Here is a 71,078-nt window from a genome sequence, read left to right as displayed (position 1 = left end):
TATAATTATAAAAATTAGGAGACTTGGGGCACCTGGGTGGCTCAGTCATTAAGCGTCTGCTTTCGGCTCAGGTCATGATCCCAGGGACCTGGGGTCGAGCCCCGCATCGGGCTCCCTGCTCAGCAGGAAGCCTGCTTCTCCCTCTCCCACTCCCCATGCTTGTGTTTCCTCTCTCGCTGTGTCTCTCTCTGTCAAATAAATAAATAAAATCTTTTAAAAAAATTAGAAGACTTAAATGTCCGACTAAATGCAACCATTAAAAATAGTGTTATATGGGGTGCCTGGCTGGCTCAGTCAGTAGAGCATGAGACTCTTGATCTTGGGGTCCATGAGTTTGAGCCCCACATTGGGTGTAGAAATTACTTAAAATAAAAACTTAAAAAAATAGTGTTATATGAAAATATATTAATAGAGAAAGATAATAGGCATTATATAAATACTTATAAATATAATTTTTGAAAATGATAAATTGTGAATACATTTAACAAATCCTAACTATATAGAACTCTATGTGGGTAAGCATTAAAAGTAGGTCTGTCCCCATTGGGGAGGGTATGTGCTATGGTGAGCACTGTGAATTGTACAAGACTGATGAATCACGGATCTGTACTTCTGAAAAAAATAATGCAATATATGTTAAGAAAAAAAAAAGAAGAAGAAGAGAGCAGGAGGGGAAGAATGAAGGGGAGTAAGTCAGAGGGGGAGATGAACCATTAGAGACGATGGGCTCTGAAAAACAAGCTGAGGGTTCTAGAGGGGAGGGGGGTGGGGGGATGGGTTAGCCTGGTGATGGGTATTAAAGAGGGCACATTCTGCGTGGAGCACTGGGTGTTATGCACAAACAATGAATCATGGAACACTACATCAAAAACTAATGATGTATGGTGATTAACATAACAATAAAAAATTATTAAAAAAAAGTAAGTCTGTCCCCTAGCATCTGTTAACTAAATGTTAACATCAGCTATCAGATGTTAATTTCTGGTCCACACATAAAAAGTGAAGTAATGTCCTATGTGATGTGAAGTGATGGCTTCTAAAGTCAGCTCATAATGTAAAATTTTATTACTGTCAGAATTATCCTTAAAATATTTCATATTTCATACAGTTCAATATACATGGTCTTAATATATGCTATACTTTCTTTAGTAAGTCCGCCTCGGTTTCCTAAGTCAGGAAATAGATCACTTTTTTTCACTTGAGTATCAGTTTGCATTTAAGGGTCAAGTTGAAATATACATACACATAAATATACACACATACACATATATCTCTATCTTTATGTCTCTCTTTAGTCTCCAAGCCCTTTGAGTTATAGTTGGGTAATTTATTTATTTATTTATTTTAAAAATATTTTATTTATTTATTTGACAGAGAGAGAGAGAGAGAGAGAGCACAAGCAGGGGAAGTGGCAGGCAGAGGGAGAAGCAGGCTTCCCGCTGAGCAGGGAGCCCGATGCAGGGCTCGGATCCCAGGACCCTGGGATCATGACTTGAGCTGAAGGCAGCCACTTAACTGACTGAGCCACCCAGGCACCCCTATATTTGGGTAATTTAAATTGAACTCCTTTTATCCCCATGTCTCGTGCACACACTACAATGCTGCCTACATGAGTTGTGTCTTTCCACAGTCAGCCTTATTCAATCATAAAGCAAGGTTAACATAATTGTTAACCAGCATTCCAAACTCAATGACATTTCACTAGGCGTGTGGCTTCATACACATCACACAAAGCAAAGCACAGTACAAAGTAACACAACAAACAAGATACAATAAGGGATAAGCAGTTAATGAACCAAGCACAAAGTCAGTCCATGAGCATGTAGTTGAAATCAGGACTTGGTCTTGTCCAGGTCCATTCTCGGGGCTTACTGCTTATTATGTTGAAACAGTGGAGGATCTCTATTATGTTCAGAGATCAAACAAGCATAAACTTTGGAGGGAGTTGCCTTTCAAAGGCAGTCAGACATGGAAGGTTCAGCATCTGGAGTGTCTGACAGTTTGCTGCAAAAGTTCTCCCTTCTTTTTTAATTTTTCTTATGTTATGTTGATCACCATACATTACATCATTAGTTTTTGATGTAGTGTTCCATGATTCATCGTTTGCATATAACACCCTGTGCTCCATTCAATATGTGCCCTCTTTATTTTATTTTTTTAAGATTTTATTTATTTATTTGACAGAGAGATACACAGGAGAGGGAACACAAGCAGGGGGAGTGGGAGAGGAAGAAGCAGGCTTCCCGTTGAGCAGGGATCCCAATGCAGGGCTCGATCCCGGGACCTGGGATCATGACCTGAGCCGAAGGCAGACGCTTAACGCCTGAGCCACCCAGGCACCCCACGTGCCCTCTTTAATACCCATCACCGGGCTAACCCATCCCCCCACCCCCGTCCCCTCTAGAACCCTCAGTTTGTTTCTCAGAGTCCATGTCTCTCATGGTTCATCTCCCCCTCCAGTTTCTCCCCCTTCATTTGTCCCTGCCTATCTTTTTTTTTTTTTTAAACATATAATGTATTATTCGTTTCAGAGGTACAGGTCTGTGATTCATCAGTCTTACACAATTCACAGCGCTCACCGTATCCCCAGTGCCTATCACTGGCTCTTTCCATAGTTTGGCTATTGTGGACATTGCTGCTATAAACATTGGGGTGCACATACCGTTTCGGGTCAATTCATTTGTATCTTTGTGGTACCGTATGACCCAGCAATTGCACTACTGGGTATTTACCCCAAAGATACAAAAGTCCTCCCTTCTTAAAGGAGTTTAATCAGTGCTGGGTCTTTGCAGGCCACTTACCAGCTCTTGGTTCCTCTAGGCTCTCTTGGCTTTACTGGTTATCAGTTCTGAGTGCTGCCAGTCTGTGCTGGTTTCAGTGATGTCTGGTCCTACCTGCAACGCCCTTGGCTGCTTGTCACTGCTTAACATGAGTACTGCTTGACATGAGTGGCTCCATCTTACTCTCTACACCCCACAAAAATAAGAGCATATTTTTCTGCAATTTGCTTTCCTTAATATTTTTCCAAGTCCCTTCATGTAAAACTACCTTACTATTTTCAATAGCTATATCATCACTTATGGGGGCACCATAATTTAACCACCCTCTTCCCTTGTTGATGGACCTTTCCACTATTTGCCATTTTTTATTATTATGAACAATGTGGTGTGAAAATTAATAAAAGGAAGCCTCATTCAGAATCAAGTTAGGAGGCCGGCAGGGGGCGCTCTCAAGCCCTAACTATCTTCAGTTACAGCCCCTACAAGAAGAGACACACCTTGCACGCGGGTATTTCTTTACTATCCCAGCAGGAGGAAGAAAGTCTTTCCTTCTCCCCTGGCAACAGCTTAGCCAATAAGAGACTGTCACAACTCTGCCAATGAAAAGCCAGTGTACTTGGAGCTCCCACTTTACTCCAATGGACTTTTTGTTTATAACATCCCCTCCCAACTCCCCCTTGCCTCAATAACACAGCATTCCTCTCCTTTGTTCTGTGGACTTGCCAGTATGATTTTGCCTAAGTTTGCGTATCCCAGCTGCAATTCTGTCTTCTCTGAATGAACCATTTTTTTGCTGGTAAAATAACTGCTTTTCTTTGTAAGTTAAAGGGTTAAAATTGTCATGAACATTCCATTAACATATATATTTGGCTTTCTTTTATAAAATAACATTTTATGGTTTAAAAATAATGCATATTTGTGGTTATATTTTTATTTTTATTTTATTATTATTATTTTTAAAAATGGTTTATTTTTAGGGTGGAATGAGTGGATTTTTTTTTTTAAGTAGGCTCTATGCCCAACATAGGGCTCGAACTCACAACCCCAAGATCAAGAGTTACATGCTCCACCTACTGAGCCAGCTAGGCACCCTGTGGTTAAATTTTTAAAGAAAATTACAGAAAATATAACACATAAAGATGAAAATAAAAAATCATCCTTAACTCCATTATCATGGTATATTGAGTCTCAGTTTTCAAAAGAAAACATTTAATTTACCTTACCAGATTTTAATAGAAGAAAAAGAACTGAAGTGAAACCAGTCTCCCTCACCCTCCAAAATCCAAAAAGAGATTGTGAAATAGTGAGAGTGGGAACCTTGTGTTTTTTTATTAAACTTTGTTTCTCTTAATAGGTATAACTTTAAATTTCCATGTAGTAAAACCTCATCACCTGCCAAGTGAAAATCAGAAGACAACTGTCACAGTTCAGTAGACAATAAATACACACACATGGATTTAAAAAAATTTATTGAAAGGGAAAAAGATTAAAACCTGAACCCACTAGAAGAAAATAATTGAGAAAGGCTGATCCAAGAAAAGATCCAATAAAAGTGACAGATTGCTTGTAGGGGAAAAAACAATAGGCATCCTGTGAAAACACTTATTCCTGCTATCTATTTTAAAACCAACAAAGTTAATTGTGGATTCAGAATATTAATCTTACTCCTCTCTCAATTTCTTTGACCTATAAGGGGTGGGCAGCTCACACTTGTTTAAAAAAGCAAACAACACCTTGCTAAGCTTTGACCATGTACATTCAAGCACCTCTGGCCCAGGGGAATCTTGTTTTGACATCTTGGACTTGTTTGAAAGCAGGTTCCTACCATCAGTTGACACAGAACTTAAAGGTGAGCACTTTCAAACATGGTTTGACAATCTGCTTTGTGAGCCAGCTAGAGACCGTAAATCAGAATCTTGCCTTATTTGAGGCACTCTTTTTTCCCTCCTCTTTATTTACTTTGATTTTTGCTCAGAGACCTATGGAACTTGCATTTGAGTGACATGACTCTCCTTTGCCAGGAAGGCAATAAAGTCAACTTTGTTTTAGATGATTTGGTGATTTTTGTGTCTTACTGTTTAAGTCACAATCAGTTGTCCAAAATCATGTGCATTTAGCCTGACCATGATTTTCCAACATAGCTTGTGTCCCCCCAGATTTTCTAACTGCTCTCTCCCTTTCTGGCAGTCAGAGTCTTTTTTTTTTTTTTAAGATTTTATTTATTTGAGAGAGATCGAAAGAGAGCACAAGCGGGGTGAGGAGCAGAGGGAGACGCAGACTCTCCGCTGAGCAGAGAGCCCGAGGTGGGGCTTGATCCCAGGACCCTGAGATCACGACCTGGAGCCGAAGGCAGACACCCAACCAACTGAGCCACCCAGGTGCCCCAGTCAGAGTCTTTTATCTTCATTTCACTTTTTTCTAAAAAAGATTTTATTTATTTATTTGACAGAGAGAGAGATAGCAAGAGCAGGAACACAAGCAGGGAGAGTGGGAGAGGGAGACGGAGAAGCAGGCTTCCCACTGAGCAGGGGCTTGATCCCAGGACTCTGGGATCATGACCTGAGCCGAAGGCAGAAGCTTCAAGACTGAGCCACCCAGGCGCACCCCCTTCACTTCACTTTTAAAGATTTTCAGACTTTTACTTACTCAATTTGCACAATGACATCTATTTCATCTGTATAATTTTTGTCCCAGAAACATCTAATATCCAATTCTGGTTTTGACAAATTGTATTGTAGGTCTGCTGAATAGCTATTAGGTTGGAATTTTTTCAAACTTTTTCCTGCTTTAGTTTCACCATTTCCTTCTTTTTTTTTTTTCCTAGTCTTTTCCCTGGACTCCTTTATTAATTTGTTGGAGTACAACCTCAAAGTAGTTTTTTTTCAGAGAGCGTGTACAAGAGAAAGTTTCAGAGTCCCAGCCTGTCTTCAGATATCTTCTTTTGTCCTCACATTTAACAATATTGCTGGAGATGGACTTTTCATTCAAAATAATTTTCTCTATACAGAGTTTCATGCAACAGAATTTTCATTATTTTAACAATTGATATCAGAATTCATTTAAGGGAGGGGACTGTTTAAAGGATGGGAAAATATATACTGATAAGTTCTTGTGGGTAGAGGAGAAGGGTGGGAATTTTGGAAGAAACCAGGGGGAAAAGGAAATCAGCTATACTGCTCATTAGGAGACAAGGCTGGGGACTTGCACTGGTTCCAAGAGAGCAGAGGCTTGGAGAGGGTGTCTAATGCCCAGGATGTAGTAGAATATGTGGCTGTTAGGGTACTTTTAAAGAACTTTGTCCATAAATTCTTTAATACTCCTCTCTTCAAGAGATAGAGCTTAGTTCTCCTTCCCTTAAGTGTGGACTAGATTTGATTTGCTTCTAATGAATAGAAAACAAATAGAGGTAATGATGTATGACTTTGGCACTGTGGCTTCTGTCTTACTACCTTTAAGAGGATTTCCTCTTTCTTGGGATTCTTGCTCTGAGGAAAGCCAGCTACCATGCAGAAGTGGTGCCTATCCTGAGACTGCCATGCTGAGGGGAAGCCCAAGCTAGGCATGTGGAAAGGGAGCATCAAGAAAGATGTCCAAACTTCCTCCAGCTATCTGACTGTTTTCAGCTCAAGTGCCATGCAGAGACATGACCTAGGCATCTTGGTCATTCCTGTCTCAGAAGATACATCATGGAGAACAACTGAGGCCCCAGACATATGGCCCCAGATGAGCTGTGCCAGCCATCTGTAGCCATCTTAGGCATTCCAGCTGGTGTCCAGGATATCTAAGCACAGAGATGAGTCATCCACACTGTGTTCTGCCCAATTCCGACCCTAAAGAATCATGAGTATAAGAAATGGTTGTTATTTTATGCTACAAAATTTTGGTATGTTATTTAATAATAAACAAATGAAAGAATCACAATTTATAAATGTTAAACTAACTCAGGCATTCTTTTTTGTTTTTAAAGATTTTATTTATTTGACAGAGAGAGACACAGCGAGAGAGGGAACACAAGCAGGGGGAGTGGGAGAGGGAGAAGCAGGTTTCCCGCAGAGCAGGGAGCCTGATGCGGGGCTCGATCCCAGGACCCTGGGGCCATGACCTGAGCCGAAGGCAGACGCTTAACGACTGAGCCACCTAGGCGCTCCTCAGGCATTCTTTTTTTTAAAAAAGATTTATTTATTTTAGAGAGAGAGTGAGCAGGGAGGGGAGGGGCAGAGGGAGAGAGAATCCCAAGCAGACTCCCTGCTGAGTGGGGATCCTAACGCAGGGCTTGATCCCATGACCCTGAGATCATGACCTGAGCTGAACTTGAGTAGGATGCTCAACTGACTGAGCCACCCAGCGCCCCTAACTTAGGCATTTTTGAAAAAATCTTTACTAAACATTTTTTTTTTAATTGCAAAAGTAACACCTGTTTGTTGTATCACATTCAAATACAGAAGTATTGTTTAGCTTTGGGACCTTGTGGTACTTACCTCCATGACTTCAGTACCTAGCTCAGGGCCTGGACTTCAGAAGCTTGATAAAGTTTACTGGGTGAATGATTCTTGCCTTCCTTTTCCCATCTCCTTCCTTACCACCTTCCCTCTCACATTTTTTAAAATAATTTTATTTATTCATTTGAGAGAGAGACAGAGAGAGAGAGAATGAGCAGGATGAGGGGCAGAGGGAGAAGCAGACTCCCCGCTGAGCAGCAGGGAGCCTGAGGCGGGGCTTGATCCCGGGATCATGACCTGAGCCAAAAGCAGACGCTTAACCCACTGAGCCAGCCAAGTGCCCCTCCCTCTCCCATTTAAAAGAAGGTTAAACCCTAAAAGTTCTGAAATGGTGTGCCAGGGGTCATTTTAGCTGTTCTGGGGCTCAGGGGATTATCAGGCCTCATGGATAGTGGGCTGGCCAGGTCTCAGGCAAAAGGGTGCTGCCTTCCCCTATTCTAAGCCCATCTGAGCACCTCTCTTGATTAGAGGTTAGGTTGTGGCTTACACAACTGAACTCTGCCTATAAGTCCAAGGGTAACAACTTTGTGGGTATAGCAGCTCAACTACAGTGTTATGAGGCATGTGAAGGGGGAGAAATTTCTGGGAGACAACAAGCTGTCTGGCCTTCGGCATGTCATCTATTCTCTGGCCTCAGTTTCCTTTGCCAAAGCCCAGCCTGGGAAAAACCTGAGGTCATTAAAAGTGGGGTCTGACAACATCCCCAAATCCCAGGGACAAGTTCGCCCCTCTGATGCTTTAAATTCTTTAGAAACTGTGGGCTAACACCGTGGAAAGGACAAGTTACAAAAAAGTCCGTACAGAGTGTTCTCTGTTTGTAACTTTATCCAGTCCCTCTGCATAGAACCTAAGTTGGGGGAGGTGGTTTGCCAATATGTTATCTGAGGGGATGGGAGGAAATTATTCCTGGTAATTTTTATTTTCTTTTTGGTGTGCCTCCAAATGTTCTGCGGTGAATATCTATTACCTTTCATATTCAAGAAATTAAAAAAATTTTAAATAGGCTCTTTTTAAACGTGCTCTTTGTTATGCTCAGTAGGTACACAAGTTGCTTCTAGGTAGCGGTGAAAAAGAGATGAATCATCCGTGCAGCCTTGTTAGTGGAGATTGTGGGGTCTTCTCATGTATTAGCTTTCCATTGCTTTCTAACAAATGACTTAGAGGTTTAGAGCAGCACACGTTTATTATCGCACAGTTTCTGTGGGTTGGGAGTCCAGGCATAGCTTGGCTGACTTCTCTTCTCAAGGACTCACAAAGCTCCAGTCAAGGTGTTGGCCAGACTGCACTCTCATCGGGTGGCACAAATGGGAAGAACCTGTTTCCAAGGTCATGCAGGTTGGCAGAATTCAGTTCCTTGTGGCTGTAAGATGGAGGGCCCCAGCTTCTTCCTTTCATTGGAAGCCACCCTTCTCTCCTAGAGGCTGCCCACAGTTTCTTGCCATGTGGGCTTTCCCAAGATGGCCCACTTACTTCAACAAATCAGCAAGAGCCTCTAGAGCAACTCTGCTAGCAAGATGGAGTCTTATATAATGCAATGTAATCACAGAGGGACATCCCATCACTTTTGCCAGATGCTATTGGTTAGAAGCAAATCACAGGTCTCACCTCAGGGGGAAGTCCAACTCTAGCAGAATGGATTACTCAAAGGTGTTGTTACAAACTCGATGTTTTTGTCCCCACAGAATTCATGTGGAAGCCTTAACTCCCAGCATGTCTATATTTGGAGATGGGGCCTCTACAGGAGAAATTAAGGTCATATGAGATCATAAGGGTAGGACCCTCATCTGATAAGGACTAGTGTCCTTATCAGAGGAGGCACCAAAGAGCTCACTCTCCTCTCACACACACAGAGGAAAGGCCATGTGAGGATGGAGCAAGAAGTAGCCATCTGTAAGCCAGGAAGAGAGTGCTCACTAGAAACCAAATTGGCAGGTCACCCTGATCACAGACTTTCACACTCTAGAACTGTGAGAGAATAAGTTTTTGTTGAATGAACCATCCAATCTGTGGTATTCCCTCAATGGCACCCTGAGCTAAGACAGGTGTGAGTGCCTGTAGGTACTGATCATGGTGGGGGCACCTTAGAGTTTGCCTGCCACACTTAATATTGTGAGGTTGGCTGGAATTTCAAGTAGAAATTCTGAAAGCTTCCAGGTAACACACAAGGTGTTAAAAAAATGCAGATTGTCCCCATAGTTTTTCATTCTGTAGTCCAGTGTGTGGCTTGGAAAATTTCAATGAGCTCTCCCATGGTGATTCTACTGAGGGAGTAGGTGGCCCACAGTTGAAGGTTGGAGTCCAGCAGCTTCAAATCCCCAGCTCTGCCACTTCCTAGCTATAGAACCTTAGATCAGTGACTCCTCCTTCCAGCCAAAGTCGCTTAATCTGATGTAATATGGCAAGTCCTAAAATTAAAAAAACCCTCCGGTGTCAGCAGTTCCTTTCCCTAGCCAAGCCCCAGCAAAAGGAGGCTGGAATTTCTGCCTTATACCCCCCATCCCCATGCTCTTAGTGTTTGGTGTTTCAAGGCCATGGAAAATTTGAAATCAGAAGGGGGACAGGATTTGAAGAATGTTCAAAATGGAGGTGCTTGTCCTTGCATTGCTCCTTCAGGGGGGAGCTGAAATATACCACTTGCAGTGAGAAAGGTGAAGGTCCAGGTATAGGTCTGGGGTACTGAGGTAAGAGCCAAAGTCCCTGGACACCAGGAGGAAAAGTAGTCTTTGACCATAATGTCCATGAGCAGGTAGAGAAGCCTCCATGTGGGGCCAGTTTTCTGACATCACTGACATCTGACATCACAAGAGTCCATGGCTGGGGGTGGGGATGCGTGTGAGCAAGTTGACTTCAGGGCAGTATTAAATGACCTATAGAGTGATAAAGGCAAAATTTCTTGCACTGGGGATATGGAATAAAACTCACACCAGAAAGGTGTCAAATGAGATGGTACATGTAAATTGCAGAGAATAGTGCCTGGCACATACATAACGTTTTTTTTTTTTTTAAATGAAAGTTATTGTTCTATTATGTCAAAATCTCCTAGTTTGATTGCCTATGATGCCTTTGTTGTTTATCCACCATCATGGATCCCACTGTTTTCCAGGCTGATATCTGTCATTTAGAGGATGGGGTTTTGGTTAGAAATCTGGGTAAAGACCACCTACAAGCTGAGGGACTCTGGTTTTCCTCTGTAATGACTGGAATATTACTGTAATATAATGACTGAGTATTAACAGAGTTAACAGGCAGAAGGCTTAGCTCCATTCCTAGCACTAATAAATGATAATTATTAATACATATCGTAATATTGATACCAAATGCTGTCCAGAACCAGCAGACTGGGTGGCATGGATATGTTTGACTCTTTTTTTTTTTTTTAAGATTTTATTTATTTACTTGACAGAGAGAGACACAGCGAGAGAAGGAACACCAGCAGGGGGAGTGGGAGAGGGAGAAGCAGGCTTCCCGCTGAGCAGGGAGCCCGATGCGGGGCTCCATCCCAGGACCCTGGGACCATGACCTGAGCTGAAGGCAGACACTTAACGACTGAGCCACCCAGGCACCCCTAAAGTTTTCAAATTTCTTACAGCCGTTTTTCTTGTAGGATTCTTTACATAACTTGGGCACCTTCCTCCATTATGAAGTTTCACAAGGCAGGGGTAGAAGGTGGACACCAGGGGCGCCTGGGTGGCTCAGATGGTTAAGTGTCTGCCTTCAGCTCAGGTCATGATCCCAGGGTCCTGGGATCGAGCCCCACATCGGGCTCCTGGCTCAGCGGGGAGCCTGCTTCTCCCTCTTTGTCTGCCTCTCCCCCTGCTCATGCTCTCTCTTTCTCTCTGTATCTCTGTGTCTCAAATGAATAAATAAAATCTTTAAAAAAAAAAAAAGGTGGACACCAAAGGATTAGAGAAAGGGGGAGGAGCCAGAGCTGTGGAGAGTATGTGAGGATCTCCTCCACATTAACTTGGTGGTACCCACAGATGTGTAAAAGGAAGTAGCTGGTTTCTTGTAAGGCCCATGTGTGGGGAACATGGAAGCTTGACTCAAATTTTCTAAGTGGAAGAAAGACCAAGGAATGAGAGAAGCAAGGGAGGGGAAACAAGTAGGTTCTGCTTCTCCTTCTTAGGCTGTTAGGCCTAAGGACAAGCCCAGAAAGTAAAGCCAAAAGTATGTACTTAGCACAAAACAGGTCCACATAGATAAGGCCAGGCTCTGGAGGGCAGAATATGATTAGAGCAGGGCTCTTTGCCTTAAAAGAGGGAACTGGGAGAGGGATCCAGGCAAAAAGCCATAAACATAGCCTGAGCCCTTGTTCCTTTTTTGGGTGCCCAAGGCATGAGGAAACAGCAATCCATTTGGCGAAGTGCTAAGAACAACTTGGTATCAACTTGCTTCTCCGCCAGGGCCAAGGATGCCTGCTATTAGACTTGAGGTTTCTTGAAAATTTTCCACATTTACTTTTGATTACTGCAAGTTTTCCTGTTATTAGAGATAATGAAACATCTCAAAGTGGTTGGGGGTTCTTGCTTTAGGCCAGGAAGTGATGGATAGAAGTCATGTAACTACTTAGATCCTCTGTGGGAACCACAAGGTCTGATAGTCCCCTGTTACCGGCTGCCTCTCATGGAGACCCCAGCTGGGCCCTGCCTCTGGGGCTGGCTTCTTGGGCCGTCTCAGCTCAGTCATGGTGCTGGCAGATGTGTGTGTGTGTAGACTTGGACTCTGATTTCAGGCTTGTTTTGTCATATACTCTTCAAAATTTGTGGTGTAACTTAAATGATCACATTGTAAAACGAATAGTGTAAAATACACACAAGAATATACTGCAGCATGATTGTGCTGGTCACAAGATAACCAAAGGATTTATTTTAAAATGTTAATTCATAGTGCACTATAGGCAATGTGTTCTGAAGATGGGACAGAAGTTGAACACCACCTTGAGGACTGTCGTTGTTGTCTTTGACCATGTCAGGGAATCTTTGTGGTAAGAGTGGAGTGGGCTTGATGATCCTCCTGTTGCCCCCTCCCTCCCTCCCATCAACTCCACAGTCTTTGAAGCCCTGATCTGTGTATGTCTCCTGAGTCCTGGACCACCTAAAATAGCATCTGAACTTGAATAATTTCTCTGGGAAAACTATTTTCTCCCCAAATCCAGGTAGTCCTAGGCATCTTCTGAACTTGAGAAATCAAGAATTCCTGTCCAAAGCAGCCAGGCATTGAATCAGGCAAATGTGGCTGGGATCTTTCTGTTCTGTTGCCTCAGAAGAATGACAATGATGAGCCTGGGGCTCCCCAAGGTCCATCAGTGCTTGCCACTTGATGAAATACAGCTTTGGCCCATTTCCCTGACCTAATGACTAGGTCTGATTTCAGTTACTTTCCCTAAGACTCAAAGTCCTGGCAGTTCAGGATGGTGACCTGGGATAAAGCCATAGGTCTTCTGAGATATTCAGAATTACACCTCAACAGAAAGATATCCTTTATTCTTGTTGGTGTGAAGGACCAGGATTCTTAACTCTGTGACTTAAACTGGTTTTTTTTAAAACAAGCAGCAGTTCAGAGTGCTGAGTCTCAATGTGATGCAGTGAAGTGGTGAGCCACTCATCTGTCTGGAGCATGCCCAGATTGGCCACCTGCTCTGACAGAGATGAGGAAGGACATGTTTCTATCAATGAGAATTGGACCTCCTTAATCCAGGTTTCCTGTCACATTTGCTAATAGGCCAGTTGGCACAGGTGGTATCCAAGGACCTCAGCCCACGAGGGAAATGGAATGTGACATGTTTTGCTGCCACCAGCACTCCCAAGGGTGATGGGGCAATAAGGAATTTATTTTCCTTATAAAAGAATATGATGGCAAGTTGAGGTTAAAAAGATGGCAAGGGAATGGCTGGCTGGCTGAGCTAAGAGGCTTCCAGGGTATTATTGCTGTAATATTATTGCTAACAACAACTGCCATTTACTAAGGACTTATTAGGTGCCAGGCAATGTGCTCAGTACTGTGTATTCATTCTTTCTCCTAATCCTCACATTCTTTGACACAGGGCCTGTAGGTACTCTTCCTTTTCTGAATAAATTGGCTCAGAGAGGTTAAGTAGCATGCCAGTATCTTCGGCTTTGCCAATGCAGAAACTTCTGTGGCTCTGTCTACTGGAGTTAACAAGTTCTAAGTTTTTCTCTCTTTTTTTAAAAGATTTTATTTATTCATCTGAGAGAGAGAGCATGAGAGGGGGGAAGGCCAAAGGGAGAAGCAGGGAGCCTGATATAGGGCTCGATTCTGGGACTCTGGGATCATGACCTGAGCTGAAGGCAGACGCTTAACCGACTGAGCCACTCAGGTGCCCCAACAAGTTCTAAGTTTCTGCCTCTTATTAATTGATCTCATACTATTTTCTAACATTTACTGTGACCTGTGCTGGTAATAAATTGAAATGGGTTCAGTCAGGACTCTTGTCTTTTTCATGAAAAGAGAAGACAACTCATACTGAATAGGTTTGGATTTACTGGTTTGCAAAAAATGTCCAGGGTTAGTTTAGCCTCAGGCATGGCTAGACCCAGGGGACAACAAGGAATCTTTAAGGATTCTCTTTCTTAGTCCCCAGTGCATGTTCCATTCTGACAGGCAATCTCCTTATGGTAGCAAGATGGTTACCTGCAGTACCAGACTTGTAGCCTTACAGTTCTAAATTCAGTGGATTAAAAACAAAAAGAAATGCCTTTCTCAGTTGTTTAAACACCCCCACCCTTTCACCTCTCAGAATTCTTGTTTTTATAAGATGGGTTTGGCTTAGTTCATATGCTTATCCCTTATCTAAATACCTTGACCAAGGGGCTGCAGGGCTCTGGTCAGTCAGTCTTGGTTGGAGCCAGGGGTAGTCAGCATACAGACAGAAAGTGGTGGAGGGCAATTCAAAAGAAGTGGGGATGGAGAGTAGGAATACAAAAGCAATAGATGTTCATAGCAGTGGGAACTCTGGGAGCATAAAGAATGGCTGGCTAATAAAGCCAACTAATTGATTTATGATGGGAGAAATATGCCTGGTTCATGGCCCAACCAGTAATCCACCTAGGGCATTGCACTTCTGTCAGTCCAGCTAGGAGGAGGTTGCTTCAGTAGCATAAAATTAGAACAGATGGAATGAGATGCTTCTAAGAAATATTCCCAACAAAGTATTTGTGGGCAGATTAGGTTCAGCTGTGAGGGACAGAAAACTTCAAATACCAATTATGTTAAGAGGATAGGAGTCTGCCTTATAAACAAAGTCCAGAGGTGAATAGTTCAGGCCTGGTATGGTGGTTCCTTATTCATCATAAACCTCGGCTCCTTCTAACTTGTTGCTCCATGACCATTCCCACACACCTCCTTTGGCTTCATGGTCCAACTGTGACATGCTCAAGTCCCCAGCCTCCAAGCCCACATTGTACTTGGCTGAATGGGAAGAAAGAGATGGGCACACACTCCTTTAAGGGCAAGTTGCAGCAGTCGCTCATGCCCCATTGGCTAAAATGTACTCAGTGGGTTATACTTATATGCAAGGGAGGTTGGGAAATGTGTTTATTCTGGGAAGAACAGATACAGGGAGACAACCAGTCTTTGACAGAATGTAGCACCCTAATGTACAGCTCTTTGCTGTAGACTGGCCTATCCAAAGGCTAAAGACCAGTCACCTGGAAACCAAGCACCTTCAAAAGGCAACCCTAAATATGTGAGACATAACTAACCATTACTCTTTGTTCTCCTCCTTTTTATCACTCTTCTATTAGCATATTCTAGTGAGAAAATGTCCAATTGCAATTTAATTGCTTCTTTAAAAATTTCAATTTAGAAATGAGTAAATTTTCTCTTAAAAAACAGCATGTGCTTCCCGCAACTAGTGAAACAATGCCAATATGTACAAAGTACTAAGTTTCTCTAAACCCTTCAGTTTACTCCAGAACTGTCTTTGTGTCCACCTTTCTCTCATAATTATTCATTCATTGACATATTTGTAGGTTTTGTTTTTACCAACATGGGTTCACAATATACGTCACTCTGTAACTTTGTCTTTTCACTTAAATATATCATGGACATGCCACAGGTTAAGACCCAGAGGTCTGACTCATTCTTTTCAACAGCCGCGTAATACTCCAGCTTGTAGTTGTTCCACAAATGATTCAATCATTCCCTTTGACTGTCAAGTTGTTCCCATTTTTCTCCCACCACAGGCCATGTTACAGCAAACTTCTTGCACTGATGTCCTTGTTCCTTCCATCTCAGTGCTTGTAGTTCTTTGACATACAGTTCTTCAAAGTGGGACTGCTAGGTTAAGAGATGCATCTAAAAATTGTAATTGCTACAGCCAGGTTACCTTTTAAAAAGACTAGAACAATCCACACTCACACCAACAATGTACAAAAGTTTTCATTTACCCTAATTCTTGCCAGCACTGGAGGTCATTGCTGTTTTAAATTTTGCATCTGACAGGAGACCAATGGTACCGTTTTGATTTACATCTCCCTGACTATGTGTACACTTGATCTGCTTTCATATGCTTATTGATATGCCCGAGAGAACAATGGTTTGAAGCATGGACTCAAGAGTCAAACCACTTGAGTTTGTGTCATAGCTCAAGCCATGTGACCACCTATTGCAGGACTTGGACAAGTTACTTTATTCCTCTAAGCCTGTCTTCTTAGCTGTACAACAGGGATGATATTACCTATCTCCAAGGTAAGTTGTATTAAATAATGCTTGTAAAGTGCCTGAAACAATGTCTAGCACATAGCAAACTCCAAGTAAGTGGTTAGTGACTATTATTGTTGGTCTTTTAGATTTCTTGAGTTGCCTATTGGATGTTCTCTATGGGGATGATTGTTTTGTAGTAATCAATTTGTAGGAACTCTCTGTATGTTAGGGATATTAATCATCAACCTGTCACTTGTGTTGGAAATTTTTCATGTGTCTTTTATAGAACCAAGATTTGTTTTCCCCAAATTTGTTTATGTGGTCAAGTATTTCTCTAATTTCCTTGAGAACTTCTAGATTTTCTTTTGCTTATGATCCCCATCATACGATTAGAAAGCCTCCTCAAAATTCTTCCAATACTTCATTTTAACATTTGAATTTGCAGTCCCTTTGGTATTGTGTAGGTTGTGAGGCAGGTCTGGTTGCTCTCTAGGCACTTTACTGTAGCTCTAATTATATAGTAGTAACACATATCAGATTTAATTTAGACACTTCATGGAAAGAGAACCTTGGAATCCTTTTTTCATATGAAGTACTACAGTAAACGCCAATATACAAAATTGAGCTATTTCTGTTTGAAGTGGTGAAAGGCTTGAGTAAGATAATGAAGAGCCTTGTAAAAAAAGTATAAAGTTTCAGAATAAAAGTTTAGATTTTATTCTGAAACAATGGGGGAACTGTTCAAAGGTTTTAGGCAGGGGAGTGACACAATCAGATCTGCGTATCAAAGATTACTCCTAGCTGCTCTGCAAAGAACAGACTGTAATAGGACAGCAGTAGAGAAAGTGACACTAGAATGGCATCACAATAGTCCTGTCAATAGATACCCTGGACAAGGCTGATAGAATGGAGATGGTTTTGAGGTATATTTACATGATACCCCAGGAGAGTGTATCATTTACATGATACACCTTAATGACTAACAGGGATGTTAGGGGTGACAGAAAAAAGGAAGGAAGTGACAAGAATAATTCCCGTGTTCTAGTTTGCGGAGTGTGGAGCCATTTCTCAAGAAAAGAATGAGAAGAGCAGATTTTGAGGGAAAAATGATGGGGTCAGTGTGAAGTATCTGTTCATCAAGCAGGGGGATATCCAAATGGCAGGTGGACATTCAAATATGGAGCTCAGGAAATATATCTGGGCTGAAAATAGGAATCTGAAGTTATCAACATACAGTTGGAAACCAAAGAAACAGGAATGGGGGAGATTCTTCAGAGTAGGCCAAGAAGGCCTAAGACACAGGAGGGACACAGATTTGGTTGGGCTTCTCTGACTGTAAGTAACAAAAATTGGTCCTGGCTACCAGGCCTTTGCTTTTAGTTGTAAAGGGATACCTTTTTACAGCCATATGTATTAGTCTGCACAGCTGATGCAATTTACTGGAAGGATACAAGGCAGTTCACAAAAATTTGAGAAGCTTAACATTGAAGAAAATCAGGAATCTGGGTAACTGAGGAAACCTTGGTAACATGAACTCATACGCCATTTACATATTATGTTCTGGTAGCATGGTAGAGGGGCAGCTTCACAAAGGGAAGGTGAGGTGCTGTTCTCAAAGGAGGCGGGGAGAGACAATGGTTAGGTAAATGCAATTGCCCACTATGTTCTAACCTTTGGCTGCCCAGGACATGCATTCTTCAACACGAATAACTTTATAAATGCTTCCATTCAACATACTGTACAAAATGGATTGTTCTCCCCAAGGTGAGAACTTAAAAATAACTTCCACTTATCACATCCAGGGTCAAACCTAAAATTTCTGGGTGATACTGTCCTTTAGTTCTTAAACCGTACCTTGAAATCAACAATTTATGCATCTGCTAGCATATTTAACCATCACCAACACACCTGTATATATTAGTGAGAAGATACTGTCAGTAGAATGGTTTCCTTATCCATTTCAAATTGTCCCACTGTCAACAGATACCTGGTTATCCACATTTTGCCTCAACAGGCACATGCTTCCAAATGACAAGGGGAAAGTATCTTTACTGGCTCCTTTGCCAATATAAATTGCTTATTTCCCCTACTCTGGGATACAGAGCAAGTTTTTCCTGCCTTTAGTGCAGACTCAATTCCAGATCTTCCATGTTCCTAAAGGTCTGAAGCCCATTTAACTCTCTGGTATCAATTTCTGTTATCATTCAGTCATTTGGTTGTAAGCAAGAGAAGCCTGCTTTGGCTGACAAATGAAAAGGGAACGTATTTTAGGATATATGGTAGTCTACAGAATCAAAGAAAAATTTGGAAACTAGACCTTGCAACAGGAATCAGGGCACCATGGGGGAATGTCCTTGCACCAATTCTGATATAGCTTCCTTGGGACACTACCATCAGAGTGACTCAATTCCTGATTTTGTTTGCATCACCACTCTAAGATTCAAAGTCCTGGTGAGAGGGGAATTTTGATTGGATAAGCCTTGGATCACATGATCAACTAGGGGGTCACGAGGTGGAATACTGTAATCTACAGTTCCACTAAAACCTCAGAATGGAAAGGAATAGCACTCCAAAGAAAAAGTGGGGATTTATCATTAAAGGAAAGGGGAAATGGGAGGCAAAAATCAATGGATGGCCATTACACTAATATTTAAATGATGGGAAGAAGACAACTATCTACAATGGAGCAAAAGCCAGAAATGCAGGAAGAAAATGTGTCACAATACCTAGGGGAAAAAGAGTGTGCCAAGGTATGATGGGAGCAGACTGTGCTGCTGAAAGTTCAGATAAGATGAATATGTACTAGACTTAGCAATAAAAAGGTCACTATTGAACTTGACTGTGGTATCAAAATACTGAAGGATTTCAAAGAAAAGGCGATCTTTTTCTTCTACCTACCTACTGTGAACACTGCAATAGAGGACTTAATAGATTAATCAGTTGAGAACTGGAATAATCTTTGATGAACACTGATACTAGGATATCCTGATAATCCAAAAAAACCTCATTTAAAGAGATATGCTTGAAAAATTAAGAATCAATTACTAAGTTTGAGTTCCTCAAACAAGGTACAACAACCTTGTCAGCTTCACTAATGGAGTGATGACTATATTTATCTAAATATTCACTAACAGAAAAATGGGTATTTTAAATTATTTGACAAAATAAGCTCAGTGGTAAGTAACTTGCCCAAGTCAAACAGTAAGTACTAAATTTAATTTTTAAAATTCTTTATTTTTAAATAAAGTTTAAAAGTAATGTTAGTGGAAAATATTCAAATACAGAAATGTATAAAGCTGAAAGTCTCATGTAATCTACACTATTTGAAGAAAGCCATTAGTAGACTTTTCTATGCATCATAAACAAATTTCTTAGTTCATACTACACACTTTTCTATTAAGTTTGTTTCACTTAATATATCATGGCCATTTTTCCATGTTCATACACAATAAATGTATTTTATTAATTTTAACAGCCATGTAGATTTTCTACATGGCTGAGCCATGTGTTATTTAACCAATCCTTTACCTATACACATTTAGGTTTTCTTCTCTATTTTTCTACCACGTAATTTTTATGCTTCTGTAGTAACTTAAACATTGTCACTTCCTGTTTCACTTTGTCTTCTGGTTTGGAAGACTTCAGTATGGCCATGACCTCCAGTTTAATAAATACTTGAATTTGTCAAGTTTTGATGCTGGTAGACAGTATACTAGTCAGGACTGACTCAATTTTAAGCAATAGAAACCCAACTCAAAGTAACTTAAAGCAAAAAAGGGTATTTATTGGCTCACATAACTGGAAAGTCCATAGGGATATACTAGCTTCAGGCACGGTTGGATCCAGGGGCACAAACATTGTCATCAGGACTCAAGTCTCTCCATCATTTGGCTCTGCACTGGCTTCATTCTCTGGCTCATTTGATATGGTGGGCCCTGTTGGTTTGAGCTTTTCCTACTACAAAGCCAAGCAACCTCAGTAAAGAGAGCTTCTGAGCTTCTCCTCCACAGTTCAGTAGAACTCCTAGGGCTGAGTATCACTGGACCAACTTGGATCACACGACCATTCCAGAACCAATCTTTATGGTGAAAGAATGGACTATGCTGATTGATCAGGTCTCAATTACATGTCCACCCATGAAGCTTCAAGTTAGGCCAGACTGTCTGAATCATGTGGACTGAAGATACGGAAAAGTGGTTCCAAGAAACATCACAGAGTTGCTACAAAGAGATGGAATGGATGCTGGTCAATCAAAAACAACTGATGTCAATATGACCCATAATACTGAAAAAGTTTAGTATCTGTTCACTAACAGTTGGCATTTGTTACTTTCTTGACAATAAGAGTATTCTGAAAAAACATCATGAGTAAGTTTGTCCTGTCCTCAGGAAGCTTGTAATCCATTTGAATGGAGTAACTGTGTCCAATAGCATACTTTGGATGATGCAATAGTGTTTCAACAGAAGTAAACTCAGTGGCCTTGAATCTGAGAGCCCAACCATCTTGCAGACACAACACAGGACAATAAGCCTCCCCCTGGCAAATAGTTCTGCGAGGCTATTAAGTCAGTGTAAGTTTTAAGTTCAGTGGAAAACTTTTCTTGCATTCCTTTAGTCTTTTGCCAAGGTGAACTGGTACATTTCTGTCACCTCTGTATTACTGCAGAAAAGAGGAATGGACAGTGCTTTCAATCTGTAGTCCTTCAGATCTGGTAGAAGGGGTCTCAAGTGCTAAAAATGATGAAATATATATAGGTGTAGAGGCTTACTCTGCACTTAAAAAAAAAAAAAAAGGCTGCTGGTCAAGTAGTATACAGCACAGTCCTTCCAGTTGTGAACATTAAGTCCTGGGTGTGTGTGTGTGTGTGTGTGTGTGTGTGTGTGTGTGTGTATGAGATGCAGGTTGCTTCTATTCAAAACTCCTTGGTGGAAGTGAGTGTAAGATAGGCTGATACCAGTTGTAGTTCTCTCATGCACAGCCAGTCTGATTGCCAAAATGTCAAAAGAGGCATACAAGGGCTGAGTCTAAACAGGCAAACACGGTACCTTCAGCAGGGCTAGCCACACCAATAGCCAGGATGTGATCTGGAAAAATGGGTAGATTGGTATCGAAGCTCTGTAAATTAGTTTTTACCCTGAGTACTCCAGGGTCATTCCTTAGGGTTTACTCTGGATACGATTTTCTGATCTTAAAGGGCCAGTCAGGTATAGCAGCTTTCATTTTTCTGCTTATCTGCCCCAGAACTTTCAGCTCAGTAGGCGGCTATATTCTCAATTCAGACTTGAGGTTCTGTTGAGGAGTCTATGCTACATCTGGGAATGACAAGGTTGGGAGAGCCAGGTTCATGAAGGTTGGCCCTACTCTCTTTGGTAATCAAGTCTCCATCTTCTGAAACTCAGCCCATCTCTGAGAATCAGCTTATAAACAAGGCCTTAGATTGGTTGGATGGTGCTGCTGAAAGACTTAGACTGAGATCTGAGGCAGGGAGATAGTAGTTAAGATCCTAGGTTTGAGTTTTAGGCTTTCTTCATTTTCAACCATCAATTCTTATACACAGCGTACATTAGACTCTTGAACAGATGATCATCCTCACCTTAAGCCCCTCATTTTGACTGCGTTTGACAGGATTAAAGGGAATGACTGGCAGTGTAGATCAGTGTCTTTTTCTGTAAGTACAGAAGAGAAAATCGAGCTGACATTTTGAAGGTAGTAGAAAAATGGAGTTTGTAGATAACTTCTTATTAACAAACAATAGTTGTATATACAAGCAAGCTAGTCATGAGATTTTTATTAGTTGAGGATGCGCAGGCCTTGTTTGATTTGTAGACAGAGTCATGTAATCAGGGTTAGTCTAGAGAATAAGAGACAAAGATACAAAGAAACCATTCCCAACATTTAACCAGTGCATTCATTAGAGTATAGTTGAGGACAGCTGACCCTTAAGCAGACTGTGAAGTAAGGGATTGAGATTTTTCTCATGACACAAATTGAAGTCTACTTGTTTGACATGATCTGGTCTGGGAGTTCACGAACTGAATCCATCCTGCAGAAACAGGTTAAGTGTCTTAATGCCTGAGAGTATCTCATAGCAAGGAATGAAGTCAGCCACTCTGAATCAGTGTAAAACAACAGTATAAAACAGATGAAATTCTATGAAAACATCCACAAAGACAAGACACTGGTCTTGTAACATTAGGAAGAAGCTGCAGGAAGCTCTTGAGTCTACTGATAAAATCTTAGCTGCAGGCTTTGTAGATTTTCAAGTCAGTCTACATTTCCAGCAAAAAGGTAGATGATATGTAACTTGAGATGCCCAGCAAGCAAGCTACCATGGCCTGGTCAAGAGGCCTACCTCCATATATCCCTAACACCTGCAGTTGATGGTACCAGACATCAAAAGAGCCATCATAAAAGAACATCTCTCATTGGTTATAAGAAAATTTTCCAAAAGATCGCATTTAAAATCACAGAGATGAGAGAGGATGTTCAAAAATAGTCTCTTGTGGATCAGGTGTTACATGTAGTTAGAGCAGAGTATTCGTAATTGTTGGAGCAGATATGCCAATGATGGAGTAAATTTTTTTAAGGTTATTAGCTCATTTATCCTGGAAACAGCAGTTAAACGGAATAATAACCAAGGAGCAGCCTAACTGCCACTGGTTGAGTCATAGTGACTTGTGGTTTTGAGAATAAGATGAATAACCAGGTATCCTTTTAGGTAATGTTGCCAGAATTTCAGTTCTACTTTCATAGTTAATGGTTATGCCTTGCACACGAAGTAAAGTACCATGGCTGATGATGGGAGGTCCAATGTACAAGTTGGTCTAATATGGCCTCAATGAGGCATCATCAACTTTAGTACCAGCTTCAATACCTGGCGATTCAGGTATCCAAGGAGGATCAAGACTTCAAAGTTACATATTTCAAGTACCACTAGAACATCTGGTGTTTGTTAAAGAGGCGGGTAAGGGGGTGTGTCAGTGTGGCGTACATATGAATTGCTGACTATATTGAATCCCAGTAATCACTGACTTGAAATCCATCTGGGGGTACAGGGCTGCTAATCTAGGTCCATCTGATACCACTTTCAGCCCACATGACTACTCTGGGGGGGCAAAGATATGCCCATCTTCTTGCACTTTTCTGATTCTGCCCACAGTAAGTATTCCTAAGAATATGCAGCATCAACTGAACACGGACTGGGTTGGGTAGAGGTACAGATCAGAATGCCATTCAGGTTGCACATGTTGTCTAGGGCAGTGGTTTTCAAACTGTGTTCTGAAGAATTCTAGGTGTTGTAAAGAAGTCTCCTTAGGGGTCACCATGGTGGTAAAGGAAGATGCTTGTGTGGCAGGTTTCAGGCCCCCCACTCCTGCTTCATCTACAGCAGCTTCTCTTTTACTCTGGGCTTCCACACAGTTTTCATCCAAAGGGCTTCATGGTCACAAAGCCTTTGGAAAACCAATGATCTAAGAATAAGTTGTTCACAAAATGCTGAAATACAAAAAATAGGTCACAGAAACCAGAAACTGTGAGCAAAGTCTGTGGTAAGCCAAGAAGGTGTTTTCCTAGTCATTCTTTCCCTAATAAGGGCCACATTACAGAATGATGAAGTTAACATTCAAGTTTGCTATAAATTCTGATGGCCTCAAATTGGGTTTGTGACTATCAGAGAACAGGCTATTGGTTTTAAGTGACAACAGCACTGGATTTTTGCAGTCAGCATACGTCTGCAAAATGCATTCCATTTCTTTGCAAATATTATCCCAAGTCCATGGCTAGATGACTTCTCTTCAAGCACTGGTAAGATCTCAATGGGCCACAACTCAAATTCTAAGAAAATATTTCCTTCTCATCCCTCCTCCCCCTTTTTTCCATCTTTCTCCTCCTCCCTTCCCTTCCCTATCTCCTCACCCACCTGAGATTCAATGCCTTTGAGCTAGATTTACAGCACAATTCTAAGGACAGAGAAGTATATTGCTAAATGTCATGGAACTCATCCAATTTGGGGGTCAACATTAACTTTTCCCCATTCCCTTCCCATATATCCTCACAGATCCTCTAGCGGTTCCTTTAACAGAAAAACAGAGGTAATGGTCAAGATGTAGGACTCTCAGATGATAAAGACATAGCAATTCAAGCAGTTATTGACAAAGTCAGAAATGGGGGGAGGGGCTTCAAAGATGCTGTTTACTCCTAGGTCTCCAGTACTGGCTATACTGCATTAAAGCAGTTTCCCCATTCCATTTAAAGGAATGCTGCAACAATAACATTCAGTGTTTGATTATACTTAGGACACACTGGGCTAAACAGCTCAATGAGGCTCTTTGTTGCAAGCCTTCTGAGATCCTTTAATACACTACAGTCAATCAGGGGAGGGAACACATATTTTACCATCTTACAGGACTATGGAAGCTCTATGTATACATGTTATGAGTATGCATCAAATCTACATACACACATATATGAACAGCACTGCTCTAAAAAAACATAGGACTCATGTCAAGTACATGTTTGGGGGTAGAGGACCATAGATAAGATCTTGGTGTCTAGGAGTTATTAATAAGACTTAGAAAAAAAAAAAGAGGACAAAACATGAACAGGGATCTCCAATCAATTAGGCCATTTGGGAAGACGGGAATAACAGATCTAAAAGTAGGTTTGTGTTTCATGTTACATAGTCTTATTGTCAGATGAACGTGTGCCTTGTTGACTGGAATAATCTGCCACTATGGAGACAGTCCACTCTTAAACCTTAGGGGTATTGCCATGGAATTCTGGTCTAGGTACAGCCATCACAAGATTACACTTATGACATCCTGACTGACTGAGGGTACCAGATCAGGAAGTTGAAAACTTTTCTGGGGTTACCAATCTCCAGTCATCTTAACACTGCAGGTAAAGTCGAAGCTAAGTAAATTCCATGGAGAGAACTGGACTGGGAGTCAGAAGGCCTGACCTCTACCACTTTTGTAGCTGTGTCACCTTGGATAACCTTTTAAATTTCCATTTCCTCATTTGCAAAAAGGGATTATAATTTACTGTGTTATTTTGATAACTGAGATTAATGCATGTAAAAGTGCTTTGAAACTATAAAGTGCTATATAAACATAAGGGATTACCATTATATGTTCTACCTGGATGTATCAAGATGCCTTTTCTGGAATCTGACTGCAGGTTTGTGAGATGCTGTTAGATAAAGGGATTCCTTGGTAGAATTTCTTAAATTTGTGTGAAAAGTTCTGGTTCCTGAGTAATCCCAAAGATGCTATGAGTTCACTGTGCCTTTGTTTTAATCCCAATATCTGCTGGTCAGAATATCTGCTTTCTATTCAGTAGGCTACTATAGACTTGAAGTGGAAAAAGAATAAGATCCAGTGACCTGGAGAGGATCCTAGACACTTCATGAATTTCAATCATTTGAAATTGTGGGGTATGGTCCAATGCTGTTCTTGAAAAGATGTTGTCATTCTTCAGTGTTGGTAACTAAAAATCCTCTGGTCCAAACTTATTATGTGTCTCTGAAGGCTTTAACTGAAGAAATGAAATGCACACTCAAGGAACAAATTGGGCCTTTGTTCTGATAGCTTCAGCTACTTGACTTAAAGTTTGACTTCACTATAAAGGGCTGTGTTGAATCTGGGTTGGAACAGGACAGGAGTGGAGGTGAAGGCCACATCATGATGGTTGAATGCCTCTTGGATCACAGTGGTCCACTGGAATGGTGTCTTCGTCAGCAGTAAGGTGAAGGAATCACCAAGGGCAAAAATCCAGGTACCAGATCTGTAGGCTGATGGAATAGTACAAGGAAGGTGGTCAGAAGGTCCAGGTGAACACTCAGCAATCAGGAGGCACAGGACTGGAAGGGACAGGAACAAAACAGGTAAGATAACAAATGCATGGAATTACAAACACAGGACACTAACACTAGGGTAGGTGTGCTGTCAACATATCAGCTGCCTGATGGGTACTCGTTCTCAATAAGCCTAACTAAGAAGCTGACAAATGATAAATGGGGAGTAAAAAAAGCTTTCTTGATTAACAATCAGTGATGATAATTGTTCTCGGGCAGGGAGTGCTTCCTGACTCTTGAGAACAAACTGTCTTAGGGAAGCAGCAAACAGGAATTGCCCTAAGTCTCGTAATTTGGGGGAGTGATTTGATTGTATTCAGGCTGCTGAGTAGTGCCTGATTGGGGAGAAAGAAGTGGCTCCGTTGGTAGCACAAGAAGAACTGAATATATATACCAACACCAAAGGAGATCTTGTCCTTCTTCCTTTTCCAATGCTTTCCTCAAATTATCTTACGACCTGTACTTTTTTAAAAGCTGTCTTTAACTTTCATTTTAACAAGATCTCATCTTGTGTGGGAGAGAATAAGGTACCCGGCGAATTTAAGACCCTGGTATTTGCACCCTTCTGTTAATACCCTATGCAATCTTTCAGTTTCTCTTCATGTCTGAGGGCTCCCTTAATCTTTTTAAATTTAGAATTGAAAAAAAAAAAAAAAACCCCACCATGAAACACAGAAAGAAACATGATCCATAACTAGTGATCTTTTTCCTAATCAAAAGTAATTAGGTTACCACACAGCAATTAACCAAACACTTACTGAGTGTTTATTCCGATAGCCCGCTCTCTATAAATTCGCTCTCTAAATTACTCCTTTCTAAGAAAGGCTCCATCATATGTAGGTAGTACATGCGGGCAAAAATCCTTAAAACAAAGCCCTTGCTTTCAAGGGGCTTGCTATCTGGAAAAAGAGCCAATGCTTGCAAATGACTACTTTATAACGTATGCTATGCAAAGATAGCTGAAAGGTAAACAACAGAATATAAAACTTAAAAAAAGATAAAATTAAGAAGTCTCATGGAAGTAGAGAGCATCTGACGTGGATATTGAGGAAATGGCAGTGTTCTGACAGGTGAAGAACCAGAGGAATACATTCCAAAGTAGAGCATGAACAAAAGTGCAGAGATGGTAAGTAAAGAATGAGGCATTTTGGAAAATGGCAAGTACCGTAGTTCACTTTTGATGGAGTGTTGCTAGAGTTTGCACTGAAGGTCTGGCAGAAACTCAGGTCTTCAAATTCCCAGTAATGGTGCTGGTGGCAGTGCTTGTTCAGTTGCTGTCTCTTCTCAAAGAAAGGTCAACAGCCCCCAAATTCAAAACCAAAAATATTCAGCTCCAGAGTTCCAGTCACATCCTGACACGCTCTTCAGGTCCCAGGTGTTGAAAATCTGGAAATCTGGAGTCCATGCCGTGGCTACATAGAAAAGCATCTGCTCCAGCTAGTGCAGAACACTGTAGTGAAACCTTTTCGGCCTCCTATCCTGGACATCTCATGTTTTGTCACAGAATTTCAAGCTTTGAGTTCCAGTTGTTTTTTTCCTCCTTTCTCCCGAGGAAAGCATCTTATAAGATCACCACAGTCTTAAGATTCTTTTGAGGTACATCCAGATAATAACAAAAGAGCTAAAAGACCAACATATTTTTTTCCAAAACAGTCCTTTCTCTGGAAGTGAGATCATTTGTCTTTGCCCTTTACGTAAAAGGAATAGTCAACTGATTTTCTCAGACATTTGTATGAAATAACAAAACAGGTAAACACCTAACCAGACAAAATACACTTAAATGTGTTTATGTTCACTTGCTTAGAGCTGTACCACTGGTAAGCACCACTCCACAAAATGAAAATGTTTGAAATCCAACTGTTCAAACATTTCTATAGTGTTTGCTGGACAATGGCCTGGAATTTGATAAAAGCAGCTGACAATTAACAAAGAAGCAATAACTGGCATTTTGGCCATCTTAGTAACACACTTGCAAGCAAATAGAATACAAAGCAGGCCTGGAAAAAGTTAAGCATTGAAACACTTCCAAATCTACTGATTTTGAAGTTCAGCAGAAGTCATAACAAAACTCTTCAGAGAGTGTTAACCTTCAGTTAATAAAGATAAACCCCCAAACATCTTCAGGAATTCCATGCCTGGTTTAGTCTGTACCAGTGAGTCAGCTTCCTAAAAATCCACCTGCACCATTAATTAGCTGGACTCGGCAGCACCATTTAAAAATAAGCCTGCTCAGTACCAACCGCACAGACTAAGAATATAAAATAGAAGCAAGTAATGGATGGCAACCATGGTTGTGAAAAATGGTCAATGAAAGCGAAAGGTAGTCAGGTACCAGTATAAGCAGCAGAACACTAAGAATTGCTGGGCCAAAGATTCAACAGGCTTCTTGATACTAGAGAACACACCCATTTCTAGTTTTAGCTGCTTTATGTTGGGTGCCATTGAACCATACCAACGTGTCAGCCACCCTTCAGGCACCCCATGGTAAAGGAAAAGGACTCAGAATAGAAGCCAAGCAGTGGAGTGTTGTTACCCCAAATATCCATTATGCATAGAAACAGCTCACATATCCCAGGGATTCAAACAGGGGCTTCAAATCGGTTGTGAAGGGTCCCAATGACATCTAGGCCTCAGTTTCCTCCCTGTGGCATAAAACAATTGTAGTTCTTAACTCTTCTGTGTTACAGCCCCCTTTGATAACTTGCTGGCGATGGATCCTCAGTCCCCAAAAATGCACACTCCCACTATTTCTACATACAATTTCGGGGAGTTTGGGGGATCTCCAACTTCAATCCAAGGTTCCCAGGTTCAAAATCCAAAAACTGGGCAATTGCTAACTTTTCTTACAACTCAAAAAAAAAAAAAAACCCCATTACAAACAATAATCATCCCTTACGTACACCGACGCTTTATACTTTACAAAGCGTTTTCAACCCCACAAACATTGATAGGCAGAGGAGGAAACTGAGGCGCCGACAAATTACAGAGTGATTTGCCTAAGGTCACTCGGCCAGCTGGTGGCTAGGCCCGGAAGCAAACCCAGCTCTTCCGACTCCGGGGCTTGTCTCCCCACCCCGGAGCTGCCGCCAGAGCTCCCGCCCCTCACTAAGGGGGCATAAGGAGGAAAAGGCAAAGTAGAAAGCCCACCACCAACCATCCCCCAGCGCCCTCTTGCCCCCCCAACTGGGTCCTTGCAGGCCCCGAAGGGTGGCGCCAGGCCTCCAGGCCGGCCCCGGCCACCCCCGCCTCCCCGGCCGCGCCAAATCCCGCCGCCGCCGCCTCCCCGGGAGCGGGGCGGAGCAGCTGCCCGCCGCCGCCGACCACCCGGACGACTCCTCGTCGAATCGCAAACGCATAGGCCGCCGCCCGAGTTCTGCGTACGAGAAGAAAGACGCGGCGCGAGCGCCAACGGCCACCGGGCGCGCGCCGCGGCGGCCGGGCCTGCGCCCCAAGAGCTGGATGCCAGAGCAGGAGAAAGAGCCGCCAACCGATCGCTCGATCGACCGCGCGCCCGCTCCTTCGCCCTACCAGACCGGGGAGGGGGGGAGGGCGCGCCAGGGCTTCTTCGAGTTAGGGGCCTGACTCCCCGGCGACGAGACAAGATGGCTCCTCCGGTCCGCGCCGCAGCTACCGTCCCGGCTGCGTCGCTCGGCCCGCCCCCGGTACTGTTTCTTTAAATGGCGGAGAGGGTCATGAAAGCAGGAAGAGAGGTGCGCGCTCTCACGTGACAGGGGCGGGCCCGGCTAGCAAGATCCGGTCACGTGGAGACCCGCTACCCGCCAATCAGGAGGCGTCGCATCAGGGCGGGGGCGGGAGGAGCTGCGGCTCTGTGATTGGCTGAATGCGCCGCGGAGGCCTCGGGGGCTTGGGGCGTCGGGGAGTGCGCGAGGCGGCCCGGGTTGTGTGCAGTAGCGGAGACAAAGCGGTGGCTGAGGTGGCTGTGGCGGCTGCGGCAACGGCGGCAGAGCAGCCCTAAACGCCGAATTCCGTGGTGCTGAGTCCTGTCATCATCTCATCCAGCGCGGCGCGTGGGCGGCTGGTCTCGCGGCGGCGGCGGCAGCGGCGGAGGCAGCACATGGTTCCAAGAGCGCGCTGCGGTTGTTGGGTTCCAATTCCGTGGGGAGGGACAAAGGCAGCTTTGAGCACCGGGCAACGCCCGGTCGGGTTGTGCGCGCTCCACTCAGCCCTCGATCCGAGCCTTGAAAGCTGGGACTAACTCCTTTCAGTGAGGAGGCGGCGGCCTCGGAACCGAGGCCCAGGAAGGGCCTGAGAGCCGGAGGCCTCTGTCTGAGGGAAGTGGGGGAGGGGCGCTGCCCGCCTCAGGTGATTTGGGCGGGTCAATTCTGAAGCATTTTTGTGGGTCAGTGTGAGGTAATTTGACCCACTACCCTGAGGAGATTGGGACGGGAGCACACACTAGGTTGGGTCTGGGCTTTGGAAACAGAAATCATCTTCAGCGCTTACGGGACCTTTCAGTTGGGAGGTGGTGAAGCCGGAACTAACGCCATATGCACTCCATCGACTTAATGGCCGCCAGCCTGGGGCCTATTTAAGAACCCTGGGATCATTGGTGGTGAAGAAATGGGTGACTGTCCAGTTTTATGACAGAAGTTGGTAAATTTCCGGATTGGTAAATTTTCTGATCGGAAATTCAGAGGAACACAAAAACTTGAAGAACGTGAAGATGGAGCAGTAATAAAACCTCCAACTCCAATACCATCTACTCCAAGGCCATCTACATTCAACTCCTTGAACTATCGCAACTGAATGCTAAAGCTCTTTAAGACTACAGATTTATAAGTTTTTTCCAGAATATTACATCACAGTCATCAAGAAGATAAAAAACTTAAAAGCGAAATCAATTGTAGTGGTAGACATCCTTAGAATATATTTTGGATAGATACTAGGTAACCTTGTTTTAACAGTAAGGAGCACAGACTTACCAAACCTTTACTAGAAGGAATCCTGCAAAATCTATTCCATTGTAAGGTTATATTTCCCAGTTAGTGGGTGAAGGACTGGAGACCTCACTGCACTCATGGCTTTCACAAATTACAGCAGTCTGAATCGAGCTCAGCTAACCTTTGAATATCTGCATACAAATTCGTAAGTATCCTTTAGGTGCCACTGAGGTCACTGCTAACTCATGTCTTGATAATACAGAACTCCTTTTCCCAGAAAATTCTGCTTTTTTACTTTTGGGGATATGTCACTGGATGAGTCTTGAGCTCTGTATTGAAGAACTGAGATCAGTGAAATATTTGTTGCTAATCCAGAAGAATATGATCTTCATTTGTTGAATCAAAATATATTTGACCAAATGCAAATTTTAGTTTTTTTGAAGCCCATATTTTGAGTTGTTTCACTCAAGTGTTTAATAGGAATCCAGCAAATACTTTTCTTTGGATCGCCAGAAGTTGGACTATTCTAGAATCAACTGTTTCTCTTTAGTGACAACAGCCAAAACAGTTGGGTTATAACAAGTCTTTTTTTTCCTAACAAGAAAAAAAAAAGAATGAAGATCTTTAAATGACAACTGTGAGAAGAAATTATTAGTTTCTCTTTTCAGCAAACAGTTGGCCTTATCTTCCTGGGAAATTCGTCCCTACATCCAGTATAGATTTTATGTGCTAAGCAGGAAATGGTAACTTGTTTAAACCCACAATTTAACCTTTCCCCAAAATGTGTGCAAATCACAGAACACGTGTGTTTATGGTTCTTGAGTTCATGAAGAGATTATCATTATCCCATGTTGACCTGGAATGTTTCAGGGTTAATTCTTATGCCCACTCTCTTGGAAGTAATTCGGTGGGATCATAACCACATAGTGTTTTAACACATTCGTTTGTCACTTTCGAGATGAAGGTAAGTATTCTACCATTTTAGTGCCTGGAGAAGTGATGAGCAGCTACATGAATGGCCCAGAGATCTGACGAACCACCCTGAGGGTTGAGGATATAGACTTTAATCATCTAGGAATAGTAAAATAAGTTTTAGTTTTTTATGGGAAAGGACAATACGTTATTTGTGATGAGAGTAGTTTTTTGTTTGCTCTTTTTCTGATCAAGGAAATAAGTTTTTTCTGGGTAGTGAAGTGAATTGCCAAATGGTGATAGCCTGGTTTTATTTTTGTTTAGGAATCTTATTATTGAACTCAAAAGTTTTAGAGTAGGTACTGTAGAGGCCATTTAAGTGAAGTCTCATGCTATTGATGATGAATCTGAAACCCACTTAGATAAGGTTGTAGATCAGGCTCGCTTACCTAGTTGATAACAGTCTTGGGCAAAATCTTCAGTATCCTTTTTTATATTTGAACTGCCATGTTTAAGAACAAGCATTTGAAGGCCACTTAGATGTTCACAGGTGATTGGGTTTGATAAATGGTTACTTCAGTTCTGAATTGTGGAATGAAAGTCCAAATTTGGAATGACAGATTATATGATAACGTTGGAAGACCATGAATGGGACTTGGGAAACTGGGTGGGTTGTTCTAGCTTCCCCCAAAGACTTTATTTGATAATAAAATAATAGAACAGTTAATTGCTTCTTGCTACTTCTAAAGATGTGTAATCTTTATAGTAACCTTGCTGGAGTAAGGATTATTCCTATTTTGCAGTTGAGGAAACAGGCTCAGATTGAATAACATGCCAAAAATTACACAACTTCTAAGTGGCAAATTTAAGGCATCAAGATTTAAGGCAACAAGATTTATTTGGCCACAGTGGTTAGTGTCTTTAACCATTAGGCAGTACTAACTCTAGTCAGTTTTACCTTTAAGGGCTTGTTTTGCTTCTAAAGCAAACGGTTTACTTCCTACTTGGAAGATCTATTCAGTTTATCAAAAACCTTTAATTTGAAGTTCTGGAATATTACTTCTTTTGCTATCTTACTAATAGGTGAACAGAACTAAGGTCAAGAATTGAGCTCTAGTTAAGTCACTTGTTTAAAGTGAAACTGGAGAATTTCTGTGAATTTGACTTCCCCGTATTGAATTGGAACCACCTGCTTGGATGAACATTTAAGGGTTGGATGTACCATTTTGGAAGCTTTAGATTTTCTAATCTGGGTCACACCTTTGAAGTTGTCTATTTTTGGATGTGTCCAGTCCTGCCAGAAGAAAATATGAACCCTAGAATACCATGATAAGTTAGCTTATAACCAATTTCAAAATTTATCGTGGTGACATGAATGGAAATTCATTTCTAGAGGAAACAAATTTTTAAATTTTTGTAAGATGTGACTTGTTATTCCTAGTGATGGTGGATGGATCTTCTCTGTGTTAAGTGATATGCAGTGTCACCTTTAGAAATAGGAAGATTTGTTTTATAGTACTTTCTCCTTTGGTCTAATTTTTAAAACATAAGACTATAATAGGGTGTCTGACATCTACAATATTGCCATATTGTGAATTATGAAAGGTATGGCCCTTTGCTTACCCCCCATGTACTTTGGACTTGCAGGCTGAACCCAGGCAGGCTAGAAGAATAGAAAGTGTGCAATGGAGGGAGCATGCATGGGCTTGGAAGCCAGCCAAGCTTGGATTTGTCTGCTTCCTGGCTGAGTCTTTGGGCAAGTTGATTTCCCTGATCTTCAGTTTCTTCATCTATAAAAGGGGGCTAATCCAACAGTTTGAGGATTATGTAAAATGTTTATAAAGTAATTAGCTCATGCATGGTACATAGTAAACATTGAACAGATGGTGATTATTTATTCAGTGTATAATTTATATAAACCAGAAGTGGTCAGTGTAGCAGCTTGCTCTTTGGTGGTAGTCATTAGGCAGATACATTCTTAGTAAATTCTGGAGCATTTGTTGGAGACAGTAAACATCTGTCTTGAGGGTTTTTTTCTGTTCTTTTTTGTATGATGTCTAGGGTAACTGATGGTTATTTTGGTTACATTAGCATTAAGATTTAAGGCAGGCCTGGGAGAGTCTCATGATAACATGAAAGTTTTAGGCTAATTCCTTTTAATACAGGGTGTTGCTAGTATAAAATGATGTTACGATTTTTAAATAAAAACAGTTTTATGCTGTTACTGCTCTTTAGTGTTGGGTTTTGTGACTACTAGTAAAAAGTGCATGAGCAATCTAGGTGCTAGATTCCAGATATAGTGGTGGTAGTGATGTTCCTTTTTGATAAGGTGCATATCTTACATCACTGCGGTACTGCTGAGTGGTCTGATAGAGCAGGATGCTTAAGTATAAGATTCCTGCTCTCTGTGTCTATTTCTGTTGGCACATTTAATAAATTATCTTGGCAATATGATTTTGGCTTGTTTTATCTATATATGTAGTGAATATAGAGGAACGTACCATCTTTAGAGACTTAATATTTTTTGGGACTTAGTTGAAATGTGGGTTAACACTAAATATATTAAAGCCATTTGAATGTAAAATGGTTGCTCTAGTTTCTCAGCTTTATTTTCTAGCAATTAAGGCAGTTAACTGTTGTCAACATCTCTAAGAACACAGGAGAAGCTATCACCGTGTGATGGACTTGTGGATAATCTATTGGCTTAAATTCAGGTTGAGTATAAATTGGGACACCATTTTCCTTACATAATGAGTAGATTTACCCGTGAATTTGTCACTGGAAATGCTGAGCTGCAAAACTATTTTGATCATGGCACAAACAGTATAAAAGCCAATTGAAAATGAGGGTTTGCTAAAAATCCTTGTCTTTTTCCATGTGGTTGACCTTTCTTGGATAACATGCAAAGAATCTTTACATCTGTGAAAATAATTTTCTTTGATATTTAATCAAATACCTGTTTCAAATGCTAGCAAGCAATGAATGTGTCTCTTTGAATATTATTTGAAAAAAGGAGAAATTATGTCAGTATATTTTTGGTTCTTATGATTTTAAGAAATATTTAGAACTCTGACTTTGTTAGTAGGACCCATCAATCATTTGAAGGTCTAGAGAAGATGAGTGTTGTCTCTGCCCTTCCCATCAGTTGTCACAAAAGACCCCTTTTATGATGTGTCAATACATATCACGAAAGTATCTGTTAGCTACGCTTTAAAGTTTCCTGTTAACTTACCTGAAATATGTATGTGTGGAACAGCATTGATACTCTATGGAACAACAAAGGCCATTTGGAATGTTTTCTTTAAATTCTGAATTTATAAGGCACATTTCTAAACATTGTATAGAAAGCAGTGAAAACTTAGCCAGAGATACTTTGTGCTTGCCCTTTTGAGATCTTACTGAATTCTGAATGTCTCTCCTTTTCATATGAAGCAGTTAGAAATATGTATTGCTGAGAAGCAGTTGCCATTTGTTTTTTATTTCTTTGCCCTGATGGCAAAGGGTATCAAAATTAGTTTTCAAGATTATTTGTATTCACTATTCTCACTACCAAAGGCCAGTACTTTATTCTTAAACATACTTATTCCGAAGATTCCTGCATACAAGTTGTAGTCCCATTCTTACTATGGTTGTTTTCTCTTTGTTGTTGTTACAGGAGCTATATTTCTGAGTTTCTTTGACCATGGTTAAAGTACAGGTTCTCACTGAAATGAGAACTTTTACAGTAGAATTTGTTATTTTATATTTTTATCTAACCTCAAAATTAAAAACATTTAGAGTATAGAAAGCTAACTCACTTTGTAAGTTTCTAAGCCATTTCTAAGACAGGAAAATGGCTGAAAGTTTGAGAGCAAATGTTAGATTTGCTTTTAATTTATATTACCTTTAGCAAATCACCTTAATTTTCTAACATTTCTCCCTATTTAGTGTAGTCTACAGAATACTTCTCTTTTCTTCAATTGATAATTTGAAGAATTTAAGATGATTATAGAGACTTAAATTTTTAAATTAAAGATCTGTTTTATGCAGGTTTTTCTCTTAGAAATTGTTTTTCTTGTAAAATAGTTAAGGATTGGATTTTGGTCAGAAGAATTTGAGCTCTATTTTCTAAATTGGAGATAAATTTCTACTTTGCGCTAAGACATATTTGTTGGTGCCACCTGTGGATTAGCAGCAGATATATTCACTGATCTCAGGGCAAAAAGTTATTCCTAAAATTCCAAGAACTGCTTTTTCTTCTTTTTTTTTTAATAACTAGTAGTTTTAATTCAGAATTTGCTATTGTAAAAATTTGTAGATTTATTTGAGGGAAAACCAATGTTCCTGGACAGTTCAGTTTTGAGTGTTTATTTTATAAGCAAATATTTTACAATTTGTTTTTTGTTTTACATGATAGTAAGTGATCAGAGATCCTAGACACTGGTTATTTAATTTTGGTGTATTCTAAATTTTCAGAAATTTTCACTTTGTCTAGTGGCTGAAATGGTATACGAAAAAATCAGCAGGAATTTATTTTTGAAAAATTGATGATGGTAATGTATTATTTAGGTTAATGATTTTGTTTTTTTATCGAAAGTCAAGGTTTCTAGATGAACACATCCTAACTTTTACATCTAAAGAGGACTATTATGGGAAACAACACAAATTAAAGAGAATGTAAATGGAGAAAGAATTTAAGGATTCATCTTCTGCATAAATATCATATTTACTGAGTTCTGAATACTGTGGTAATTGTGTATTTACCTAACCCAACTTTGAGCAGTCTCCTGGAAGAGAGATGACCTTCTTAAAAGGGCTATCAGGGACCCTAGGAAGAATATACCAAGCTGTCCTAAGAGGAAAACGTACAAGAGGGTCTTCGATTCCTTTCTTTAATGTGGAGAAGGTGGTTTTTAGCTAGAATTGAAATGTCAGGAAATAGATTATTCTCTCCTTTCTCCTCACTTTCATATGGAATATTTTGCTTACAAACTGCATAGAAACAAATGGGTTTTCTTTTTTCACCAATGGATAATATGCAAGTATTGGTAAAGCAAAATGTTAGCAAGTTGTCCATTGAGCATGCTTAGAGATATGCAGAAACTGATAGCTGGTTAAGGCAGTGAAAAATAAAACACATTTTTCTAGGCAGAACATGAGTAGTGAAAAAAGCTGCTTTTAAATCTGTAGTATACATAGAAATCTTAATGCTTCTCAAGGGTTTCTTAACATAGTAAGAATAAACATGAGTAGATAGCAGAACCTGATTAACATTTGAGGGGGTTTAGAAGGCCTTTAAAAGGCTCTAATTGTGGGGAAGTTTAAATTTCAGTAGTATAAATTGACAGCACAAATGGCAATTTTAGATTTTTTTTTCCCTAAAAAATAACATTTTATAACCTTATTAGGTGTCATAGTTCAATTCTGTAATTCTTCTGCTGATTCTTAGTATTTATCATTTCAGAACTACTCATGAATTCTTGTTTGGTGCTCTTGCTGAACTGGTTGATAATGCAAGGTATGTAGTCTTTAGGCATACAGTCTGTGCTTGAAAACTTTTTGGGTCGTTGGGACCTTCGTTTCTGAAGATGTGGGAGGAAGACAATTCTGTAAGCAGCTGTAATTCACTCCTAAGAGGTCTCTTACCCCCAAGTATTTTTAATAGCAAGTTAGTTGATATTTCCAGTTTACTTGATTGACTTTAATTCATCCGTTGCTTTTCCTAAAAATGAGCTTATGACCCCCAAAGTTACCTTCCCTTGTGTATTAGAGCAAGATAATTGTAGTGAAATGCAGGGAATTAAGATAGAAACGTAGGAGTCAAGTTAATGGGACAGGCAAGATCTGATTTAATTTGTGCTGTCAGAACAGTACACCATTTAAAGTTTTTAAAATTATGCCACAGATATGTGTGATCTCAGAATGTATATTTTAAGGTCAATGACACCAATTGATCAAAGTGTCTTCTATTGTTAGCTGTGTTTGGAAAAAATTCTTTAGCACTGTGTTATACTGAGTTCTTAGTGATGGAAGTCTATAAATGTTACTGTGTAAGACTGGAAAGAAGTTTGGTTTGGCTCAAAGATAAATAGCAACATCCAAATCAAGATTCTGTTAATAATTATGAAAATATTATCTCAGTTTTGTTTTTGAATGCAAACATAAAATTCAGACACATTGCTTATTGATGAATAATGAAGGAAGAGGGTAAGAGTGGAGAGTACTTTTTTTTTTTGGTAGAAGTGCTTTCTAAACATCCCCAATTAATGAGCTTGCCGATAATTTTCTGTCTGTATCTGTATCTTATACTATAATCATGTACCATTATTAGTTTTATTGTTATTCACCGGACTGTTTATGGAACTGTGCTTGTTAACAGCGGTTTAATCAGAAAACTCCCATTTTGTTTCAATCCTGGTTGACTCATAGTTTTTGTATTTAATTTAAAAATGCTGTAGCTTAATGGAACTATGTTTGAATTTGCCACTTGTTAGTTTAGTGAGACCATGGTGTGCTGTGGCAGACTGCCTTTTTGTATATCATATGGTGAACTGGAGATTCCTGGGAGTATGTGTTCCTGGTCATGCACACATATTGCCCGTCTTTCTCATATTTGAAACTGTTTTTATGTTTTTGGGAATAGGTACATGTAGAACTGTATGGATTTGAGTGGGTTTTTTGCATTTAGAACTTATGAAACTCTCTGTGCCTCATTTTCCTTCCCTGCAGTTGGCAGAATTGGACTAGATTAGTTTCAAGCCTTTATTGATGACTGAACTTGTATTTCAGCTGGTGGTTGGAGTCTAATGGAGTGCCCCAACTTCCTTTCTAGGTTAGGGAGGATAAGATTACAGGCTTGTCAATTAGTCTGCTGACTGTAATGTATATACTATGAAACCTGATTTTTCATAGGTTTTGTGGCAGATGATGTTTTTCTTTCTTTTCAGTATCTAGTACAAAAGAAAAATGGACAAGTTATTGGAAAATTTTTTTATGATGGCTATCAAATTATTGAGAGAAATATAGTTGTGAGTCATTTTTTAGTGTGTAAAGGGGAATGTTCTTTCATCCTCTAGATATTTTTACTGCGAAATCTGAAATCCATATTAAAAAGATGTGTCCAGACCCTATGTGTCATGTGGTTATTTTAAATAATTTAGAGCTTCAGAACTGTTTTACAGACACATAAGGAAAATAGTGTTGCCAAGTATGAAAGTGTACTTTAATGGATACAGAATTTCTGTGTGACTTCCTAAAATAGACTTAAAATAGTATGCATCCCGCTTAAAATACTATGTATTTTGATGGTTGATATTTCATATTTCATTTGGATCTTGATTTCTTTTGCAGAGATGCGGATGCCACCAGAATAGATATTTACGCAGGTAAGTTAGACGTCAGTCCTTTCTTCTGATGTTCAGTTCTTTGAATGCATGTATGGCTATGCCTAAGAAGAAATGCCTAAGAGCCTGGGGAGATGGAAGGATTACTCCAGATCATAGGGTAGAAATAGGGCAGCTCTGGTCAGGCATGTAATAGAAACCAAGAATATTGGTGTAAGGAAACTAACATGTGGTTCCCAGATCTATCTATTTATTTATTAAAGATTTTATTTATTTACTTGAGAGAGAGAGAGATAGCATGAGGAGGGAGGAGAGGGAGAAGCAGGCTGAGCACGGAGCCCGACTCAGTGCTCCATCCCAGGGCCCTGGGATCATGACCTGAGCCACCCAGGTGCCCCTATAGATCTATTTAGATAGCCACTGAGAGATTTATGGGATGATGGAGTAGAGTAGTGGGGAGTGAAGTGACCAAGTACTGGTGATTTTACTGGTTGGATTACTGAGCGGTTGATTTTACTGGTACCTGGAGCCAAAGAGAGATCCTGTTGGAGGCCAGTTTCTCTCTCTGTAACCTCAGGGAGGACTTAGAGAGTTGCTGGTGTCAGTTGCATAAAACATTTGGGTTAACTGGGTTGGCACTGGGGTTTGCTAAGGAGATGTTTTCAGGCAGAGGTGTCAGGAAGGAGAGCTGCTTTGCTTGGAATTTAAAGTCTTTTTTTTTTTTTTAAGATTTTATTTATTTGAGAGAGCGAGTGCACGAGTTGGGGGAGAGATAGAGAGGGACAGGCAGACTCAGTGGTGAGTAGGGAGCCTGACGCAGGGCTTGATCCCAGGACCCTGAGATCATGATGCGAGCCAAAGTCAGATGCTCAGCCAAATGAACGACCCAGGCATCCCGGAATTTAAAGATGTTATTAATGGTGTCTCCTGTTTTGCTTATTTAATTGGCTCTGCTGTTTGGTAGTAAGATTCTTTTTTTCTGGAGTGGGTGCAATAGTGGAATAATTCTTAGTCATTATCACTGGCTTTTTAAAAATTTTAAATTATTATTTTTAGTTTGCTTTCTGCCTGTTAAGTGTATGTACCAGCATGTTTCTGGTCATTTTAATGTTAGAAATTTGGAAGCAAAATAGAGGAAGATGGCTTTTAAAACCAATTTGGCTAGCGTAGTATGTGTCTCTGACAAACTTTTCTAAAGTCTTGAATAACATTGACTAGCTTCTGAGAAGACTGAAGTGTTTTTGTGGGAATATACACTTACTTACCAAATAACCCATCTTTGTGGACTCATTTCATAAATGGGAACAAGCAAACTAAGAGGTAATTTTCAGAACCTCCAATGTTACATAATTTTATGAAGAATCTCCCAGATAGGATGACTTTCTCATCTCTGATACACTTTGGAGCAAAGAAAATTCAGAACAGCTGAAAGTCAGCTGTACTGCTTAAATTCTGAAAGCCTTCTGCTCAAAAGGCTATGCCAAAGTGGTGAAAATAAGACTTCTTTTATTTTTAGAAGAAAGGAACAAAGTAAATATCAGGTGTTAGGGATACATCTCAGAGGCACGGCAGAAGAGTGTTAGAAGATTGTTACTTAAACCCTAAGGCCAAATGGAGGCACCATTCCCAAGTCACAGTGTGCATCTTACATCTCAAGTGTACTTTAATGAGGAGCAGTTACAGCTATCTCTGAAAGAAATGTTGTTTTAATCGTTGCACAGATGGTAAAGCAGAGAATGGGCCTCTATTCTAAGTGACATTGAAAGGACAAATCATCATAGCTGAGTCTACTTGAAAGAAGCATTTTAAACACAGGTCATCCCTGCCTCCTCCTACCACCTTTGGTGGGTGAATTTCACTAAGAAAATTTAATCCTTTACACTCAGAATGCAACAGAACGGTTGGATTTCAATTTAAATGAAAAAGGCCCGCTGTGCATTTATTCTGTGCTCGGTGTTCTTACTCCTGTTGTGCTTTGGGAAGAGTCCAGAGAGGATGTGATGGGGCCTTTTCTAAGTTCTCATTAGAGAATTTAAGTCTTTAATTGGAGAAGACAGTTAGCACTCTGCAGATGATTAGAGAACAATAACTTGATCTTGAGGGAACTGTCAAGGCAGTTAAGGATTAAATGGTGTGATAGAAGTACTAAGCACTACAGCATTTTATTTTTATTTTTTATTTATTTTTTTAAAAGATTTTATTTATTTATTTGAGAGAGACACAGTGAGAGAGGGAGCACAAGCAGTGGGAGTGAGAGAGGGAGAAGCAGGCCTCCCGCAGAGCATGGAGCCTGATGTGGGGCTCGATCCCAGAACCCTGGGATCATGACCTAAGCTGAAGGCAGACACTTAACGACTGAGCCACCCAGGCACCCCACACTATAGCATTTTAGAAAAAGACTTGATTTTCTCCAAATACCTCAAGATTGGGTATCTTGGCTGAGATATCTTTAACTTCACACTTTTCTTTCTTTTTGTTTTTTTCCTTTTTTAAAGATTTTATTTATTTGACAGAGACACAGCGAGAGAGGGAACATAAGCAGGGAGAGTGGGAGAGGGAGAATCAGGCTTCCCATGGAGCAGGGAGCCTGATGCAGGGCTTGATCCCAGGACTCTGCGATAATGACCCAGGCTGGAGGCAGACGCTTAACGACTGAGCCACCTGGCTGCCCCAACTTCACACTTTTCTACCTCAGAGCCTTATTAACACATTCAACAGGAGGAATAAAAGCAATCTCATTTTATCAGTACAATGATAAAATTAGTAATACCCTAATAACTATAAAGTTCTTATTGTCAGTACACGGGGGAAAGTATTTTCCTGACTCCCATTCTGAGACTAGATTGATACTGAACTTGGAAATCCCCTTAAACATCAGATTTAGTTTGAATTCACTAAAAAGTCATGTTTTAAAAAAAGGGTGACAAAGGAACCAGACGCTTAAAGTGTGGAGGTATTCATTTACCCAAAGCATTCCTGTTAGACGGGGCCAGACAATAATGTGCCTGTCAGAAGTAGACTCCATATTTTTACTGACTTTCTTGACTTCCTTGGATAGGCAGTGCCATTCCTCAAAGAAAGATCCCCTTTGTGATGCTAAACCATGGTTAGTAAGTGGAAAATTAGAGCACATGTAACTGAAATGAATACTGCTCAGATTGTAAAAGAACAATGAAGAACTTGGATATCATTTTATTACAACTTCTGCTAAGGACAATTTTATTTTCTCATCTCTGATTTTTGACTTATGAGTTCCATTTTACATTTCATCTCCTGCTTCTTTCTGTCTTCTCCCCAGTGGGAGTTGGATGATGGGATGATGTCAGGCTAATTTGGAGAAGCCAGACTTGGCCATATTGGGGGGAGCTTAGATGTGCATCCTTCCAAACTCGTTCTGATAATCTTACATAGCTGCTACCAGGATCTGAAGCACAACTATAAAGAAGGCAATTTGGCTTTGCCTTCCCTGTCTTGCTTCCAAGATGTATGATGGGAGTGGGAGCATACAACACCCAGCTGCTTAGACTCTCCTCTCTCTAGAACTTCCCCTCCTTCATCAAAATCCTTTGTGTGGAGGCTTCAGATAACACTCAACTGACTGATAAGTAAATATCAGGTGTTAGGAATACATCTCTAACTGGTGAGATGTCTAGGGAGATCGTTTTGAGCTATCTGGTTCTTGATTCTCTAGCTTAGTGCTTCTCACAGAGTGGTCCACTGATGGACAGCATCAGCATGGGAGCTTGTTAGAAATGCAAATTCTCAGGTACCTCCTCAAACCCACATAGACTTTGTGGGGTGGAGCCCAAAATCTGTATTTTTAACAAGCTCTTCAATGGATTCTTATGCACAATACATTTTGTTCTAGCTGTTACTCTTAATCTCCTGCTTAAACCCTTCTGCTTAACTGATTTGCTACAGAGAGTAGCATCTATTGGACTGTAAGCTCCATGAAGGCAGTGGTCATATCTGCATTGTTTACTACTGTCTTTATCACAGAGCCAGGAACAGAGGAAGTGCTCAGTAAATACTCATTGAATAAACAAGTGATCAGGATAAGCGTTGTAGCCAGGTGATGATGCCACATTGCCTATTTCCAAAGTTGAAGAAGTGACTGCTGTGTCAGCTAGTCTTTCTTGGCCCTGAGGCAGTATTGCTTATGATCATGTGGACTTGGGTACTACTAGCTGCTTACAGGCTGTTGATCACTATGTGGCCAGGAGGATCCTCTACTGGTGGAACTTTTACCCTTGTAAACCATATGAAAAATATTTAAATGAAGTCCTTGAACAAGGAAGGGATCTCAGACCCACTGTTAAGTGATGATTATGTGCCTAACAAACACAGGAGCCTTGCAGTAATTTCCTATATAGTGTTCAAGGAATGCCAGTTGGCTTGAACCAGTTTCTAGATTCCAAAGCAGAATCTTCATGAATGTTTTATGGCTGAAGTGTACAACAAATGGCTCTTGGCTAGATTTAGAACACTTTTTTTTTTTTACCATGCTCTGTATCTGTCCTAGTTTGAGTTTCCATGTAATACTTTGCTTCTTCCAGAAGGAAATTTTGAAGCCTTTTTGCACTTTTCTTGCACTTGCTCATGCTTAACTAGATCTCACTTGGATTCTCCACACTGATAAGAGGCACTGCCATAAGGAGAAATTTTCTTATCTACCTTACATGCTTAACAGGAAGGTCCTTGCTCTTGAACTTTCAAGAAGCACTTGTTATTAATGTTTCAGCAAAGTCAGCTTCCTGAACACTTAGTGATACTTGAAAATCTGTGGTTTATAGTACTTTTAAAATTGTGTTTTAAATTACACTTAACTAGTCAATTTAACAGAGGGTGGTCATGACTCACTTGAATCTTTAGCCCAAGGGGAGGACAAAGAGTATTTTAAACTGGGATTCCTCAGCTTTGATAGTTGTATAAAGTTAGTGAACCACAGCTTGCGGGGAACAAAAAAGAAATCGGGAACTAGGCTCCAAAGCAGCCTTGGGCTTGTCCCTGTAGTCCCTTACATAGATTTTTTCCTTTTAGTAGAAGTGATCTCCTGATTCCAAAGCCTGTGCTGTTCTCCTTTGTCAATATAATCCTCACCTTGGAAACTCCAATATTGCCCCCTTCTCTATTTGGGAATCTCTTCTTTAGTGTTTGTGACATGCTTAGACCCATACTACTTTGAGTAACCACCTGCTGCTGCAGAAGACCCACTGAAATGGCAGCCAGTTTGTTTTGTTCCCCTTCTGTCAACCAGGAAGCCCTGCCATGGCTGCACTGTCAAAGGACTTAATCCTCTTGTCAAAAGACTATTCTTCCTTCTAGTCGAGCAAGTCCAGCTGGGAACCAGGCAGTTCTCACTGCATGTTGTGCCATCATATTCCTAGGTTAGGGAGCCATTTCAGGGACCCATAGCAAGCAGAGGATGTGGCAATGAATACAGATAGCCCAGAAATTCAAGTTAGCCTGGGGGTAGTCATACACAGACTTAGCAGTTTCTCTGGATAGTAACTGCCACCACTGTGCCCACAGCATGTCTGGCTTGATCACATTGTCTGAAGGCTACCCCAGATTTAACCCACAAAGGAGATGCCCTGTTGAATTTGAGCAGTGTTGATAAGGTACAGTGTGTTGTAGTTGGAGTACTTTAGTGACTTGGGGTCCATAGCGGAGGGCAGAGGTGGAAGTAATCCAGGTGGAAAGAGGCAGAAGGATGATTGAGGTTTGCATTAAATACATGCATATTCAGGGGTGCCTGGGTGACTCAGACAGTGGGCTCAGATCATGACCTCAGAGTCCTGGAATCGAGCCCTGAGTTGGACTTCCTGCTTGGTGGTTAGTCTAGTGGACCAGGTATTTCCTGCCCTCAAAGATTCTGTCAATCTTTGTCATTAACTAGAAAGCATTGGAGAACCTTTGATAGTAATGTCTACCTTCAAGGACCCCGACACGTACCTTCTAATAGACTATTAGAAAGAGGAGCTAGGTTTGTCCTAATGTTTTTGGCCCAAATGTCACATTGATCCACCTTTGACCTTACCCATTTTGGCGCCCTCTGGTAGGTAACTACACAGTAATGGCAGCTGCTTCTCTTACAGAAAGGCGAGAGGACCTTCGAGGAGGATTTATGCTTTGCTTTTTGGATGATGGAGCAGGAATGGATCCAAGTAAGTGATGAGATTTCTTCTTTTGGGGAGGATGTAACTCTTTTTACTAAATACTCATTGTGTTGTTTTTCTGTTGCCTTACTGTTGTGACTAGAAGATCCACCTGGAGAGAGAGAGGTCTGTTGCAACATCTCAGGCTTAATTCCACTAATGGATTTGCCAGGTCTTGTCCTAGCATGGGAGATAGGATCTGAATGGCAACCTGAAGTCAGTCAGATTACCTGTCTCTTGACATTGTATTTATCAGCTTGCACAACATCCTGGAGCTGGAACTACAGAGGTCTCCCTCAGCCTTCATACCATGTTCTGGTAACAGAATAAAGTCATAGTGATGGTGGTACTAACAGGCCAGTCAGAGGTTGTCTCCATTTGCCTCATGGTTCTGAATTTCCTTGGGAAGTGGTTTTAGTAGACACACAGCCCTGCTCAGATTTAACAAAGCTCAGACCTTTTATTTTTGAGGATCCTGGGGAAGAAATGCAAATGCTTCTCTTTGTTTTGTGCCTGTCACTTCAGGTGACGCTGCCAGTGTGATCCAGTTTGGGAAGTCGGCCAAACGAACACCTGAGTCCACCCAGATTGGGCAATATGGGAATGGGTTAAAATCGTAAGTATACTAGAAGCCTGTCGTAGGACTCAATACAGAATCAAGCAGTACTCTCCTGCTGTTGTCCAATGAAAACTTTCTATTCCTTATCCTTCCATTAGTGTAACTCTGGAGCAGAAGAATTAAATCAGAAAGAAGTAGTAGTTTGGGGACTTAGCAACTGTCGTTCAAAGATTTTATTTATTTATTTGAGAGAAAGAGAGCATGAGAGGGGGGAGGGTCAGAGGGAGAAGCAGACTCCCTGCTGAGCAGGGAGCCCGCTGTGGGACTCGATCCCGGGACTCCGGGATCATGACCTGAGCCGAAGGCAGTCGCTGAACCAACTGAGCCACCCAGGTGCCCGCAACTGTCGTTCAGCCAAGTTTTCCTTACAGATTGAAAGAATGAACATCCTAAACCATTTGGGGTGAGAGAAGCAAGCTATAGGTTTCTTTTGGCAATGTGCTTTGGAACCGCATTTTTCCTCCTGATGAAAATTCTTATTTTTACCCTGTGGTTTGAGGATGCAAGTGGTTGTTTTGCGGGGTTCGGATGTGTCTGAGATGCTAAAGGGGTTGCTTCATGGCACAGCAGTGTTCCTTGAGCACCTGCCACATGTCATGCTTTGAGCCAGGCACTGGGGATCCAGAGTGAGTAATAGAGATCTGAACCCTCCCTCTCAGAGGACATGGTCTCCACTTCTGTGTCCTGCTAGACCCTGTAGCAGGGACCTACCTAATGTCTTCAGATCCTTTGGGACTTCTTTCTTAGCCCTTGGTTCCCACTTGTTTGGTGTTTGGAGTGTGTTGTTCTGGTTTTGAGTGAAGGCCCAAGGGAAAGGTTTCTATTTCTGAAATGCTCACTTCCAGCTGTACATACCTTTGGACGGAGTAAGATTTAGTGGAATTGGAGTTTGTACAAATGGAATTCTGAGTCACGTTTCCAGTCTTGCTGTGGAAACGTGTTGTTTTGTTAGAGGGTGGTGCTTTGGTCAGTCAACAGTATCAGTTGTCCCTCACATGCAGCATGCTTTAGGTGTGTGGCAGGGAAAGAGCGTGCTTCCAAAGACATCGGAGACATGGTACCTGGACTTTTTGATTTGTCTTTCAGGGGAGAAACCAAATGGTAATAACAAGTACTTACCATGTGCCAGGCACTGTGGTAAAAACTTTACTTGGATGATCTTATTTAATCCTCCTATTCTCATTTTTTTTTATTTGACAGACAAAGCGAGAGAAGGAACACAAGCAGGGGGAGTGGGAGAGGGAGATGCAGGCTCCCCGCTGAGCAGAGAGCCCGATGCGGGGCTTGATCCCAGGACCCTGGGATCATGACCTGAGTGGAAGGCAGATGCTTAATGACTGAGCCACCAGGCGCTCCTATTCTCATTTTTTATTCTCATTTTCCAGTGAGGAAATTGAGATTTATGGGGATGAAGTGATTTGCCCAGAGGTATACAAATATTTGCCTGAGTGTAGAGCTGAGATACGAACCAGGTCCTTTTGACTGCAAAGCCGGAGCTGTTATCCATCTCACTTCAGTCATGCAAATTAAAATTCAAATCTCATCTCAGCCACTTAATTATTGCTCTGAGCCTCAGTTTCCTCCTTTGTAGATTGGGATTATAATATGTGCCAAGTAAGTTAAGGATTAAATGCTGTCATTGCTTTGAGAGCCTTAGACTAGTTTCTGGATTCTTATTTTATTTCTCTTTTGTTCTTTCCATTAGCAGATTCCTGGTCTAGGGTAGGGTCTAGGAATCTATAGGTTAGGTTCCGCAAGTGATTCTGGTGCTGGTGCCCTAAATCCCAGTAACTGAGGTCTCTTAGAGTCAGTGCGAAAGAAGTCCTGACTTCCCATCTGGATTGTAGGCCAGCCTCCTCCTACCTGGTTTTAGCAGTTTTGTGGCCGCAGGCAAGCTGTTTCACATCTCTGAATATCTGTTTTCTAATCTAGAAAACAGGGTTCTAGTCTCTGACATTCTCCCTTACAGAGCAAGTTTGAGGCGCAAACTAAATATGACTCTCATGGTGCTTAGAAGACCAGGAAGTTGAGAGTGTTCTCATTAGCATATTTTAGTAGAATGAGTTTCGTAAAGGATGCATTGAGTTGGAGCCATCTAGTGTTGAGAGTGTATTTATTTTGAAACCAGAAGTTGAAAAAGAGTTTCAAGAGGGAGTGATTTGTGGTGAGAATAGGGCTGAGAAGCAAGGAAGCCAGCAGAAAGGTGGCGGTTTTGGGGTTGTTGCTCTTCAGCTTCCGAGGTCAGGATCAAAGAGGGAAGAAAGGAAGCACAAAGTGAGAGTTTTTGCCAAATTAGGGCAAGAACAAGCTTTGACAGAAAGCAAGGTAATGTGCCTCATTTTGCTATCCATAAGCTTCAGGGAAGAAGGAGGAGGGCTGTGAAATCTGTCAGAGGAAGCAGCATTGCCAGCATCTTGGGAACTGGAAGAGGAGAAAGAGAACTTGGCAGCCCCCACGGTGTCTCTGGATAGTGTCCTGGGCGTTTTCCTGAGCATTTGGGGAAATGGGACATGGCATTCATTTATGTGTTTGGCATGCCAGCCTGGTTTGTATTTGTACAATGAAGAGAGTAATGAGGCTTTCCACTGCCATCCCCTCCCTGGGGTATTATGAAGACTAATGAGATAATAGCCATAAAGCCCCAGAAGCTGCTCAGAAGAAAGGAGCTAAACAGCCCCGTTGTTCACTGGGCAATGAACTGTTGGAACTTCTGCCCTGTTCCATGTTGCCCAGAAAGGCCTGTCTTTGCCTGTTTCTCAGATGATTTAATGTGGCCAAACAGGAAGGAAGCAGTTGATTCCATTCGGACTTTTGCCTTGTGGAACCCAGCCTCAAGGCACATTTCCCAGAAACCAATTGCATCTAAAAGCAGGGACCGCCTCTGTCATAAAGAGCTTGAGGTGGCGAAACAATTTTGAGACAGAAGATGGTTGTAGTTACAGGACGTGAGCCAATTATAGGGCTCCTTAAAAACTATGATTAAGAAGAATTATGTTGTGTATGGTTAGCCCCTATATTTGGCTGAGCCTTGGGATCATACTGGGTTTTGTTTTTTTTTTTTTGAGGACTTATGAGTGTAGACTGTGGGCTGTGCCCTTGATGGTACTGCCATTTGATGAGTGAATGAGAAGGGAGTTTGTGTCAACAAAGGAAGGATCAGATGGGAACTGGATGTGGTTAGCATGGAAGATGATGTGTTGAAGGTATCGGTTCCTGGAGAGAAATCTGATGGTGGCACAAAGAGTACAGCAGTCCTTGTGTAGCTGAGATGAACCTGGTGCATGGGCAGCAGGGTTACTTACTATGTGCAGCAGGTCGGGAGTTAACTTGGGGCTGACGATCCGTGGTCAGTGTGCCCTAGAAGGGTGGTGGGGAAGCCTTGTATGGTGGGTAAGTGTGGTCAGGCTGGTTGTGAGGAACAGTGAAGGCTGATGGAAGAGTAGAGGGAATGAGGACTGTGGACCTCTCATCTCAGGGTCCTGCGAGGGAGGGAGGTCTTGAGGAGAGCCCTTCAAAGGCAGTTTCAGTCATGTCCAGAGGGTGAATTTCCTCCTTTTTCAGATGAGTTTTTGAATCCCTGGGAGAATAACCCATTTCTGCTTTCCTTTCAGGGGCTCAATGCGCATTGGGAAGGATTTTATACTCTTCACCAAGAAGGAAGACACCATGACCTGCCTCTTTTTGTCTCGGACCTTTCATGAGGAGGAAGGCATTGATGAAGTAGGTCCTATCCTCGTGGCCTAAGTCGTCATTTCACATTTCCTGGGTCTGCTTAGGTTATTTGCGATGCTGGGCTCATTGGGGTTGCAGGATTGCAGCAATGCCCCCTTATGGTATTAGCTGGTTGGATGAACTGGTTGAGGGGTTAGGCAGACCTCTTAAGTGTGAGAGGAAGTAAAAATCTCAAAGCTTTAGAGAACAGTTGTCCTGTTTCTGAGAATGAGGCCATCAGGATGGCAGAAACCAAGAGTTGGATTTGCAGCTTCTCTAGACCTGCAGCCTAAATTTAGTCTGGTGGGGTGTTAATATGAAGAGTTTTATCAAGGGGAGTGTTTTTCCTTCTTTATTGTGGGTGGAGATCACAATCTGCAATAGTAATAGGAACTAATAATAGGAGCAGCACTGTCTTTCCCATATGATGGTGATTTTGTGGAATGTGCTATGAGTGTATTTTCCTTTTGAAGAAATATGTTGTTTTAATCATCTATATCAGAAGGTACAAGTAAGATACTTGTGGGGCCTGGGCAGGTAGTGAAGCAGGTGAGTATATGGACAACATCATTGTAAGTTCTTTGCTAAATGACAGATGACACTCAGCCCTAGCTCATCATTGCTGTGCTGGAAAGAAGTCCTAATGAATTTGGAATATTCTGATTTTAAAACATTTCAGTAATTAGGTAATTATGTAAGCTAAACACATGCTCAGTTGATTCTCTTTGTGGCCTGGTGGCTCAGCCATCTACAGAGTTGGTCTGGTAAGGTCTGTGCTTCCTCACCAAGGGGGGTATCAGAGACAGTTTTAGTCTGCCCAGCCTCAGACTGGACTCTTCCTTTCATGTGTGGGAGGTGATGGCCAGAGCTGTAGAGAGGGGGCTGAGAGAGGGTCTGCAGAGAGAAATCTCCAGATAGGTAAATTTAGTCAGGGTTTTAATCTGATTAATCTCTCTTGGTTAGCTGTGATTAGATTTGTGCTGGCCCTATTTAGATGTGAGCTTAAATCATAGCAAATTAGTTCATGGTGGGAAGGAAAGGCTGTCTTTTTCCACCACCTTTACTTGGCAAGCCAGTGGATTAGTTTGCCTTTTTGGTGCACTGTGTCAGTTCATCTATCATACATGCAGTGAGAGAATTGCTACAGCTGGAAAGAACACTCCTGGGAGAAGGTAGGGCAGGAGAACTTTTGCCCAGGCTGTGGTTTTCAGGAATGTTTCCTGTTGGACTGTGGGTAGTGGGAGGAGGGTGGTCAAGTCCATGGAAATAGTCTGTTCAAGGCCCTGAGGGAGGGTGAGGGCTGTAGGAAGGGACTTGGCAGAGGGACTACCTGAAGAAAGGTGGTGGCCTCTGGACAGCAGGGAGGGCTAGGTCAGGCTTGACCTCAGGGCCTTGGTGAGTACAGGACTTTACTAACACCAGCCTTCAAAGGGAACTTAAGCAAGGGTGTGGCAGTATCAGATTCCCTTTTAAAAAGATCAGTTTGGTGGGGCCCCTGGGTGGCTCTGTCGGTTAAGGATCTGACTTGATTTCACCTCAGGTCATGATCTCAGGGCATGAGATGGAGCTCGGCATTGGGCTATGCCCAGTGCTGAGCCTGCTTTAGATTCTCTCTCTCTCCCTTTCCCCCTCCCTGCCTGCTTGCACTCTCTCTCAAAACAAAACAAAACAAAACACAAAAAAATCATTTTGTTATTGTGTGGTGATTGGATTGAAAAGACAGGAGTTGGAGTAAACTAGTTGAGATTCCCTAGCTGTGTGTAGCCTGGCAGGACCACAGCAGGGAGGTCCTTTAACATGTGGGACCCACAAATCTGGTGTTTGATCACTGGAGAGGGGAAAAGGGAGGAGGGTCATGAATGATGTAGGTTCTGGTGTGGTAGCTGGGGCATGATGTGGGCTGTTTGGAGCTGGTGAAGAATAAGAGAGTAGCATCCTGCTCTTTGGTGAAGAGTGTAAGTTCTCCTGGACATGGAAAGTTAAGTTTGGGTCGTGAGCTTGGGAGGCCTGGGCTCTGGGATCCTTGGTAGCAGATGAGCTCACCTAAAGGAGTGTTCAGAGTGAGAAGAGGACCTGGGAATCTCAGGGATACTTTCCTCCAGGGAGAGGAGAAGGTGGCAGAAGAGACAGGAGTGACCAGATGGGTAGGAGGAAAACCAGGAGAGTGGTCACATTGAAATTAAGGAAGTGTCCTGATGGCCGGGATGGGTGCCAGTGGAAGTGTATGCTGTTTAAAGCAATGCTGTTATCACCTGGGGCTGCTGTGAAGAATGGGGGTTGCAGAGTCAGGTACAGATTCACAGAACACAAATGGAATTCAGTTCCCTGGGTGAAAAGGCTAGGTTGAAATTTTTTCCTTACTTGGTGCTAGAAGGTCACTATTTTGGATTGTACTCCAGTGCAGACTCAGCCAAGATTTCAAAATAGATCATTTTCTACCGGGTAGGAATGTGTCCAAACCAGCTCTAGGGATGAATACCATTAGGCATAAAGCTTCTTAGAAACCAGTAAAATGTCTCAGAACCCTTAACAGTTTATCACCCTGGCACTTTTTAAAATTACAGAATCCATTTATTCTTAGGGTGGGCCATTTGATTTGAGATTTTGAGGTACCTGGACTGGTTTGCTTTACAGAGGGAATCAAGCAGTCATCTATCCACAGGGCTCCTGGGCAGCTGGCTGGGAGAGGAGCACATCTAAGCCTCTGGGTGCGGCACTTGAGGGTAGGGTTTTTTAGAAGAAAGAGTAGGATTTTTTTCCCCCAATTTTATTGAGGTACAATTGATAAAGGTAGGATTTTTAAAAACATAAGATTAAATTCCATAATATGGAATAGTGTATTAAAATACAGGTACAGTTGAGAGAATAATTATAAAGTGAACACCTAGGTAGTTGCCATAATAGACTGATACTAGAAGCCCCCAGTGTGTCCCCTCACTAATTGTATTCCTTATCGTACCTCTGAAGGAACCGCCTTCAGGTAACTTTTGTAATGATTATTTCCTTGTTTCTCTTTATAGTTTTGGCACCTGTGTTGTGTATGCATTCTTGAGTAATAGTTTAGTTTCTCTATTTTATGATATTTATTTAAGTGGGCTCATACCATAGATTGTTTTTTTTTTCTATTTTGTCTTTTTCACATAACGTTTTTTTGTTGTTTTTGTTTTAGTTAGGGGGAGGGGCAGAGGGAGAGAAAGAATCTCAAGCAGGCTCCATGCCCAGCACAGAGCCCAACGTGGGGCTTGATCTCATGACCCTGAGATCATGACTTGAGCCAAAATCAAGAGTCAGACCCTTAACCGACTGAGCCACCCAGGCGCCCCTCACCTAACGTTGTTTTTGAGATCCATGCATGTTGATGCTAATAGCTGTTAGTTTGTTCATTGTCATTACTATACCTTATTCTGTTGTATAAATATATGATAGTGTAATTTATTCATTCTGTTTTGGATATTTATATTACTCTTACATGTTTGCTGGTACATGTGTGCAGAAGACACTCCCAGAACCTGGGAGTGGAATTGCTGAGTTGTATGTTTATATGTATCTTCAGATTCACGAGATAAGTACAAATATCTTTTCAGTAGTAGAGAGAGAATTGATATCAAATTGGGAGAATGGCCAGGGCCATCCCAAGCAGGGAACTGCCCATGCAAAGACCCCCAGGGCATAAATCAGCATATCCCAGAGGACCTACTGCTGTGAGGCTGAGGCTTGGGAAGGGCAGAAGCCACAGAGCCTCTGGTGTCAGGCTGCAAAGCTTGGACCTCACCTCTAGGGCAATGTGGAGCCACTGTGGAGAGGACAAGATGGATGCACATTTTGGGGGAAGGCTATTCTGGGTCCTCCCTCAAAGTGTCTGCCCGTGCTTTCTCCAAAGGTGATAGTCCCATTGCCCACCTGGAATGCTCGGACCCGGGAACCTGTCACAGACAACGTGGAGAAGTTTGCCATTGAGACAGAACTCATCTACAAGTATTCTCCCTTCCGCAATGAAGAGGAAGTTATGACTCAGTTCATGAAGATTCCTGGAGACAGTGGTAAGTAGGCTTGAGCTTACAGCCCCTAGAATCCAGGAGCCATGAGTGGTGTGGGGATGACCAGGTGGTGCCTGGCAGGACAAAAGGAGGATTTGTTTCCCAGGAACACTGGTGATCATCTTCAATCTCAAACTCATGGATAATGGAGAGCCAGAGCTAGACATAATCTCAAATCCAAGAGATATCCAGATGGCAGAGACTTCCCCAGAGGGCACGTGAGTGTGGCTGGGAAGGGAGGGAAGGCTTGGAACTGGTGGTCCATTTTCTCAGGGAGAGAACGCTCAGGAGGTGACTTTAATAGTGAAGGGGGGGTGGGGCTCATTCCCTGAATTTCCCGGTATTGGAGTTGATGAAGCTGAGCACTCCCAAGTTTTCTTACCACAAACAGGATGAATAGGACCGCAGCTCCTCAGCTAAGCCAAAAGAAAAGATTAATGATCCCTTGCCCCAACTCCTTGATTTGGAAACCGAGCCTAGAGACAGGATGGGTTTTGCTGGGTCTGTGGTGGGGCCAGTGGTAAGGCTGGGTCTGATGTCTGTGGAGTGCCTGTGCTGGGGATGTGAAGGGTGTGCTCCCCACACGGAGGGAGCAACCCTTCAGGGTGGTGAGAAAAGCCAACATGTGAGGTGGAGGGTCTGCAGAAAGGCTGTTCTGTCATATCTTTGGTCAAGCTGGTCGTGGGGTGGGTGATAGCACTCCTCTATTCCTGCCACCTCTAGGAAGCCAGAGCGGCGCTCCTTCCGTGCCTATGCTGCCGTGCTTTATATTGATCCCCGGATGCGGATCTTCATCCATGGGCACAAGGTGCAGACCAAGAGGCTCTCCTGCTGCCTATATAAGCCCAGGTAGGGGTCTGCCCACCCCGGTCTGCTGTTCCCTTGAGCTGAGGATAGGGCCGTGGCTGTATTTCTCGGGGGCATTGTTTGAGTGATGCTAGGAGTGATGATAAGAGGCTCTGACAGTGTTGACTGCATCTGGGCCTTTAAGCTACTTGTGATTTACTGCATAGAAACTTCTAAGTCTTGAGGGAGGGACACAGATGGCTGATGAGCTGTGGAGGTTGGCTGGTGAAGCTTGTTGAGTGTGAGTGCCTTCTGTGACATGGAGGGTACCCTGCCTGGCACAGTGAACGGTCTGAGCCTCTCAGCTTCAGGACCAAGGGGCCTTTAGACACTACACAGGAGAGAGCAAAGGCCCTGGCTGATTGCTGAGATTTGTTTCTGCTGTGGGATTATTGATATACCTGGTGTGTAGTGGGGTTGCTTATCAAAGATGGAGAAAGGGGCAAGTGGAGTAAGGAATTGGATATTTTGCTAAAATAAGTTTGTTGCTGGGGCGCCTGGGTGGCTCAGTCCGTTAGGCGTCTGCCTTTGGCTCAGGTCATGATCCTGGGGTCCTGGGATCGAGTCCTGCATCGGGCTCCCTGCTCAGTGGGGAGTCTGCTTCTCCCTCTGCCTGCTGCTCCCCCTGCTTGTGCGTGCTCTCTCTCTCTCTAATAAATAAATAAAATCTTTAAAAAAAATAAGTTTGTTTTTGACTCATCATGAGTATAGTGCAGCTTGGAAGGGGGCAGGAAGGCAGGGTGCTTCCTGAGTTGCTCAATTGCTGTCCAGCCCCGCTGCTGCTTGGGTCTTGAGGTTGCTTTCTCCCCCTCTTCAGGATGTACAAGTACACATCAAGCCGTTTCAAGACTCGTGCAGAGCAGGAGGTGAAGAAAGCTGAGCATGTAGCACGGATTGGTAATGTGCACCCCCCACCCCCCTGGGCAGGAGGGGGGATCAGGTTGGGATTGTCTGGGGGAGGCTTGTGGCCAAAGCAGGATCCAAAAAAAGCTCTGTCTAGCACCCAGGGGCAGGCTGTTCTGAACCATGGGTCTAGTTCCTCTTGCACCCCTGCATGCCAATCCTCTCAGCAGTTTTTCCTCCCCAGACTCTACTTTCTCTTCATCAGCCATTTATAGGGACTTAACTAAAACAGTGTCAACTCCTTGGCTTGCTCAGAGTGAAGAATCTCACACTTTTCTTTGGCCCAAATACTTGCGAAATTGGTTTTCCTGACTCCAGGGCAAACATCTCAAGGTCTCCCATGCTGACAGGGCTTCTTGGCTGCTTGATGGAGAGTGATTGGCTGAGGACTTGGATAACTTCCAGCTCCTGCTGAGGATGTAACTCTGGTTACTTTGGGCAGTTTTTGACCTGTTCTGGTTCATTTGTAAAGTTTAAAAAACATGTCTCAAGTATAAATAGTGCCTGTTTTGTTTGGGACCTCCAAACAAAAGGATTTTCCTTTTTGTACTGACTGCATTCCAGGCAGGGAGGTTGGAGGTTGCTCTCCCAGCTCTCCTGTTCCTTGACAGTGTATACACATCTTGCCCAGCGGGTACTACACTGTGGGATTCAGGAGGGATGATTAAGAGTTTTTGAACCTTTGTATTCCTTATTCATGGTTTCTTCTGGATTTCAGCTGAGGAGAAGGCACGGGAGGCAGAGAGCAAAGCTCGGACCTTAGAAGTTCGCCTAGGTGGAGACCTCACACGGGACTCCAGGGTAAGGCCCCAGATCTGAGCAGCTATTGTCTAGCATTCCTGGCATTAGCATCCCAGAGCTGGCCTGGCTCAGCTCTAGGCTAGTCATGAACTCCTTACCTTAAAGCTGCAAAATGGATATTAAGATGATGTTTCCATAATCATTATTGAACACACTGTATGGCAGAATCTTGGCTAATCATTTCAACACCCTAACAACCATATGGAGTGGCCACTGTTAGTATTCTCAGTTTATAGAAAGGGAGATTGAAGTGAAGATGGTCACTTGCCCCAGGTCACACACAGTAGTGAAGGGGTCTGAGCAGTTCTCTACCCCTCAGTGTGTTTTTGATTCCATGTAATTTAAATTGAGAAGTTTCAGATGTTTTTTATAATACTGCCTGCTGCGGTCCAGAGCACCTCCTCCCCTCACTTGGTGCCAACGTACGTTTCCAGGTGATGTTGCGTCAGGTCCAGAACACAGCCATTACCCTGCGCAGAGAAGCTGATGTCAAGAAGCGGATCAAGGAGGCCAAGCAGCGGTGAGTGCCATGGCTGTTTTTTTTTTTTTTTTAAGATTTATTTATTTGTCAGAGAGTGCGAACGCACACAAGCAGGGGGAGTGGTAGGCAGGGGGAGAAGCAGGCTCCCTGTTGAGGAAGGAGCCCGATGCAGGACTCGATCCCAGGACCCTTAACCAACTGAGCCACCCAGGTGTCCCTGACTTTTGGGTTTTTAAAATTACGTAGCTTTTGTACTCAAAATTAAAAAGCTTGAGGAATCCCTCCCCACCCTGTGAGGTTGCTATTCTGTCACAAAGATTGCTTTGAGAGAGCCATTGATGTGATCCCAAATGCTTGTCAAATACCCACTGCAGGTTTTTTCCTGAGCTAGGAAAAGGCAGGGTGGGCCCACTCCCTGGTAGACCTCTCTTCCTGGCAACTCCTGTTCTTTCTTCCCTCCCTCCCTCCCTTCTTTTTTTTTTTTTTTTTTTTTTTCTGTCTCTCCCTCTCTTCTCTCTCTTTCCTTCTTTTTTCTCCTTTTCATTTAAAGGATATATAAAATGCTCATTGTATAAAACTAGTAAAACAGACCATTTTTAGAAATATTTTGAAACTCCCTTACATTTGTACCATCTGGTAATATCTACTCTTAATATTTTATCCCTGGTTACAAATGTGGAGTAATGCTGTAGATTGAGTTTTGGACCTTTTTCATCTAGAATGGGCACTTGTCCTGACTTACTAGATGATCTCCATGTCCCACCTTATGTCTGGAGCTTCTTGGGGCTCTGGACATTGAATTCCTGGGTTGCTGCTTCTTGGCCTTCCTGCCACAGGCATAGGTTTTTGGATTCTTCTGAGTGAGTGTGCTGCTCATCCATCTGCTTTTCAGCTCCATGATTTTATTTATCACATGAGGGTCTCTTCCCTCACATACGTGTTCATTGTCCTAGTGAATTCTTACCTTTTTTTTTTTATATTCTTTTTTTAAATTTTTTATTGTTATGTTAATCACCATATATTACATCATTAGTTTTTGGTGCAGTGTTCCATGATTCATTGTTTGTTCATAACACCCAGTGCTCCATGCAGAACGTGCCCTCCTCAATACCCATCACCAGGCTAACCCATCCCCCTACCCCCCTCCCCTCTAGAACCCTCAGTTTCTTTTTCAGAGTCCATCATCTCTCATGGTTCGTCTCCCCCTCTGACATACTCCCCTTTTCTTCCTCTCCTGTTATCTTCTTCTTTTTCTTTTTTCTTAAAATATGTTGCGTTATTTGTTTCAGAAGTACAGAACTGTGATTCAACAGTCTTGCAGAATTCACAGCGCTCACCGTAGCACATACCCTCCCCAATGTCTGTCACCCAGCCACCCCATCCCTCCCACCCCCAACCACTCCAGTAACACTCAGTTTCTTTCCTGAGATTAAGAATTCTTACCTTTTTAAAATTTATTACTGTCTACATTAGTGGAGTAGGTATGATCTTGTGTTTAGTCCACCATGTAACTATCTTCACAGAGATTTGCAGCAGCTTCACAGTATCCCATTCATACTTAAATCTTAACGTCCCTGTTTTGTTACCAGAAGCCAGCCAAAGTCACATGCTTTTAATTAGGGATGCTTAGAGTCACTGCACAGTACCATCTCCCTTCCAAGTCTGATGGGTTACACTTTGACTGGAAATGCAAAACTTATTCCTTAACATGTCTCAAGTTTAAGCTTAAGCTAACATATCTTCAAGAACATGGTGTTTGTGTGTTCGTGGGTTGATCTGCTTAAATTTATATTGTGTCTTCTCAGAGCACTTAAAGAACCTAAAGAACTGAATTTTGTTTTTGGGGTCAACATTGAGCACCGGGACCTGGATGGCATGTTCATCTATAACTGTAGCCGCCTGATCAAGATGTATGAAAAAGTGGGCCCACAGCTGGAAGGGGGCATGTGAGTATTGCCCAAGGAGAGCTTTTCAGCCCAAGGCAGTGGGCCAGTGGGGTGACAGAGTTGTCTTTTTTCCTCCCTGCAGGGCATGCGGTGGGGTTGTTGGGGTTGTTGATGTGCCTTACCTGGTCCTGGAACCTACACACAACAAGCAGGACTTTGCTGATGCTAAGGAGTACCGACACCTGCTGCGGGCGATGGGGGAGCACCTGGCACAGTATTGGAAGGACATTGCCATTGGTAATTCCCTTTCTGTTCACTTCCAACCTTAGAATACCCTTAGTGCCCAAGGATGTAAATTTAGGAAGAGCGAGAGGCTGGCTCCTAATATGATGTGTGGGTGTTTCCTTTCCAGCCCAGAGGGGAATCATCAAGTTCTGGGATGAGTTTGGCTACCTCTCTGCCAACTGGAACCAGCCCCCATCCAGCGAGCTACGTTATAAGCGCCGGAGAGCTATGGAAATCCCAACCACCATCCAGTGTGGTGAGCCGGTGGTCGGAACCTCCTCCTGACTCTCCACCATAATCCATGACCCTCTTCTTTCTATCCCCTTGCTGGCCTCCTGACTTGACTGACATTCATGGACTTTGGGTCCCACTGGGGATGAGTCTGTTTGGTGATGGGCCTGGGAGCTTAGCCTTGGGGCTGTGTCAAGTCCCACCTGTCCCTCCTGAATGAGGCAGAAGGTGTCTAACCTGCCAGGCATCACTTGGTTTGGTACCCCATTGTTAATGGTGTGAGTGATGATTGAGCCAGGATCCTGTTGGAGGAGGGAGAGAGGCTGGGAACATTGAAAGTCCATGATATAAAGTGTCTGTTCTTGCTGGGATCACTGTCCCTGAGAAGAATTACCATTGTGTAAGGAAGGCAGAGTTGTAGCCATGGAAAGTCGGGGATATCTTTGCCTTGGGCCTGGTTGGGAGGAACCTGTTTAGTAAAGATAGTATGGAGCATGGCTGATGTTTGTGGGGGTGTTTTCTGTGTCATAGATTTGTGTCTGAAGTGGCGAACCCTCCCCTTCCAGCTGAGTTCTGTGGAAAAAGATTACCCTGACACCTGGGTTTGCTCCATGAACCCTGATCCTGAGCAGGACCGGTGAGCACTTGGCTCTAACAAGGAGATTGTGGGTATCTCCTCTCTCCCCCACTGTATTCTCCCTACCCTTTGGGTAAATAACTTGCTGTGCACCTTGAGGTCAGTGCTGATATCCTCACATCTCTGTCTTGCTACAAATAGTAAGTGCCCTGGAAATAAGAATAGATGTCTGTCCTGCAGTGAGTATTAATTCTATACATTTGGGAACCCTGAGGTTGTTGCTGTGGTGAGAGACAGCATGGGTTGGCTGAAGAGGAAGGACCGTGTCCTCCTTAGGGCCCTGTTTTGCCGCAACCTCCCTAACACCCTCATTCTACAGATGTGAGGCTTCTGAACAGAAGCAGAAGGTTCCCCTGGGGACATTCAGAAAGGACCTGAAGACACAAGAAGAGAAGCAGAAGCAGCTGACAGAGAAAATTCGCCAGCAGCAGGAAAAACTAGAAGCCCTGCAGGTGCGTGGGTCATGGGCAGTGGTCAGAGCTAGCCTGTGTCAGGTCTGTCTGGGATAGGAACAGGAACCCTCAGTGGCTCCCTGGTTCTTGAGTACATTAATGATGATCATTTTAAAAAATCAAACTGTTTTGTTTATGTGTTCCAATGTGGGCAGAAAATAAGTATTCTACCAGAGAGGTAACCACCGTTAATTAACATATCTTTCTAATTTTTTTATGGGTGCCTATGTACCACATATATTTTATAATAAAAATATGGAAATGATGTGTTATGACACACACTCTTTTTAGTGCATACTTTTCTTGGGATAATTTTCCAGAAGTGAATTTGAAAGAGTAAAAGGGTTTGTAAAATCTTATGGCTTATTATAACTACTTCCAAGTAATTCCCCAGAAGATGTATCGATTTCTGTTTTTTTACAAGCAGTATGTTTATTTTAAAGTTTTTTTTGCAAATTCAACAGGCAAAGGTACACATCTTATAATTTGAATTTCTTTCATATTTTTGAGTTGGACAATTTTTTTGTCTATTTGTTTCAGGATAGCTGCTTCTCATGTATTTTTTTCATAATTGATTTGTCAGGTTTTTGAGATGTACATATGGTACTAACCCTTTATCATTTTTATTATAAAAAGTTTTTTATTTTCTGGCTTCTGTGTCTGTGCAGATGTTCACACTAACCTGGATGTCTTAGGCCTGCCTCCCTGTCTACTGAATCCCACTTGTCCTTTCTGATCTTTTCCATCAGGCTTTTCTTACCTTTTTTGGCCTCTTTTATAGGAATTTAGTCCATTGGCACTTTTTCCTGGCCTCTCAATTGTTAGATTAATCACATAGAATCCTGTAGTTTGCTGATGATACAGTGTCTCTATTTTTTGTCTCCTAGTGAGAATGGGAATCTTAAAATAGTAGAACTGTGCCTAGGTTTTCTTTTTTATGTGCCCACTATCCCAGACACATAGTAGGGATCCAAAGAGTTTGCTTGAATGTACCAACATATGCAAACAACCTCATCATCACGTTTGCTGTGCAGAAAACCACACCTATCCGGTCCCAAGCTGACCTGAAGAAATTGCCTTTGGAAGTGACCACCAGACCTTCCACTGAGGTAAAGCCCAGGAAGAGGGGAAGGGCTTTTCCTTAGGTGTCTCGTGCTGGGATCAGCGTTCTCAATTCTCTCCGGTTCTCTTTTAGGAACCTGCACGTAGACCTCAGCGACCTCGGTCACCTCCTTTACCTGCTGTGATCAAGAATGCCCCCAGCAGACCCCCTTCCCTGCAAGCTCCCAGGCCAGCCAGCCAGCCCCGAAAGGCTCCTGTCATCAGCAGTACCCCAAAGCCTCCTTCCCTGGCAGCTCGGGAGGAGGCCAGTACATCCAGGCTGCTGCAGCCACCCGAGCCACCCCGAAAGCCTGCTAGCACACTGGTTAAGACTGCGCCCCGGCCTACACCTGTGGTGCAGCCACTGTCACCATCTCTGCTACCCAACTCCAAGAGCCCTCGGGAGGTCCCAGCTCCCAGAGCCATCAAGACTCCAGTGGTCAAGAAGCCAGAGCCACCCAATAAACTGTCCCCAGTGAGATGCTTTTTCTCTTCCAGCCCCGAGTCTACTCTCAGTGGTGTAGGAATGGAATCAGGCTGTGTCAAAGCTATATTGGGGGAGCCTCACTGGAGATCACCAAATCTAAAGCTTCCTGTTGCCCCCGAGGAGGAGTCTCAATAGCTGAAGGGACTTGATCTGGTCAGGGCACAGAGCAAGTTGGTTTCCTGTCCAGGGAGCTCTTCATTGCTCCCTTCGAGTTTTGGTCTGCTATAAATTTGAGTCCCCTCCACCAGCTTCTGTGGTGTAGATGTAGGTTGGCAGCCTGGTGACCACCTTGCTGGGCTGCAACAGTGGTCAGCATGTCTCAGGGAGGTCACAGCTGGCTGGCCAGGCAGGCTAAGGGAGAAGTAAACTGAGAGGCTCCCCCTATGACAGCTTTGAGCAAAGGTCCTTGTGGGCACAGGGATCAGGAGGTTTCTCTATACTGAGTAATGTCGGGAGGCTCAGCCTTGGGGGAACTGAAAAGCACACAAGTGGAACAGCTCCTTTAGGCCAGATGGAACCTTCCTGCACTTCAAGGGCTGACAGGGCCCCTCAATTCCCTCTCCTCTTGCTATAGACCACTCCTGGTCGGAAGCGGACTCTTGGGGTCTCTGATGAAGAAGAAGCTGAGGAGGAGGCTGAGAGGAGGAAGGAGAGGTCTAAGCGGGGCAAGTTTGCTGTGAAGGAGGAAAAGAAGGACTTGAATGAGGTAGGTGGTCCCAGGTGAGGTTAGAACCTCCTTACCCAGGGTTGCAGTCTGCACCAGCTCCGTTTCTGTTTTATGATTTGAGCCTTCCAGAAGCCCAGTTCATCTCTGTAGGACTCTTAGTCACACAGATGACTTAGAAACATGGCGCCAGGTAGGCTTCTGAGTGAGACTGGCTTCTGGCTCTCATCACAGGCTGGAGGTCACACACCAGGGAGGCTTGTGAAACCCTTTGCTTCCCTGTGTTTGTGACTTTCCTTTGCGTACTGTCTTGTTTATAAAAGTGGCAGAAGGGTAGATACTCAAGGTAGTGATTTAGAGAGCAGCTCTTGGTGAGACACGGAGATGTAAGTGGCTACATAAGACAACATGAGGTGACAGCTAATGACCCTGGGTCACCAGTCATGTAAAAATCTTTTCAGGGGCACTGGGGATGGTTCTAACAGACTCTGTTCTCCTTACAGCTCTCAGACAGTGCTGGGGAAGAGGACCCAGCTGATCTTAAGAGGGCTCAGAAAGGTGAGTTTGGGGAGGTACCTGGCAGCCTGTGGGGGAAAAGGGTAGTGGGGTCCCTCAGCCAGCAGCTGTTTATCCTGAAGGCTCTCGAAGGCTTTCCTGGCTCTGGGCTCTTATGTAGCAGTGTTTCCAAGTCTGATCCCGAGAAGAATTCTGAAGATAGCACACCCTTATGTGTATTTTTAGCACAAATTTCTTGGCTTGCACCTCTGGCAGTCACTCATCCTGCTGCTCTTTGGCACCCTCACAACAGATGGGGGAGGAGATCAGGGTGGCTGGGCTTCATGTTCCTGGCAAAGTACAGGCAAGCATTAGGGGTTCTTGTCTCTGCAGATCCTGGGACCGCCTCTCTCAAGGTGGCCCTGGCTGAGTGGGGAACTTTGTTAGTGTTCTGACTTCCATTCCATCCTCATTCTTTCAGATAAAGGGTTGCACGTGGAGGTGCGTGTGAACAGGGAGTGGTACACAGGCCGCGTCACAGCTGTGGAGGTGGGCAAACATGTGGTGCGGTGGAAGGTGAAATTTGACTACGTGCCCACAGACACCACTCCAAGAGACCGCTGGTAATGCTCCTTTCCAGAGGCTGACAGAGTTGGCCTCCCAGAAGGTGGCCCATCCTGGGCGCCTGGGGCACACATGACACAAGTGCTTGTGTGCCTCCTAGGGTAGAGAAAGGCAGTGAGGATGTGCGGCTGATGAAGCCCCCTTCTCCGGAGTACCAGAGCCCCGACACGCAGCAGGAGGGCGGGGAGGAGGAGGAGGAGGAGGAGGAGGAGGAGGAGGCGGAGGAGGCGGCGGCGGTGGCCCAGCAGGCTGTAGCCATGGCAGAGCCCTCTACTTCTGACTGCATCCGCATAGAGCCTGACACCACTGCCCCGAGCACCAACCATGAGACTATTGACCTGCTTGTCCAGATCCTTCGGTAATGTAATCCTTCCCACTCTGGGGCTAGCTGTGGCTCTCCACACTTGTTCTTGCTATTCTGAATTTCTGTTCCCGCCTTCTTCTTTCTTTAGGAATTGTTTACGGTACTTTCTGCCTCCAAGTTTCCCCATCTCCAAGAAGGAACTTAGTGCTATGAATTCAGATGAGCTAATATCATTTCCTCTGGTGAGTTTGGCCTGACCTTTATTTTTATTCTGCATGACCTCTCAGCTTAATGCTTTTTGTGATTGCCAGCCCTTGCTGTGTCCCCCCACTCCCCGTTCCCCCGTAGCTGGATATGACTGTGATGTGCGGAAGCCAACCATACCCTACCATAAGATGCTGGGGCTGAGTCCTCACTTCGGGACAGCAGGCCTGGTTTGACATTTTAGAATGAGTATATCCTTTTTTCTCTACCCCAGCAGAGGGAGTAAACTTGTCCCGGACAACAGTGAAGAACTTAGGCTCAAAGTACCTAAAACGACTCTTAGAGCGAGGTAGAGATGTGTTGAAAGTAAGCACTGGGTGTTACTATGCTGATGTGGCACACCCTGTGCTGGACCTCTTAATGAGTAGCAGAAGAGAGTCCTGCCTCCAAGTGGCTTAGGATTCAATAGAGCCTGAATTTTTACCAGTAGTTGGATATGAGACTGTGAGAGCAATAAGTGCTGTGGAAGCAGGTGGTTGGGCTGTGGCAGCCTTGGGAAGGGAGAGAGCAGCAGTTTGAAGTGCCTCTATAAGTGACAGGGAAGCTTTGAGGTAAGGGGACTTTGTGAGCAAGGGGTCAGAGGGATGAAACTTCCCAAGTCAGGGCAGCAGGCTGTGTGGTGAGCATTTAGGCAAGAAGAGGGCCTGAGAGCCAGGATATGGTGAGTCTTGAATGTCTGGTCTTAGGCATAGTGGTTTAAACCTTGAATAAAATGAAGGGCCAGCAAAAGTTTTGAGCTGGGGGAATTGTCAGTCTGAACCTGGTCTAGGGCAAGAGTCAACAAACTTTCTGTAGAGGGCCAGTTAGCAAATATTTTCAGCTTTGTGGGTTATACAGTCTCTGTGGTAACTACTGAACTCCACTATTACAGCGTGAAAGCTGCAGTAGACAGTTTGTAAAGGAATGGATATGGCTGTGCTCCAGTAAAGCTCTATTTACAAAAACAGGTGGCAGGCTGATTTGGCCTGGGGCTCTAGTGTGCTGACCCCGCCCTAAGAGGATACCTCTTGTGGCAGTATGTTTGGGTGGGATGGGTGGATGGGAGATGCAGGGGCAAGGGGGCGGGTCCAGTTGTGACAGCTCAGAGGTGAGGGAACGGGAACTTGAGCCAGAGTGGAGGGGGTGGATGGACTGGTGGGTGAAAGGGCCATGTCAGAGGTTGTTGACTGGAGGCAAGTGATGGGGGAGGAGGCAGAGGCCACGTGCTTCTCTATGTCTCAGGCCTGTGGGAAGTGATGACAAAGCTATTAACTGGGAGAGAAAACAGAGGGTGAGGGTAAGAGAGGTGATGAATTGTGATATGTGTTGGGCTGGAAGCACCAGCACCTACATTTCTGGTGATGTCCAGTGGGCAGGTGGAGATTGGGGATTGGGCACTTGGGAGGGGTAGGAAGGCCAGGGCTGCATATGGGATCTGGGAGTTGTCTTTCATTGAGCGGGATAGATAATTTTGTGGTTGGAATAGCTTAAGTTTTCTAGGGAGGAGTTTCTAGAGAACAGAACTAGAATTGAAACTGCAGGGCTAGTATGTTCAAGACCTTGGGCCCTCGTATGGCAGCTGTGTGCTTGATGGTTTGCCAAAGAGGAAAAGATGGGGTTTTAAATCTCCATTCTACTTAAAAAAAAAGAGTTGAAGAAACTGAGGCTCAGAGAGGTGAAGAGTCTATTGTGATAGAACCCAGATTTGAACCCAGGTACTTCTTTAGGACAAGGGTCTTGCCCTTCTTCCAGTATTGCCTTGCTTCCCCATGAGATGAGAGGGTAGGTGCTGGCAAAGGAAGCTAGAGGATGGCAGAGCTCGTGGTAGCTTCCTTAGAAAGTTCCATGCCTCAACTCTTGCGCTTGTTGAGGTTGCAGGTGCTCTCTGCAAATCCCAGGAACAAACCACTAATAGGATGGCTAGGGTGGCCTGGCATCCTCTTGTCAGTCAGATTTGTTGATTTTGGCTTGAAGCTGTCAGACTCAGCGAAGCCTGAGTGCAGTGGGGTCTTTGCTGCTCAGACCAGAAACACAGCCAGGATCATCTGAGCCTAAAAGTCTGTTAGCTTATGCTTATAAAAGGAGGTATATCACCGGTGCATCAACTTCAATTTTTATTTATTTTTTTTAGTATTCCATGATGCATTGTTTGCATATAACACCCAGTGCTCCACGCAGAACGTGCCCTCCTTAATACCCATCACCAGGCTAACCCATCCTCCCACCCCCTCCCCTCCAGAACCCTCAGTTTGTTTTTCAGAGTCCATCATCTCAATGCATCAGCTTTATAGTCTGCTGACTGTAATGTCTAAAGTAACTCAAACTAATTTTTTTAATGTCAGGGACACAACAGTCTAATGTTCATTATGCTCTTGTCAGTCTGTAAAAGATCTTTTTTGCCATCATACTGGACTAGGAGTTCCATAAAGCTCTCAGGAGTCCTGCAAATATTAGATTTAAATATATATTTTTAAAAAAGTAATATAACCATTTAAATCTATAATAAATAAAAAGTTTAAAGAGTTAAAAAACTAATCATAGGCTCAAGACATCGTATACTGAGTTTTAATATTTTGGAGTCTGCTCACTTATTTTGTGCTGCCAACATAATTTTTTTACATAAAACTTCAAATTTCTTTTGCCATCTTGGTTTAATAGGATACTCTACATTGTAAGGTAAATGACAGAGTTAAGTACTTTCCGGTCACACTTTTTAAAAACAGCAGTCAGGAGCCAGTAACACTTTTTAAAATCAGTCAGGAGCCCTTCAATGCCGGTAGCTCATACATCTTTATAGAAGCATATAAACACATGAGTTGATAAGACTACAGTGGTCAGCCAGAACCACTCATTTTCATTAAAATGGCCTTATTCTCATTGGTGACTTAAGAGTAAATGATGTTATAAATTTGAGTTTTGAAAATAGATACTGCTCAGATTTTTTTACAATTAGATTCCATGTAACATTTCTTTTGAAATGTTCTGCTACCTTTTAAAAGTTTGAAAAGCCTCATGTCTAGAGAAACTGCTAGTTTACCATCACTACCCCACATCTTGGAAGTTTCAGGTACTCAGGAAAGATAGTAAAAGCTCTGATGTTGCTTATAGAAGTATACTACACAAATCTGAAGGTATTTGCCGCTGGTGGGTGCTTGATAAATATTTCTGGAAGAGAACTTTTGGTTCTTACATTGTGGGGCGTGACTTGGAATGGGCTGCTGAGAGGACTATGGTGAGGTTAGAAAGGTGTGAGCTGGGGGAGGAACTCGTCCTTTTTGTGCCAACTGGAATGGAAGAATCATCCCTCACTAATAGCTTGGTGTCTGCCAAGGCTGAGGGCTTCACATCAGGTGATCCTATCTCCCTCTCATGGCAGCCCCATGAGATGGGCATCAGGTTTTTCCACTCTGGAGCTAGAGAGCCCGCTTGTCCCTTGTGTGTGACATCCCTTCACACTGAACATCCTCGTGCCGAGCCAGGGTGGGGATACTAGTGCTAATTTAGAGGGACCCTGGGGGCCCCTGTAAGTTAATGCAATCATCCTGTGGGTTCCCTCCCTACAGAAAGAGTACTTCAAACAGTATGAAGTGGGACTCCAGAATCTGTGCCATTCCTACCAGAGCCGTGCCGACTCACGGGCCAAGGCTTCCGAGGAGAGCCTGCGCACTTCTGAGAGAAAGCTCCGAGAGACAGAGGAGAAGCTGCAGAAGCTGAGGACCAACATCGTGGCGCTCCTGCAAAAGGTGCAGGAGGTGAGCCAGGCAGCCCTCTCATTGCAGCTGGACCACCTGGTGTCTCAGGGAGGGGGGCCTGGGCACCTCCTGCTCCCTTCTCCCCACTCACAGGAATCTGTGGTTCCAACCCTGGCTGCACAGCATCCTGACCAGAAGGGCTGGAGGTGGTGCGGCTGCCTGGGCCTCATCCCAGCCAGACCCACGGTATCAGATTTTTGCCCTTGTTTAGATCTTCTGGTTTACAACCTGGTTTGAGAATCCTCCAAGCCATAAAACAGAAAAAAGTTCTCGCTTTTCCAGATGACGCCCAGATTGGGATTGGGTTGCCCAGAAGTGGGGAGTGCCCCTGTAGGGTCTTAGTCCTTCACCAAGGCAGTGAAAACTGTGGACTTGCTCTGTGTTTGTCCTGTGGATACCGGGTGAACCAGATAGGCAAGATAAGATCCCTACCCTCATGGCCCAACAGTCTGGTGCACAGAATTATTGATGGGGGGAAGTGCTATGAAGTAAATACAAGAGAAGGAAAACATGGAGGCCACTTTACTAGGATGTTCTCGCTAAGAAGGGGGTATTTGAGCTGAGTAGAATCAGTCATACAAGATTGGATGTGAGTGCTTTGGGCAGAGAGAAGAGTAGGACCTGAGGTCAAAGGCAGGGACTTGTGGGTGATAGAAGAGGCAGGCCTACGTGAGGTGGGCCGTCCCTGGAGGGGTATGGCACAGTCCTTTTTGCAACCTAAGATACTTACTGTGGTTGGTTGTAGGAAGTCCTGGAGTTGGGTGGAAGTTAGAAGCTAGGGCTTGGGTGAGGAGGTTCCCACACTTATCTGGGTGAGAGATTTGGTGGCCTGAATCTTGGATGGTGACCGTGAGAAAGAAAGATTTGTAATATTTGGGGAGAAGGAAGGAAACAGGGGTGATACTAATGTTTGTCTTGAGCCCCTGGGTGAGGGAAGGTGGTAGCCTGTACTGAGATGGGCACAAGCCGGGGTAGGGTGATGCAGTTGGGCTGTTTTGAATACTGAGTCTGAGAAGTCTGTAACACATCTAAGGCACTGGGAACCTGGGGTAAAGGCAGGGCAGGAGCAAGAAATCTGGGCGTCATCTGTGCACAGAGGATGGGGAGGGGGAGAATGATCAAGATGGGACAGGCCTGACAGCAAGGGTGGAGGCGGGGGTTGGGGATCCTGGGCTCAGGCTCCTTGGCCTGTGAGAAGGATGGGGAGGTGGCACCCCCCCCACACACCGCCTTCTGGGCCCTAGCTGATTGCTCCTTTCTATTCCAGGACATAGACATCAACACAGATGATGAGCTGGATGCCTACATCGAGGACCTGATCACCAAGGGGGACTAAGGGGCTCAGAGACAAAGATCAGCTCTTCTGCCCTTCAAGGCAGAGTTCGGGGGGGGGGGGGTTGTTTTGTTCATGGGTTGGTGGACTTACCTTGATTTGACTCATGAGACATTTGTGCTTTTGGAGGGAAAAATACTCTGATTCTTTGAATCTTCCTCCCTAAGTTTATAAATATTTATTTTTTAAAAGAAATAAGATGCTGCGCCTGCTATGAGACCATACATTTTTCTTTTGGTGACTCTTGGGCAAAGGACAGAGAACCAGGATGCCAAGCTCCTTCTCTTGGCTCCTGGCTCCTCATACAGTAAACCCAGTGTCATCCATAAGTCAGGCTTCAGGGGCAGGGCTTAAGCTATTCTAGAGGATGAACAGTGTTGATATCTGAGGAGTGGGCAAGGGAAAGAGCCCTCCAGAGTTGTGCTTCTCCTAGGGGCTCTGATCTGGGGGACCCCTGGGGGTAGGGGGTCAGGATAGAGGCTCACTGCTGAGCAGCTCCCTTCTCAGGTCAGGGACATGAATGTTGGCCCAAGCAGCTGTCAGTCATGCTGTGGCATTGTCCCAACAGCTTGGGGAAGAAAGATCCTCCCATTCAACCCCCCCCATCCACCATTCAAGTTCTCCCTGTGGCAGTGATTTCCTTAGTTAACCATGGATAGTGAGGTTTCCCACCTCAAAAACTTGAGTCCAGGTTGAGTAGTAGATCTGACTCTATTGGAATACACACTGAATGAATGTTTGAATTCCAAAGGATTCTTTTTGAGAAAGCTCCTTATGACAGAGCCCCTGGTGCTGATCTGGTGGTGACCTCTGCCTGTGGGTTTGGCAGGGTCTGGAGGGAGCACACTGCCTCAGATGGTGCTGGCTGATCTGGAGAGCCTGCCGCTGCTGTTTTTACTGTTCACCCTCTGCCTGGCCTCACCGGTCCCTGCTCTGGGCCAGACAGGAGAGGGGTCACTGAGCCACAGGGACTCCAGAGGCAGCTTTGTAGGAAGCACACCATGCCTTCCCTCCCATCTAATCACAGCCTCATGCAGCTGTGTCCTTCAGGTGACTTCTCAGGGTCAAAGACATGGCAAGAGTTGCTGAGTTTCTCTTTAGTGGTCATTGGAAAAATTCTGGTTTGATTTCCCCCAACTCTCTTCTCTCTCCTCTACTGTTGGGGACTTTGGGTTTTCTAGATGCACAAGAACTATGGCCTGGTACCACTGGTCTGTGATTCAAACCTTTCTGGGTGTGTTTCTGGCATCTACCTACTCCGGGTCAACAGTGGCCCACATGCCACTTTGTGGCCTCTGCACAAGACTGGGAGGCACTGGTGAGGGAAGTCTTTACCCACTTGTGCATGTGTCCAGAAGCACCTGCAATTTGTGGGTTTGGGGCTTCCCCAAACCACATCCCTGGGGCAGGGTTATTTGGGGAAATACCACTCAGAACCTGGTCTCTTCCTCTGGAAGATTCTCTGAGCCTTGGGGTTTCTTGAGCTGGTGAGTCCTCTCCTGTCCACCTCGCTCTCTCCATCCCAGGCAGCATGTGGTTCATTTTTGTCCCCAGACCTACTGTTTTAATCTAAAGGAAGTTGGTTCTCCATTTTTACCAGGGGTAATACCCAAGTTTTTTATTTACACACCTGTAATCAAAATGCAATACTATAAAACTTTTACTGGTGAGACTCCTGAATGCAGTCTGTTTTCTTCTGTTAGTAAAATCTAGCACTTTCTGCTTCATTCTTTCTACCACTATGGTTTTAAACTGTCTTCAGATTATTCCTCATCACCATCTTTTTCAATATTCACCCTCCGTAACACACACAGAAACAAATGCTGAATTTCATAAAACATTTTAGCTTGAACTTCATGTGCCCACTTTGCTGTGTAAATCCAATCACAGCTGTACTGAATGTAGCCTGTTGCCCAGACAGAGGTCCTGCCATTCTGGGTGGGAAGATAAAGTGCAGGGTTCCTCCCCTTTCCATGTGATGGGACCTGCTTGGAACTTAATGAAGACTTGGGAGGAGGGAGTGGTCTGGCTGGTTTGTGGCCTGAGGGTCCATAGCACAATGGCCGCAAAAAGGTGAGTGAGTACAGCATTGCCTGT

At 43.2% G+C, this 71,078-nt stretch overlaps 1 protein-coding gene and 1 long non-coding RNA gene across 9 annotated transcripts; one reads left to right on the top strand and one right to left on the bottom strand.

The window, feature by feature from the left end:
• Positions 1-19,706: 19,706 nt before the first annotated feature.
• On the bottom strand, positions 19,707-29,440 carry LOC113912565. 2 transcript variants are annotated; one of them, XR_003516881.2, is made up of 3 exons: positions 26,962-29,440; positions 25,081-25,802; positions 19,707-23,437 (listed from the first exon to the last, which is right to left on the bottom strand). It is a non-coding gene; the product is annotated as an uncharacterized LOC113912565 (long non-coding RNA). The 2 variants fall into 2 exon arrangements; XR_003516880.2 differs by having other exon boundaries at positions 19,707-25,802; positions 26,962-29,439.
• A 220-nt stretch (positions 29,441-29,660) lies between these two features.
• On the top strand, positions 29,661-70,651 carry MORC2 (MORC family CW-type zinc finger 2). 7 transcript variants are annotated; one of them, XM_027575903.2, is made up of 27 exons: positions 30,764-30,902; positions 37,053-37,106; positions 38,939-38,973; positions 45,030-45,098; positions 45,615-45,705; positions 49,320-49,428; positions 53,300-53,459; positions 53,563-53,674; positions 54,180-54,305; positions 55,120-55,199; positions 55,924-56,006; positions 56,441-56,526; positions 58,293-58,433; positions 58,516-58,670; positions 58,786-58,914; positions 59,421-59,526; positions 59,846-59,978; positions 61,013-61,087; positions 61,174-61,554; positions 62,141-62,272; positions 62,734-62,788; positions 63,207-63,348; positions 63,450-63,707; positions 63,802-63,895; positions 67,460-67,639; positions 67,772-67,834; positions 68,916-70,651. In XM_027575903.2, the coding sequence occupies exons 1-27, from the start codon at positions 30,835-30,837 to the stop codon at positions 68,982-68,984; spliced, it is 3,186 nt and encodes a 1,061-aa protein (XP_027431704.1). In that variant the 5' UTR covers positions 30,764-30,834; the 3' UTR covers positions 68,985-70,651. The 7 variants fall into 7 exon arrangements, with proteins under 7 accessions (XP_027431705.1, XP_027431704.1, XP_027431703.1 ...); XM_027575902.2 differs by having other exon boundaries at positions 67,460-67,648; XM_027575901.2 differs by having other exon boundaries at positions 67,460-67,648; positions 67,742-67,834.
• The last annotated feature ends 427 nt before the right edge of the window (positions 70,652-71,078 follow it).

Source organism: Zalophus californianus, chromosome 14, assembly GCF_009762305.2.
Source record: "Zalophus californianus isolate mZalCal1 chromosome 14, mZalCal1.pri.v2, whole genome shotgun sequence".
NCBI classification, from domain to species: Eukaryota; Metazoa; Chordata; class Mammalia; order Carnivora; family Otariidae; genus Zalophus; species Zalophus californianus.
This window is presented reverse-complemented; position numbering and strand designations above follow the sequence as displayed.

Excerpts from the sequence above, each read along its gene's own strand:
- MORC2 (XM_027575899.2), top strand. The coding sequence starts at position 30,835 with ATGGCTTTCACAAATTACAGCAGTCTGAATCGAGCTCAGCTAACCTTT. Across the intron at positions 37,107-38,938 it reads GAACTGGTTGATAATGCAAG|AGATGCGGATGCCACCAGAA; the intron begins GTATGTAGTCTT and ends TTTCTTTTGCAG. Across the intron at positions 59,979-61,012 it reads AAAAACTAGAAGCCCTGCAG|AAAACCACACCTATCCGGTC; the intron begins GTGCGTGGGTCA and ends TTTGCTGTGCAG.